The 72,089-nt window shown below is 38.2% G+C and overlaps 1 protein-coding gene across 2 annotated transcripts; it reads right to left on the reverse strand.

Annotated features, from left to right (window-relative positions):
- Window positions 1-9,906: 9,906 nt before the first annotated feature.
- SYT10 (synaptotagmin 10) lies at window positions 9,907-45,556 on the reverse strand (the record flags this gene model as incomplete). Of its 2 annotated transcripts, none has more annotated exons than XM_080360610.1 (7): window positions 9,907-9,978; window positions 11,062-11,191; window positions 12,665-12,836; window positions 13,180-13,300; window positions 26,469-27,033; window positions 33,091-33,448; window positions 45,415-45,556. In XM_080360610.1, the coding sequence occupies 7 exons, from the start codon at window positions 45,554-45,556 to the stop codon at window positions 9,907-9,909; spliced, it is 1,560 nt and encodes a 519-aa protein (XP_080216736.1). The 2 variants fall into 2 exon arrangements, with proteins under 2 accessions (XP_080216736.1, XP_080216735.1); XM_080360609.1 differs by having other exon boundaries at window positions 45,406-45,556.
- Window positions 45,557-72,089: the final 26,533 nt, after the last annotated feature.

Here is a 72,089-nt window from a genome sequence, read left to right on the forward strand (position 1 = left end):
TGCAAAAATAGTTCATACCCTAGAGACGCACTGAAGACTTTTAATATAGTCTGAATTGTCAGCAAGCCACAAAAATCCATGGTGGATGTAAGACAACTCATTCTGCTCGCCTTGAGATTCCTTGCTGGGTTGATTTCACAAGATGCTACAATATTTCATCACATGCAACCTGATGCAAAGCCAATTGAAGTTAAGAGCAGTGCTTCTGCTTGATTTCACTGGTGAACTGGTCAAGTACATAATTCTGTGCTTTGAAATTAAATGACATATTCAAAAGACCTACAGAGTAATTTTGCTGGATGTATTTAATGGTCTATTGCCGTGATATTAAAAAAAAAAATATTTCCATTTTAATTAACACAAGAACAATTACCATATAAAGTAGCAAGTGATAAATCTAAAAGAAACCTTCTCTTGAAAGCATGTCATAATTTTGTATGCTGGAAGTAAGTAATGAATAGATTTTGGTAAGCTTTTGTAGTAATGAAAAATATCTAAATGTGTATTCTTAGAACTACACCCTCAAAGACTGATTTGAATCACTTTTTTGTGCTCTATTGTTTCAATAAATATTAAAGCTACAGTAGATACATTTAAAATTTTGTGTTTTTCTTGAGCTAGCCAAAAAAACAGAGCTGAATTATTATAATCCTATTTTTTAAAAAATTGCAGACAAAGCAAAATGTATTTTCGTAAGCGTTTTTGTATTTTGCTGCCACAGGTATTTTTGCTAAAAGGCTCTTAATTTTTTTTTTTTGCCTCAATATTATTTTCAGTGCATGAGTAGATTAGTACTTTAGTACCAATTTTTGCCCTGCTAGAGATTAAATTATAAAGTTTTGTCTTAAAAGAAAAGTTCATTTTTAAGAACAGTACAGAAAACAAGGCAAAATATTCTAAAAGATGCCTTGGAATAATTTGAGCGAAATCTCTTTTCTCAGCAGGAATTCCTCATTAACAAGCCCTCTTTAGATAGGACTGTTCTTTGACTTTTGACATGCAGAATTAGACCCAAGATTTTAGAGGTTAATCCCCAGAGCTTCTCTGAAACCTGGCTATGACCTACAATTGTTTGTCTGCTACTGGCAAGTAGCTAAAGTGCAATAGTGCCAGGCTCCTTTCAGAATAATAAAGGTCTAGCTGTGCAGATACAGATGCTGGCTAAGATAAAGCTATACTTTTTCTTTTGTGATTTTGATTCTCTGGCCCAAAGTCACCTTGGTGGACTAAGAACTGAAAAGATTGTAGGTTTAAATATATGAATCAAGTTATTGTGCTATAAGGATAATTAAGATCATTAAACACTTACATTACATAAAGCCTGAAAAGAATAAATGTTAGAGTGTAAAGTGCTCTTTGGAGAGTCTACCAAAATCGCCTTTTTCATTTTCTGCGGTAGCCAAATCTCCATTTACATAATGAAGAAAGACACACTCATCCACATATATCCATTTGCCAAAAATAATTACAACTGGAAATTCTATGTCTTGTTCAGCTATGCAGTCATTTCTCTCATAAGTATTACTATGCAATTTAGCCTCTCAGAAAAACATGGTGAGGCAAGTAATGGTTCTCTATTGATTACTTCCATTTTCAGTAACAGGCAGTCACTCCCAGGGCGAAACAATCACCGTACACCCAGTACTTTGTAACAATTTAGGACAAAGGAATAGGAATTCATTACTCAGCTGAGCCTGCATGAATAGGAAGAACAGGAGGAGATGGGATTTGCCTGGAACATCAGTTCCAGGACCCTATTCATACACAAAGACCTGTGGGATATTAAGTGAGAAATACACCATAATTATGACTTCAGTTTTGTGAATCATCAGAGAATTAGCACCTGCAACAGCCCAATGACTTTTCCACCATTATGTGACATTAGTTTAGGCTTGACTTGAAAACAAAACCAGTAGCTTGTGTAAGACAGCAGCATTTTCAGAGGTGCTTCCTATTGGTAATTCAAGTACTGATTGTCAGAAGCTTTGAAAGTATGAAGAGATGACATTATAAAAAATGATTTTTATACCTATTGGAGACTTTCCAGTATATACCAGCTGCAAATAAATATGAGGCCATTACAGTATGTAGAGAGGAATGCATCTGAACATATGCTGGCAATGTGCCTTTTTTTGCCTCAGTTATGCTGCAAAAGAAAGACTGAAGGGGAAGGACATGCCATGAGCAACTACTAGTGCTCTTCACACTGTGAATCCTCTGGAGTCAGGATCTGTGAGGCAGAGGGCTGGTTTTATTTGAAGAACAGACTCTTACAGAACTCTACAGTTCTGCAACATGGCTCCCACTACCCTTGTAAGCTTTCAAATGGCTGTACAAGAGAAGTAGGGGAATTACATCAAAAATATCTTTCTGTTGAAAGTGCTTTCTATGCATGCATTTTTGACTACTGAAAGTGCTCTCAATTTATCCCCTTTCTATATTTTCCACTTTTCTTTTAAAAAGTTATTTTTTCTATAGAGCTCTTTACGTGCTCAATAGGCTTTCTTCATCCTCTCTCATGTCCATAATTCAGATGCCACGAAAGATTTAAAAATACCTTCTTTTTCAGTCCTCTTCACTTCTGATGCAATTATCAGCTTCAACTCATAGTATATTGAAAAAAAACTCCACCCTTTATCTCTCTCCTCTTGCAGGCTGTATTTATAATAATAGATCTGCTTCATAGAAACAGCCCATAACCTCTCTCCTCCTTTGAAATTAACCTACAAAGTGTCCGAGAAAACAGGTTCCTTTCTGATAATTTTTTTTTATTTACTTTTTTGTTTTTGTTTTTGTTTTTGTTTTTTTACTTCAAGGGTTTGAATTTCAAAGATATGAAAAGGTCCTAAACTATTTTTTAAAAAAACAATCTCTCCAAAACATTCATATGATTGTATTTCGAGGGAGAGTAAAACTGTCTATGCAGGCTAGATTGCTGTCATGCTATGCCCTGCATAATAAATGAGTGGCCAACACTCTCTCTGAACTCTGAAGTTGTCACGAAATAGCTTTCCTTTGGTCTGTCTTCAATTCTCCCTTCATATCAGGCTTCCTGACTTCACCTCTCCAGGGGAGAAGCAGAATTTCACAATTCTCCTATAATTATGCTGGGCTTTGGTACACATTCTGTGTCTGTATCAACTGTGCTAACCCAGACAGTCTGAATGGATTGGCAACTTTTATTTCAGGGAGTCTGTGAATACTCTGCTGCATTAAAAACAGAATGCTATTTAAATATTTAAGCTTAGATATGTAAGCTTAAATATTTCAAATAAGTGGATTTGAAAATAATGGTCTATATGCATATCCATCCTACCTCGAGCTTTCCCATCCATTAATGGGAGATTAATCCAACCTAAGTTATCTGTAAACCATAGCAACAGCTTGCATCCCAGACTGCTCAGACATAAATCTTGTCTGTCCTGAAACAGACCTCTTGATCTTTTCTATGCTTTTTTTCCTATGCCTGCTTGGACTTTCAACATTTCAGGTGAGGTGTGTTTTTCAGACTAATTGTAGCCTTGGTAGAATCTCCTGGGCCACCAGTACAGACATTAATGTTTTTTAAATCTCACTTTCTCCTAAGAGGCACTCTCTTGTTCTTTTTGTTCCCTAATGTCTACTTACAGGACTCACCTAATTTGAGACCAACAGCCAAGTCAACATATTGTATTCATAAATTATTACAGAGAAGCTCCACTTTCATCACAGCAGTTATGTGACTTCCTGCAGATGCAACTTTCAGAGCACTATCTTGAATTATATATCAGGGACTCTTTATGTCTTTCTCACCCAAGAGAGCTTTGGTACTCTGATAACCTGTATAACCTGTACTTATATTTTTTAGTTATATTTTGACAATGTTGATACTGACAGTCTTCAATAATGCTACCATGGTTCACTGGCATGGGCTTAGCAATACAGGGTACCATATGAAATGCCTTCTTTTAGATCAGTAAGCACCAATCCTTGTCCTTAGTATCAACAGAGTGAATAGTCCTCATTATGGTAAAAGCTTTAATTGATTTTTCCTGTTCTGCAAATTTAACATGCTTTGTGCTCTTCCAGAGGACTGAGTCCCATGTAACATAAGTCACAGTATATAACTGGGTGGAAAAATTTTACATAGCCATACCAGAGGCATTCTCCTCTCCGAGTCAGTAAAGAAGAGGTTTCCCAGCAACAGAAACATTGTGGAGGTACTATCAGATAAAACATAAAATCACAGCTCTGAGCACTTGCTATCATCAAGCATCCTCTAGCACTCAGCACAAGACTGAAGGTGTTAGTTCCATTTTCCAGAACAAATTCCCCTGTGATATTTAAATTCTACCTGCAGCTTCACTTTCTCTTGAAGGTCCAGTGCTTGGTTTTCTGTGTGCTGTTAAAAAACTGCCAGTTCCTAACTGGGGCTAAGGAAAAGGGGAATTTTGTAGGAGATATTTATTCATTTGGATAAGTAAACAAAAGAGACTTTTTGAACTTAAGGTATTAATTGCCTTGGAAATGGCAAATGTCTGTGATCAACAACTCATTTAACTCCTATGTGTAATGCTGCCTCTTCTTCAGGAATGCCCTCCTTTCCTCCCGTTTTACAGTATAGAAAGAAAGGACAAGTGATATGAATATTGTAATGATTACCAGTTTTGAAAAGAAGCTTTTAATTTCAGAGTGTTTTCTGTTGCACTGAACAGCTGTGCATCTACTGCCACATTTTCCTTTGTCTTTCATATCTCTGCAGCCTATTCTGTGACATGATTTAGCTATTTTCTGACACCAGAGAGCTCAGTTTAAACTGGCAAGCCTCAGAAACTAAGGTAAAGTGAATCTTGAATAAAGGGTTAAATTGAACCCCAGCTGTGGTGTGAAAGAGAAAACTTTCCATCAAAACATGTGTTACTATTCCTGTTACATATGCTACTTTTAAGCCATATTTTGGATAGCCTAACAGATTTTTATTGAGCTTTGTCCAAAAGTCACCTCAATGTCTAATTAACATATAAGACATATTTTAACACCTACAGAATTTTCAAGTATATTCGTTTGTATAAATAAAGTCATATGAACTTTTGAGGCCAAGGAACTGCCACTCAATATAGATTTGTTCAGTATTTATCACAAACTGAAACATATTTCTGATTAGGGGTTGAGTGTTCTTTTCTAATAGAAATGCTAAATAATGATGATTATACATTTTGCAAGTGCAAGTATTTGTATATGCAAATCTAGGTTTTGCAGGCTCTAATAAGGTGTTTTTTAAGTTTTGCAGGCACATTTATGGATCTTTTAAAAATCTGACATTTTCAGCAGAACTCCTTTTAAATGATTATACACTTTAAAAATATAGTCAAATGCTTTCATATGTATAAAGCTTGTTAAATTAATTGAGTCTAGTAAAAATTTAGTACATAAAAAAGTTTTTAAGATACAAGCAGTTAATTGATTAAAAATAATCTTGGAACTATACTATCATGTATTTGCTGTGTGTCATAATGTTAAAAACTTTCAAAATTATTACATTGAAACCAATTAAAAACCTTAAAAATACAAGAAATGGATGAATCAAATACGACTTTTTTTGGAAATGTACAATTTTCTTAGTATTGCTCCAAAAATGCATCCATAGAAGGAAATTGGGAAGTAATTGCTTTTTACCTTGGAAAAAATCAACTGAATGAAAATATTCCATGTTAGCTCAATGTTTTCTTCAAAAACATTGAATGTGGTTGTGATTCTTTGAGAAAAAATTGTAGTTCTGTTATTTAAACATAAGAAGTCAAAACAATTCCAGATATTGAAGAAGAAATTTTGCAAGGGAACTTCTGTCCTGATATACTAAGTTTCGCTTTATATTATTGGTTTGAGCTACTTTCTCTGTCCCTGACAAATATACATATCCCCGAGATATGTATATTGTTCTTTTAATACTTGCTAGATGCAAAAAAACCAACAGCATTACTCATTTCTGAATGTCTGGTGACCATAAGGGACTGCAGGGAAGCAAAGTTACTTCCTTGACAGTTGTTTGTAGAATGTATATGAGAGATTTATTAATACCTATCCTACACCTTTTGGTCAGGACCCCACAGGTTTCATATTACTAGTATTTTAAGGCTAGGAGTCAGCTTTCAGCATTGTAGACAAAAGTAAAGGTCAGGACTCTAGTGCTTGAATAGAAACCCAGCATAGACAATAGATGGTGGGGAAAGAGATGGTTGCCTGATGGGAGGGTGAGGGGAAGCGTTATATCAGCAGAAGTATACAATGCAGTGTTCTAAAGTTGAGATCATGGAGTATAGCACATGACTTAAATCTTATTGAGTTCACCTATGCTACTGTCTACAGTGCCTCTAGAAATCTAAATCTACCTGCAGCTTAGGGTCCTACTTAACATTTTGCATAGACCTAATAACAATTTTATGGTTGCTTAGAGCAAATCTAATGGTCCCTGAAAACTTATTTAATGTGGGGAAGGGAAACAATCGCTTGAAAACACTATTTACCCAAAAGACCAGAATGGCTCATTAGATACATTTGAATGTGGGTTTTTCACTTTACAGTGCATTATTGAAAATAAATACAAAAATTTAACAGCTCCCCTGGAACCACTTAATCCATCATGTACTTTCTCTGTACAGTTCTGTGTTTTACTCTTGTGGAAGTATAAAAAAGCTCTGCAGTGCAAAATACAATTCTTATTAAGTACTATTACTGTTTCCAGTAAATCTTTTCAATAAAAATAACTCAGGCTCTTAGGAATGTGAGTTTTTCAAACTGTTGCAAAATTACTACAATATATTTTACACCAACCATTTGCTAGATTTGATTTTACTTAAAGTAGGCTAATGTTTATGATACGGCTGAAATATGGATAAGCAACAAAAATATTCAGGATGTGAGCAGGGAGTTTACAACTTCTCCAAATTAACATATTTTAAATATCTTAATGAAGAGATACATAAAGCAACATATTCATTGACTAAAACTATGCTAAGTTTTTATTCGGTGCTTCTGTGACTACACTCAGAAACTAACTTGTGAACCAGGCTCTAAATCCAATGGGCTGGTTATATTAAATATATACCCTGTCTCATGAGATGATATCTGTGAAAGCAGTGGGGAAAAAATGCATTTTGTATCAATTCTATTGATCACTGATGAGGAACTAAAAATAATTAAACAGGGGATCACTTTTGAAGCTAGATGTCCTGATAATCTTGCAGCCTGATTTTTCCTAGATGCAGAGCACCCATAAATCAAGTTTAGACACAGAAATCATTTAGTATTGTTATTAACAAAACTAAAATTAATACAACAAGAGGGAATGAACTGAGCTATTATTCCTTTGGTGTTTGACAACAATTAAAATTTAAGAAAATGAATCTTGCAATACCTCAGTACTTATGATGAAACACAGAGGATACTCACAGAGAATAACGAAAGAGTTAAAAAGATGCTCATTACTGAACACTTATGCTACATTTGATCATGAAATTTTTAGCTTTTTGGATATTAGGTGCAAAAAAGTGCAAAGAATATTTAGTTAACTGTTACAGTACCACATTACAAAAAGTATTTTCTAGGCCACAAAGGCCACTGCTGATATAATTTATATTATGATAAATGTATACACAAAATAGTTTTTCAATCTCCACATATATATATTTATCTGTTTTTATATCAACCTTGCAAAATTATGATGAAAATGACCTAGACCACAGCATCTCATGAGGATAACAATGATGGGAGGAAAAAAAAACTCCACAGAGGAGAGCTTGTTCTCCTATTTAAAAAATTATTCATCCAGAGCAAATGGAGGAATGAAATTCTGCAAGGCTGTTCTGTATTTATGGTGATGAAAATACAATCTTCATTGTTTGCTTGCTTGATGTGTTTGCAGGCATAGAAGGCAAGGTATAAAGCCTGCCTCCTTTTTTGCCTTAGAAATACCTGTAATGTTAAAATCAGCCTTCCTAAATTTCCTGGAGCAGTTAATACACTTCAAGGCATATTTGACTGTCTTAGAGACCAGTTAGTGGAATGAAGGGACTGGATATTCATAAACGTATTCTGTGTCAACCAGGCCAAACTAACCAAGTCAAAACTGTTCTTCAGAAGTCTGCCTAACCTGACTTTTCCCTTCATAACTAGATTAAATCTCACAAATTCTTCCATTATTTTAAACAGATCTTCCATTGGCATTTTTCTCATGTACAACACTTTTCTTCTGTAAAAAATACAGTTTTGGAAAATAGTATCTTCTCAGTTTTCTTTATATGTTACAAAGATACAAAAAGAACCACCGTTCCAACTTTTTCAAGTTACAGTTCAGCTTACACAATCTCAGTCCCAATCATGCACTCTTTGCTATGCTTTTCATAGAAAGAAAAAACAAAACACAACAAAATCAAGCCAAAACAAAACAAAAACTTAAAAAAGAAAATAACTATCCCATTGAAGTAAACTGCAGTGTTAAAAAGAGCTAAATCCACAAAATAATATGTAGTTTTTAAAACAGTTCACTTTAACCTATATTTTTTTGCCTTTGTTGTCATTATGTATTCTAATAAATGAGCTTACTAGTTTATATACTTGTTACATTTCAATTTGTCTCTCCAGATATTGTCAAAAAACATATCTTAAATTCATATTTAGAATATAATTCTAAAGGCATCCATCCAGGAACCAGAAACTATTCCACCCAAGTGATAAACTTAGTCAAAATAAGTTCAAAGAAATCTAATACTGTCACATTAAATCAAGGATCAGATAAATTTTGTGTGCAACTGCAGTTTTTGGTAATTTCTTTGAACCACTAGAATACATTAAATCATCTCCTTTATTTCAGAGCATTGTCTTATCTACAGTTTGACCAGCATAAAGACCAATTCAGGACTGAATTATGCCAGCAGCAGATGAGCTGCTTCAAAGGGGATGGATGTACCTCATCAGGAGACACCTACATCTCTGTGGAGCTGTATCAACTTCCACACAACTCATTGCAGACATAGTAGCTTTCCACAACGATACCCATACATGTGCTGCTCAGTGCCATGCAGAGACATCCAAGCTGGGTCTTCATCAGCTGATGGGTAGCTGAAGTAAAACAACTGTTGAGTAAAGCCACCTGCCTGGACACACATTTCTGGTCATTTTGTTGGACAAGCTAATGAGTTCCTGTGGGTGAAGATGGTGTCTTCATTGCTGAAAGATTACAACTGCATAGCTCCAGTTGTGAGACCTGTTCCATAAAGGCTGAACTAAAACCCAGTGAAGCCAGTAGGGTCCTTCTCATCGGCTTCAGTGGGCTTTCAATCAGCCCTTCCTCCCTGCTCAAGAGATGAACTGACTTTCCAAATACTCAGAACGTGACAACATTTGTTTTTGTTTTGGTTTTTTGTTTTGTTTTGTTTTGGCTTGGTTTTGTTTGGTTTGTTTTCAAGCAACATTCAGTTAGAAGTGTTGAGAAGTTATACATGATTCAGTGCAATTTAGAAGAAGTTTACTACAAGAGCTAGAAATGACTATTTGCTCTCCCTAGAAAGAATCAGGAATTACAAGCTGCAGTGGTTTTGAATTGCTTAAGGGATTTTTTCTTTCTGATTTCTTTGTCTATACAAAGATATAGGTCATATAAAAACACTGCTTGGATATGATACGGGATATATGCCAGCATGAAAACAGGTGAATGAATTTGTATAAGGAAGGGTTATATTTGGCTCAAGTCAATTTCATTCACACATTAAGAAATTATTATAAACTGTAATATATGATTTGGAATAGGAAAAATGTATTTTAATAAAAAATATGGATACAGTTCATCTGCGGAAGCCAAACCTTCTGTTTATGTAGGCATGAGTTACTAGGAGCTTTGGACACTGAACACGATGAATCCACTTCTGTTCTCTATGGCGTAAGAGGTGGTTTTGGTGATGAACAAGACCCCTGGCTATCAAAACTGGTTGCTCGGCCAGGTAACTGCAAGAAAAGTGTCATTTTTACAAACATCATCATATCTGACCATTCATCACACTCATTTCAGAGGACAAGAGACTCTCTGAAAGAAGAACATGAATCATAGCTAGACCCTTTCTGGATCAAAGTCTCTGGCAGAACTAATAATGGAAAGAAAATTCCTAAAGTTTGCTCCTAAAAATGCCTCTGACTTGTTCCACTAGAGTGGGTTTATTTTGCCAATCAGGGTTGGTACGCAATCCAGATAAAGTCATGAACCTCTGAAAAGAGATTTCTCTGTTGCACTGACTCTGTTTCTCTGCCTTCACTGTCTTCTCTATGGGTTTTAGCCTTGCTATTAGGCTTTTTCTACCTGTCACTGGAGATGCTGTGCAACCATGTACTACACACAGAGGGAAACCAAATGGCCCATGATGCCTCAAACAGCAACTTATTTTTCTACAGAGGTTGGGTTTGGAGAGGGCTAAACAGTGTGTCCTCTCTGTCCCAAAGAAGGGTCTCCTATTTCTTGAGGCTTCAATATGAATCTTTCTGAACCCAAAGCTGTGGGCATTTTGTATACAGAAAACCAAGATGTGACCACAGCAGGTTGAAGAGGGAGTTCAAGCCCAGGAACTTGTAGGTATAATTGCCTATGCATTTGAATAAGCTTCCAGTAAGTGTCTGCTTGAGTAACTCTGGAGATAGTTGTTGATATGTTGCCTACACTTAGCCTAATTAGCACGCCAGTTTCAGATTAATGTTTCAGCAATATAACTGATCATGTTAAAGATTTTCAATAGGAAATGATTGCTTTTGAAATACTTGCAAATGATCTTTACTAAGTGGATGTAAGCTCCTTATCACAATTTCCGGAAATTTCAACTGTGTTGATTGTTTAGCAGTACAGTGCTGTTAGGACATCATGGAAACTTTTGAAGTGATGCAATTAAGTAATCAATAGACCCATGCAACTAGATTTAGGTTGTGCTAAGGATCTTATAGCTGCTCCACAGATGCTGCATGGATTTTCATGATTCCCAGAAGCACAGAAGTGAAAGACAAAAACATTCAATATACTGAGGAGATAATTTTGCTTCTCCTTACCTCTACTAGTGGATGCCAGTGAGTTATAGGTTTACGTGGGTAAGCCAACATTTCATTCCAATGATCTCTTCCAAGCCCTTCAGCATCGATTCCTGTCCGACATACTCCAATGACCTCATTGTGCCCTACTCTGAGAGTTGCAAAGAGGCAGAATTTTTAAAAATAAAAATAGTTTTAATAACATCTGATGTATTATTCAGTTTACTGGTTTAGTGCAGCACAGAATACATGTCAAAAGTTTTCACATTGTTTATTACAGATATTAGTTTTAGTGGTAGTACAGTAATATTATGTTCTGTAATGGTAGCATCAAAAACCTCCAGCCACTACTAGAGTGCTTCTAGCAGTTATAAAAATAGTGATGGAGACACAACCCTTGCCATTAAAAGGTTACAACCCAAATGGCACAAGAACAGAAAAAGATCATAATACACCAAATAATCTAGAAGGAAAACGTTTATATTTTGTGCAAGCAGGAGATGAAGATGGTGGGGAGTACTTTTCCTGTTGCAAGTGCTTCAGATGTCATTTCACACTATATTTCCCAGCTCTAACTCTTGTGGTCATTGGAACTTCAGCCAACAATGTGAAAGAGAGTAGTATAACCATAATAGGCTATACCTTAATACTTCATACTCCTGGTGGCATCATAGAGTTGTTAAAGGACTCCAGAAACTAATTTTCTGTACCTTACCTTTATGGACCTCAGAATAATGTTTCCTGTTAGAAAATACTTTGAAAAGAGCAGCTGAAAAGGACTGACAGTATGCATGCTGCTGTGTCTTTCTCCCCCTAACAGCATCACCATGTCCCTTTCACATCTGACTGAGAAAGTCTTCCTGACAGAAGCTGAAGGATGATCAGAAATCTCATGGCAAGGAAAAATAATCTGAAAGCTCATGTTACTAAAATGGACTTGCACTGTTTATTTGCCCTGCAGTCTCAGGAGCCCATTGCTAATAGCACTTGAACAAAGCAGGCTTGGCTCAGGCATGATTCTGCAATTCACTGTCTAGTTTAACCTGCAGTCCTTGAGCTACTCTAAGCAGAAGTCTCTTCCTGTCAGTTATCGGTGAAGACACAAGTAATTGAGGCTCAGATGTGTTACCAGTGAGCACTGAACCCAAAGGTTACAACGCTTCTTTATTAAGTCAACCAAAGTATTAATTATTACTTAATTCAATGAGGTATTTAGCATTTAATTATCTTTTAGTCATTCAAATTTTCTTTCATTTCAAATATCTGGCATTTAAATAGAAATTATAATTGTAAGGGTTATTTTTTTTTAACTGAGACATAACTGATTTATAACCTTTTACACAATCTGGCCACCAGATGGGGACAGAAATGTATGCCAATGCTAGTGGCCCACAAGAAGATTGAGCTATGTTTCTTCCTTATCACAGTTATTTACGATGCAAATAAAATGGTCTGAGCTCTTAAAGGTGTGGAAACCTTAAACCTCTACAAGAAAAGACCCAAAGGCTTCATCTTTTGTAACAATAAACCAACTTGAAAGTTCAGGGAAGCAGAAAGCAGAGCCTTTCAATGATCAGGTAACCTCTAAATGAAGATCAAGGTTTCAGAAGCAAGCTGTGCTTACCTATCATAATCCATCACTGCAATGGAGAGGCTGACCTGGTCCACATTCTCTGGAGGGATATCAAAGATGATGGCCTCATTATAAACAGGATTTAGTGTGTTCTTCTTTGTGGTTGTTTTCCGCTTTTTCAGTCTTCGGCCTTCACACATGAGTGACACTTTGACATATGGATCTGAGTAACAGATAATCAGTTGTGGGCATTTGGACTCAACATCATTCAGATGTGTAACATAAGAGCAATATTTTTTGTAGGGATGTCACATTGATAAGACAAAAAATTACAAATATTTCAGTGACCCTAGCAAACACTGCTTTCAATATGCTTTCAATACAAAGGAAAGGCATAGGCATACTGAACTGCTAGACCAAAGATAGTCAGCAGATCTGAACAAGGTCTATACTCATTGTCCTGTTACTTCCATTTCTCAACCATGCTAAACACACAAAAACCAAGGAGTTATTTGCCCCCTTCATGGATAGACCACCTTGTTGTTTAAAAAAAGAAGTAGATTCACCTGATGCACCAGTTATATCCATTGCTTTGAGATTCCTGCATTTGATGACTGTTAAAGTCATTCTCCCAGCAGTAGGCAAATAACAGAGGGAAAACATGATCTCACCCAAATCTATGCTTTCCTGAAAAAAGAAAAGCAATGATTAAAATTCGACTGTATTACCAACAATTCAGTTCAGATAATTCAAAAGTTTTGTTTCGTTTTGTTTTTTTACATGGTGAGACTTCTTTTGCAGCCTCATATGCTTTCAAGAAGGTCACAAACAATTTTCGGAAAATATTTCTATAAAACACAGAAAGAATACAAACAGGATAATATTTTTGTGACAGGATCTAGAATTACTAAACTGAAAAAAAAAAACAAAAAACCAAAAAAAAAAAAAACAAAAAACAAGAGCAGAAACAAAACTTCCTGGACTCCCAATATGTTTGTGTTGAATTCACATAAATGAACAGGTCCTCAATGTAGAATATCAAATTCTGACAGTGAAAAGACTCAGACTTCATCTTCCCCAGTAGAAAAAAATATGGTGGAATATTTAGATCACATACATTTATGTTATTTTTAGCCAACAGAATTTATGTATGAGATTTATTTCTGCACATGTGTATGAAAAGTTTGTATTGCCTAAGTGCTTTGAAAAGACAAAAGTGCTTGTAAAAGTTGCTAGCTTTACTGCTGTTACTTTTCTTTGAAGGGTTGCTCTGTTTTAGAAAAAGCTAAGTAAAGGAGTAGCACCTATAACTTTCCTGGCTCAAGGGCAACTTTTTGGAGGATAATATACTCAGAAAGACCACAGTATCACAGTATCACAGTATGTTTGGGATTGGAAGGGATCTCAAAAGATCGTCTAGTCCAATCCCCCTGCTGGAGCAGGAATGCCTAGGTGAGGTCACACAGGAACATGTCCAGGCGGATCTTGAATGTCTCCAGGGAAGGAGACTCCACAACGCCCCTGGGCAGCCTGTTCCAGTGCTCTGTCACCCTCACTGAGAAAAAGTTTTTTCTCAAATTTAAGTGGAACTTCTTGTGTTCCAGCTTGATCCCATTACCCCTTGTCCTGTCATTGTTTGCCACTGAGAAGAGCCTGGCTCCATCTTCGTGGCACTCACCCTTTATATATTTATAAACATTAATAAGGTCACCCCTCAGTCTCCTCTTCTCCGAACTAAAGAGATGCATAAGGTCCATCTTAATAATCCTGAAAGACATTTTCTATGTTGACATAATGTTCTTTAAATTAGTGCAATATGAGGTTGCTATACAGTTCAGATGCTACAACACTTGAGAAATGTGATCTAAGGGAGAGTCCATCAGTTCTTGGTTTTTCTTTCCTCACAGTTATATTCTTATCCTAATACCACCAAAGATTAAATTATGCGATGCTAGGTGTGTTACAAATTCATAATATCTGTTCTTCTAAGGTTTTAAAAATGTCACCCAAAAAAGTCCAAAGAAAATTGCTCATTAAGAATAACTGAGGATTTTTAAGTATGAGCTTCTAAGGAGCATGTAAGAAAGTCACTTCTGTAAGGCAGCCATTCTCAAGCACTCTCATGTGATCTCAAAGGACTTTCTTTGACTACTACTAAAAAGCTTATTTTTAATATCCCAGCTTTAATATCTTATCTGTTAAACCTACAGCTACCCCAAGAGTACAAATTTGTTTGAGAACCGCTGGATTTATGGTACATCTTTTCTAGCATGAGAAAGCAAGTATGACGTATTTTTAAACAGTACATACTAAAATAATGATTGCTGTGTAGTCAACAAATACATTGCTTATAGTTCTGAGACAAACTGGGGCTTCTTGTTCACATTTTTCAGTTCTTTATATGAACAATTTTATTGACTTCCTTTGGGTTAACACTCTGTCTAAATTGAAATAGATACTTCAGATCTTTCTTGAGTAAAGATAGACTTAGTCACATGCTTCAGGGGTTTTGTTTGTTTGTTTGTTTTCCTGCATTATAGACTCTAGATCGAAGAATGCACTTTTGGAATAGCTTTAAATTATCTGTTGCACTGTTAATAAAATATTGACTTTTGTGTAAGCCAGTCAATTCACATGTTTAGTCATTTTGCTGGGATTCTGTTCAGAGAATTAACAGATTGATAAGCATGTGAACATGCGCTGTGGGCAAATTTCATGCTTGTCAGCATTTCAGATTTCTCAGGATTTCTAAATGATTTAGCTTATTCAGTCCACATAGGATAAATACAGCTATTTGACATCTCCTTAGCCCAACCTCTTACTTGAAACACTGAGCACAGAATTTCGTGCCACAGAGCACATTAACAAATATATTTTTATTATTTAGAAAGTATAAATAAAACTTGAACAAATGAAGTGCTATTCTTGTCACTCATTTGTTAAAGTAGCAAATAGCCTCTGTTATCTTTTAGTTTTGGCCATATCTGAAATCTGTTTTAAGCATAGCTTCTCTTGCTAGCATTACTTTCTGAATTCAGAGTTTGATCATTGTTTTTCATGTCCACATGTGAAAGAGATCTCACTCTTTTGTTTGAAAAGGAGCTATATTATACTCCTCCTCCCCTATCCAGTGCTTCAAAGTTTAAGGTCTGTGTTGAGAGAGGTGATGAAGATGAGTTGGATTAAAACCACAGTGGGCAGCTCATAAGAGGGACTAATTCTTTGTTCTTCAGACATGACTTGTGTAGGCGAATAGAGAAAAAATCATTTTTGCAAGATGGGAGTATGAACTTGAGTATTCTATTTCTTTTTGAAGAGAAATTGGATAGACACTCAAAGGTTTGGGTGAGCTCAAATGATGAATGAAAAGACAGACAGGACTATTTCCCATGAATGAAACACTTTAAAAGAAACATTGCTCAAAATACTTGCAAAACTCCATATAGTGATTGCTCTACCCTACTTTTCTGAAGACCAGAGAAAGGTATCAGCACTTAACAAAATGGCAGTGGTTTGGGGCTAATCCTCAGTCCTTTTTCTTTCCCTTCTGAACACCATGTATTGAAATTATATTGAAAAAAAAGCTTGGAAAATCTCCTGCAAGATGCCTTAATGCAAAAATAAATGTTTAGACAGCAAATGAAGGGAATTTTTTCACTCTGCAGAGCAAACTGTCCAAAGGACTGATGTATTGAAGTTACCAGATGTCTGTGACTTGTGTACTGTCTTCTCTGAAGTGGAAAGAGATGGTTTTAGGATTAGGAAAAGCCTCTCTACTGCTCCACTGTTTATGCAGTCATTTTCTGACACCTACCACCTCTAATTCAAAAAAAATGTGGCTTGTGCTGCCCTGAAATGTCTGATTTTCATTTTGTGGAAAAACACTGATGTTGCTCTATGCACTATTTCAACAGGTAAATTCTGCAGTACACGAGAATAGATACTATTTCAAATAAACACTCTTGTCTATATCAAAGACATTTGTGAGTCACACATTGTAAGATCAAAGGGCTAGAAATAAAATTAGTAGCTACCATGTGCTAGTACGCAGATATCACTTAACTTTCCTTCTGGTGGCAATGACTGGCTGTCCTATATTGCCACTACAGACTAGGAGTTCCCATATTCCTCAAATCAAATTCAAATACAAGTCCTTTCAGAATCCTTTGAAACAACTCTGATGATTTTATGTTTTTAATGTAATTTTCTACTAGTTGTGCCATCTGATGTTTCGTAGACAGTATCTTTTTGGTTACTAAGGAATAGAAAGTCTTAGTACTTTTACTTGGTTTCTACTTTAAGTAACTATCAAGGCTGGTGGTCTTTCTTCATACTTGTGTGAACTGAGTACATTTTCTTAGGAGCTCTAGAGGTCATAGGGCAACTCAAGATTAAGATAAAAAATGCGTCATTAAAATAAATATTCTTTGGAATTCAATGACATGGGGTTAAGTGCAAGGTTTATGAATTTTTAAATGTTTCAAAGGATTAAGATTAAAATTACGCATATATATTTATGATAGCATCAGAGACTGCGTAAAATGTCTGCAGTATCCCATTCTCACACACACACTTTTTTGTTGACTTAAGCACTACAGGGTCATGAATTTGGAGCTGAAAACACAGCTTCAGACCTAGATAATGAACAAAGTAAGACTCAGCATTTAAACTTCTCATGGTAGTCTTTGTCTACCACATTGATTATCACGAGTAATATTTTCAAATGCCCTGGATTCTTAAGCATTATTGATTTTAACTGAGATTTAAAAGCAGGATTTAATTTATTCAGAATCCCTGTGCTCTAGAAAATTAATATTTCTCTCACTTTATAATCCACTAGATAACTGAATTCATGCAACTTATCTGTCAGGAGCCCTTCAACATAAGCAAATCTGAGGAAGCCAACGTACAGACTGTCCCCAAGAATCACATCTATATTACAATCCACTTCAAAACAACACATGGTTCAGAAGACATAAGCCTGGACCCAGATGTTGGCATTCATGCAAATTTTTAACTACGCTTCAGATTGTCTTCCGTGTTTCATATATTCAACTGGAATTGCACATTGCTTAGGTAACTCCCATGAAATTTTATCTCTGAGTTTTTATTTTTCTTCTTAAATTAAATGTAGATTTCAATTAACAGCTAACTTTACATACGTTTGTAATGATTCTACCCCCACTGACTTCCAATACAGAGAGAAGAAAAAACAGTATCAAGTACAGCTGCCCTAAAACAAAAGGAAGCATTTTTGGCACTGTGTATCTCTTTTTAATTTATTTCCCTTTTGTGTGCCGTAGCCATTGTACAGAACTAAGGAACTGGAACGATGTTAAGCGCTATACCAACTTCAGTTATTTTTATGGCTCCCAGTTTACCTCACTATCCAATCCACTTTCTGGTACAGCAATGCTAGAACAAAATAAGACTAATAAAACAATAAAAAAACAACCTCAAATGTGTATGTCAGCTATTTAGAAGAACTTGGGCTTTTTTAGCTACACTACAGAATATAGGTTCTTCAAATAGCGTAATTCTCACCCCACATTAGCAACCACACCTGAATGGTCGTGCTAATCATTTTTGCCATTAGGTTACAAAGGATCTGTCTACACGGCCTTCTTTATGGGCTCTTGGGAAATCCAGTCCAGAGGCTGGCAAATTCAGATTAAAAAAATAGTCCCTATTCTATTATTTGACCCACTTGACACCAGTGCTCTCATTTTAACACTTACACCTGTAGAAAAAGTAGCAGCATTTCTGCAAGGGCTGGGCTCCCTACTCACAATATGGATAAATAGTGGAGGGATGTGAGGAGAAGTGCGAGCCCTTGTAGGGGAGCATCAATTAGTCTGATCAAATTTTTAGAGCCACTGTTGCAGGAGAAAACTTTGCTGTTGCTTACTTCTTTTAATTTTCCCAGTTGTTTCCAGTAAATTCAACTGAAAACTTTTAGCCAGAAACCTCTCCAAATTTAGTGAAGTTAGGCAGATATCTTTCTGTGTTCAGGGTAGTTTCTTCTCACATATCACCACTTATAATTCTAAACTGAATGGGAAAAATTATTCACTGACAGTGTAAGAATTTGCATAATCTCCTTCCTATAATCCAATATCTTCACTGATTTCATATGCCAGCAAGAATGAAAAGCTTATAGGGAGCTGATATGTGAAATAAGGTGTTGGTTTTGCATCTTTTTTCAATTGCAAATGAACTCTAGGCCATTTTTATTACTGATGATTGTTTGTTTTTCTTTTCCTTTGGTTGTTGAAGCTTTGCAATTCAAACAGAGTCTTAAAAGAACAATTAAAAATGGATTCCTGCAAAAAGCTATGTAAACTTTACTGGAACGAAGAAAATTATATACTTTTATTGTTACTGGAATGTCATCGATTTCCACGGTTAAAATAACAAGTATTTGAACAATTAATACTGTATTCAAAATTGAATTCTCTAAAAAAAAAAGTTGTTGTTACTTTTGTTATAATTCAGATGATCATAATCCACAACAATTAATCATTTTAATTCTTAATCTCAATTTCAATATCTGGTACTAATTTCCTAATAATTGTAATATAAATGCTGTTTTAAAGACTGCATGTGACGCTAGCATAGTAAAAAAACAAAGGGTGGCATGAATTTATTTTGTGCTTGGTTCCTAAACAAGTGATTTGCAATTTTTTTTCTCTTAATTTTCCTGCTGTATTTAGAATAATCATCTGTACAAAGTAATAATATTTTTCTAGATATCAAAGAAGTTATTCAAACATTTGCATTCCCAAACTTTTAGCTGCTTCCTTTAGTCATGCTGAAAATTCCTTTTCTATATAGTATGTAAATTGAAAAATACACTGGCAGAATCAGACCTTTAGATTACTTGAATACACAGGATAACAATTCCTGCAATGGACAGATTTATCTCTCGTTTCCTTGTCCTGTTCAGAAACACATATATATTTCTGGTTTTCAATAAAAACCTACTGACCTCAAGCTTCAAGAATAAGGGATAAAATAAAACATAATAAAACATAATGATAAATGTTGGAGGTTGGATGGAAAGAAGAGAGAAGTTTGTCCCCTCAGACAGTTAGTTAAGAATGAATGAAGGCAATTATGATTTTGAGGTATAGATTAAGAGTTAGAAGAGTGATGGGAAAGAGCAGAACAGAAATCTACCAGACTGTCTGTTTTCTCATCTATGCATTTACAATTTGGTAGCATTTATGTTATCACAGAAATTGCCAAAAGTTACATGAAGCTTGAACTGGAGACCTAATTCTGCCACCTCTCAAGGGGATTGTATTTTAGAAACTTTGTCCCCACAGCTAGTATTTATTTTCCTCTCCTGTTATCCTTTGCATATCAAATCCAGCTCTTTTTCTTCCTCCCAGCACTGCTTATCAATTGAGCTGTTGTCCTGGGACATGAATCAATGAGGTTTGTGTTTGTTCTTGCCTCTGTGGAAGCCAGTATGGAAGCAGTGGGAACTGTTGCTCTATAATGACTACATCTTCCACTTGTGGACGCCTAATGCTTGTTTTAGCCTGACATCTTGATTGTCCTGGGTAAGTGCAGCTGCTGATTGTAGGGCTGATTACTAAGAGAGGACTCCCTGAGATAGCATGCTGCATCCAGAAGGTTGAAGGCTCTCAATAGCACCCCAGGAAGCCTCCTGGGTGCTTCTTTTGTCACTGCCTCTGCACATAACCAGCTGTCTTGGGCACTAGCAGAGCAGTTTCATTTTGCCAGGCAGTAAGGAAGCCTATTACTGCTTCAGAACAGCTGAGAACAGAGGTACTTCTGTGAACTAACCATGGCATCTACCAGCACATGAACGAACCAAGATGCATGTGGCTTCCCGTACAAAGATGCTCTTCTGAAGCAGCAATGCATTGACTGCAAAGTGACTATCTGCAGTGGGAAACTCAGAGAGCACTTAGGGAACAGCAGATCAGTCAAGCCATGCACCTTAACATAGCTAGCATGGCACTGCCTGGATGCAGAAATATTAACTTCCCTTGAGGAAACCATATTCTTTGTTTATCTAATATTTATTACTTTTAAAGTAGGCTGAAAGTAGCAGTTTGCCTCTAGCAAAGCAGAATATTCAAATAATTTGTCATTTCAAATGAAAAGAAACATTCAGTAATAATAGAAACCTTCCCTGCTTTCAGTAACTGGACAGAAACCCACAATTTCTCCATCATTTTTTCTAGTTATCACCCAAAACTGGAGCAATCCCATACCTAAACGAAAAACCTCAACACATTTCCTGTAAAGACTGACCCAGAGTATTCTCTTCTACTCAGCAGCAGATGATCACGTGAATCATATATCACTAACCCTGAGCAGAAATGACAAGTGCCAGCTGCTGTTGGCTTTAGAGAGGTTGTTCCCACTATAAAGATGATAAATGTTTCTATATTGGCAAGCTTTTACTCTTTCACACATACTTAACATTGTGTTAAAGCTTCTATGTGTATTTCCAGAAAAACTAATAGTCTAAGTCCATTCTGATGAGAATGGCTAACTGTAGGGCATAGTCCACTACATTACTAGTGAAAAAAACACTTCCTGATAGTGTTGCTCCTTGAACACTAAAAAAAAGGATGATCTTTATAATGTGACCTCAGAGTTTGACTAGCATAAGACATATGCAGCCCAGAAGCTGAATTGTATCTTTGGCTTCATCAAAAGAAGCATGGCCAGCACACTGAGGGAAGTGATTCTGCCCCTCTAGTCTGCTCTGGTGAGATCCCACCTGGAGAATTGCATCCAGCTCTGGAGCCCTCAGTACAGGAAAGACATGGACCTGTTGGAGAGGGTCCAAAGGAGACCAGCAAGATATCAGAGGGATGGGACACCTCTTCTATGAGGACAGGCTGAGAGAGTTGGGGTTGTTCAGCATGGAGAATAGAAGGCTCTGGGAAGACCTTATTGTGGCCTCTCAGTACTTAAAAGGAGCCTATAAGAGAGGTGAGGACAGACTTTGTAGCGGGGCCTGTTGCGACAGGACAAGGGGTGATGGTTTTAAACTAAAGGAGGGGAGATTCTGGCTAGACATGAGGAAGAGCTTTTACAGTGGGGAAGGTGAAACACTGGCCCAGGTTGCCCAGAGAGGTGGTAGATGCCCCATCCCTGGAGACATTCAAGGACAGGGCTCTGAGCAACCTGTTCTAGTTGAAGATGTCCCTGCTCATGGCAGAAGGTTGCACTAGATAAGCTGTGAAGGTCCCTTCCAACCCAAACTATTCTAAAACTCTCTGATCTCTTTGTTAGCTCTATACCACTACTGCCTTACTCAGTAAGGTCTACTGTGCCATTTTTTGTCCTTTTATGAACAAGCAAACTGTAGAGAAAACTAAGCAAATAAAATGCCTGCAATTGCTCTGGGTCAGCTGCAGAGATGGGCTTCATTCTAGTTTCATCAGGAATTCAGAAGAATCTCTTTCCATGAAAGGCCAACAGCCAGCAGGATTACCTGTGTGACACCCTACTCTGGTAAGTGTTTGAGATAAATGAACTGAGACAATGTTACTGTCCCACTTACTTAAAAAAAAAAAAAAAAAAAAAAAAAAAAAAAAGTATTTCAGCACTTCTGTCTTTTCCAACAATAGTATTCACTTATAGTCCAAGTGATCATGGGCATCACATGAAGTCTGTGTCCTTACAAAACTTTATTTCATATCCCACTTCAGAAATGAAAAAACAGCAGTACTGAAAGGCCTGGTGTCAGAAAATGAAATGATTATCAAGTTGCATCTGTCTACATGAGATAATTCAAGAGATTACAAATATATGACAGATCCACAACTAACATCCCCAAGAGACTATCACTGTGCTGGAAACGGCTTTCATCTAAATTCCAAGCCCTGGTTTTTTTCCCCAATTGCATAGTTTCCCATAATTAGTTACACTAATAGAGTTCACAGAATACATTATGAAAAAAATGTTTCTGACAGTCACTTGCCAATTTTTTTTAGAAAATGATGTTAGAGGCAGTGGTTTCCAAAGCAATCAATCATTTTGAAAAGTATAAGAGGAAGTTAATAAACATGTGCATCCAGAAAGTGTTAGATGATAAGAGCTGGGTTTTTTGCCTATATAATTTTACAACATCGAATATTTGCACTTAAGTGCTTGTTAGCAAATCCAAAAAATGAGTGTGGGTTGTTTTTTTTTTTTATGTATGTGCTATATTTTGACAGTAACAGAACCTCAGAAATGTAGGCAAAACTCACAAGCACTTTGCAAAAAACAGAAGCCAGATATGTTGACCAAACAATCTGTTTGATATTATTTGTTTGCATCTGATGTTATGAATTGATTTCCTAACGTGTATTATGAATTTTGAATTATTATGAATATTGCAACATACTGAACAACCTTCACAGGTTGTCCAAAGCTGCCTTTAGAGTTTGTTTGTTTGGGATTTTTTTAAATTAATAAAGCGAACAGAAGTAAATGATGAATCATTTATTGAAAATTCAATCACCCATGCATAAGCAAAATTTGGGGATATTTATATCATCAGATATCTAGGATACTTCTTTTCCACAACTGATTTTACACCAAATTTACCTTGATAATTTAACATTAAGAAATAAAAATGCTATAGCACTTACAACAGGTACACGCTACATAATATACAATAGCTGCAGGTTTTCAACATAACATGTAACAGAGAAACAATGATATGAATGAAAAATTAAAGGAAAAAAATACAAACTACAAAAGATGAATAAATATCAACAGTTGAAAACTATAAGAATAAAAATGAGCAAGTGGGGAGGCCAATCCTGCACTTGTATAAAATAGTTTCAAATTAATATCATTGCAAAAAAAAAAAAAAAAAAAGGATTAAAACTGTGCATTCCCACAGTCTCATTGGTTTTACAGTCAAAAAGACTCAGAGCTATCATCCAGCCTGATTTTCTCCAGATTATGTATTTCCTGTACCAAATAAAAACTCTCTGGATGTGCAAGCAAATCTTTCAAAACATATGTTAACTACTGACAGTGTGTTTGCATAGCAGAGAATCTTCCAAATTCCTGTGGTAACTTCCTTCACTGGTACAATGTTGCAATTCATTTCCTGAAGAGCCTTGTGTCATAAAAATAGATTCTTTCCAAGGAGGCAATATGGGTGATATTTATCCTCACTCTACCTTCTGAATAGAAAATTATTGACTACAGAAGAGATATAAAAGATTCAAAGCTGAGGGGAGGCTACTTCTGCTATGTTTTTTAAGTTCTGGATGTTTTTTAAGTTCTGGACCAATCCTTTCTTCTATCACTTCTACCCTCCTCCATCATTTATCATTTAGCACCAGCAGGAGCAAGCCACTAGGTGCAGGAAGCATGTCTGAACAGAAGGCTGAAAAAAATTTCATAGAATATACAACAAAACAGATAAAGAAGGAAAAAGCATAAAAGAAATAAATTTGCATAATGGCATCTTGATTCCCATACTCTACTGTGTAAGGACCCTCCCACCAAGGCAGCTGGTTTGTTTTTTTAAGATTCTTTACGAACACCAAAGCATGCTTGCCAGGAGTACAGTTATTTTTCACTAATGGTCGAACCAGCTGGATCTTTTAATTTCGAGGCTTAATCCAAGTCCAATTGACTCTGGCATGCATTAGTTAGTTATTTAATTAATAGATCATGGCTTTGGAAAACTTTAGATCTGGTGCTTAAGACTGTAATTCCCCATTAACTGACATCTTATGCACTGTTTATTCCTGTGCAGGATTGGCTTCCTCATCTTACAGTTTCTGAAATGGTAGAACTAGAAATCTTTATTACTAACCAATTTCAACCTATATGAAACAGCTGAAGTAAACAAGCAGGCAGCACATTGCACGTATACTAACAGGACATCTTACAGGAGGGTTTCATCTTAGCAGAAAAAAGAAATTTAAACAGTTTCTTACATGAGTTTCTGAGAATAGTGCAAGTCTTGTGAAAGCTGATGTGATCACTCAGTACTAGAAGATATTTCATTTTGATATGTTTATTGTTAATGGTTTAAGTGGAGACAACTTATTCACACACATTAAATACTGTAAACTATACTAGTGGAAAAGCTGAAATCCAAATCTGTAATGTTTTCAGTTAAACTTCATACATAGTAAAACGCCAGCAGAGTGAACTAAGCACTGTAACTGCATGTACTCCCCTTAGCGAGGCAGACACTTGAATTAAGATTCGGCACCAAGATTAGTTACCATTTTCATCCAGGTGTATATTAGTATATCTCCCAATTGCATATTTTAGTATGTCACTTCGATCTGCTCAAAACTAGTAATGGACAGTCCATGGATCCTAATTTGCTGAAACCATTCTAGTTATCAGCTAAAAATCACACACACATGCCTGTTGCAAAGTACCAGTGAGTGTTCAAATCATTACTGAAGTATTAAAGACAATATCAAAGCTAGGAGATATTTAAAAAATTGTTACTGGACTATTATTCCAAGACCATAAACACAGATTCAATTTTAAGATGAGAACACAGTTCATAAATTTAGCTCAAATCTGAGCTTGAGAGAACTAAGTATACACAGATACCGTTTTCTGGAGGTGTGTCAGAGGCTGTTCAGCCCAGTTTAGTACACCCACCAGTTAAAATAAATAGCTGGTTTTGTGAATTTACATTCAAAAACTTTCTCCACTATGCTCTGTTCCCTAATATTTCTCATTTTTTTTGGAAACACAGTGCTGGTAAGGAAATATCAGACCTCTTTGTCCTCCTAGCCATGCAGACCTAGACTTCCCTGTCTAGCAGGTATGAACAGCATGAAAACATTTGGGAAAAGAGGCATGGGAAGTGTCTGACTCTATTGAAGGGATGGTATGAAACTTCTATATCTGAAGCAGTGTCTGGTACTGCTCTGTCCTCTGTTTATCGCAACTGTAGAAGTCCAGTCCTTGTTCAGTCAAAGGCTGTCTCAGACTGTCTTGGATACCTCCACAGAACCAAGGTTGGGAAAATTTCTATGTAAATACCATAGTAGTTAAAAAGAAAACCAAACAAACAGCAACACCAAAAAACACAAACCAAATCAAACAAGCAAAACAAACCCAAATCAAAACAACAACACCCCCCCCACACACACACCAAAAACCCAAACTAAACCAAAACCCTAACAACCCACAACTCATTTGTTTTTTCACCTCAAATTCCAACCAGAAAGGATGAGTTTGGATTTCAGTATTAACAAAGATAATGTTTAGGGACTGTTGTGTTTTCTGATGGTAGCCTGACATCCATCCTGTCATCCATGCACAGGCCTCCTTTTCTTGCTTGCAATAATAAATAAATAATTTTTATTTCCTAACTCTACTTGCTTGTGTCTTGTGAGTTTTGCTAGTAACCAGGAGCAACAAAGATATATCTACTGGGGAACCTAAGCACAGGGCAGCCAGCAGAGAACATTTTAGATTTCAATGATTTTTAGACTCTTGTCCTTCACAAGATTCCAAACATATGAAAATCTCCTAACAAGCGCATGATGGGCCCTGTTGCTCAATAGATGGTCATTCTGAAGGACAACGTATTTTGCTAACAGGAAAATGTTAATTGTTCTTGTTAAGCAGTGTCTTTTGTGACATACTATTTAATTAATAAACCTAATTCATATTTGTACAGTGAGCCATAAGGATGACAGTATGTTCCCAGAAGATTTTTTTTAGTTAATTAAATTTTATATGTTCCTAAGTACAAAGAAAAATATTGACAACATTTTTTTTTTCCTTCCAGATTCTGCTGATAAACAGGATGCTCTGCCACAAACTACAAAAGAGAAATGAAAATATCATGTTAATGCTTTTGGAACACATTACTTACTGTGGTGGCACAGTGGATGTCTTTCCATACATTGGCTTCCCTGGAGAGATCTGAGACTTCAAAAAGGTTATCAAGAATAACTTCCCCAATCATGTCATGTCTAGAAAATCTGTCAAAATCATAAACACTGAAATGCATTTTTCTGTTGCTGAGTTGGTCATAGGCTACAGGAAACTGAAAGGTTTCATCAAAGACAGGATTTAATGTCTTTCTGTGAACTCGTGTCTGAAACTTCTTTTTCCTATCTGGAAGCAGATAAATCTTAACGTAGGGGTCGGATGTTCCTGTGAAGTCTTTAGCAGGCAGATCTAAGGCTTTGACAATTGTGACAGCCAGAAGCTCATTCTCATAATCATACCGGAGAGTGAAGTTAAGTTTTCCACATGTTTTCACATCTTCCTGTTGCCCATCAGAATCCACAGACTTCTGCTTGTAGAGTTCTGGTTTTATTCTCCCAATGCTGGTCGTCGTCTCTCCCCTTTGCAAAATTGGGTCTGTCCCCATGTTAAAATCAACACTGGACACTTGCATTTGCCTTGGCAAGTGCCTCCTGAAAGAATTGTGCCTGCACACATACACACACACACACACACACAAAATGAGCCATGGTTATCTCCAGGAAAAGACCTGGCTATTGCTAAGTAGAAAATACAAGAACACCAAATTAGTAAGGGTTCCTCTCTTTAAAATAATTTTAAAATAACCACCCCCAATGTTTTGCAAGTGTTAAAACACCCTTGAGAGGAAATGCTTGTTCAAAATTAATTTCTTGCCCGAGAGACACCTGGTGTTCTGGCAATAAATATATTCATAACCTTCTTGTCAGGCTATGGAGCTAAAACTGAATTCAGGTTCTTTCACGGAACAAGTTCACAGTTCCAACATTGCTTGATCCCACTGTGCTAGGCCCTGAATAAAATACAGCCAGGCAGGAAAAAAAAAGAAAAAGGAAAAGAAAATCATTTGCAGAACTGCCATCAGTACTCCCTGGTTTATGGAGGCATTCCTTGCTAGTTTTCCAATCAAATATTTACCAAGCTTCACAGTAATCACTGTGAAAGGCACCTGAAAAGCTCATGCAAAGCGATGTCTGGAGGTTTTCAGCATAGTTCTTTGTCATCCTACAACATTTTAGATACACCTGCTTGGTATTTGCTACACTGAGGTACAGGCTCCTTCTCCAACCATACTGGGAACATTTTGTTCTGACTGCAATACATTTCAAAGTTCTTGTCAACATTTTTCTGTGATTGGGTTTTTCCTTTTGTCCTCACACTCTGCTGTGCAGTGCATTAGAAAACTGATTCCTGGACTCCTAGCAAGAAACAATATGTTTAAATCCTTGTAATTCTGAATAGTGTTGCATAAGCATATGTCTTTATGGGCTTATCTTGACTCATGAACATAAATGGAAATCTGTGCCTTTCCTGCTAAGAGTGAAATCAAACCCCTGGTATGCCATACAGCCTTGTGGTAGCATAAAAACACTGGTCGAAAAGCTTCACAGAATTAATAATCAGTAGATGCCATTATGACCACACTGTCCAGTTTATTTTTGGACATTTTCACTTTTCCTTGGTACTTCACTACTCCAACAATCTGTACTGGAAAAGCTCACTACCTCCTCCTGTGAGCATACTGAGTTCACATTAAAAAACACTTTAATTGTCAGAATTTCCTCTGCTTTTTGCAATCAATTGCTTATTAATGCCAAATGCAGCCTTGCCTTATTGCTTAGTTTCCCTGTGGTGTTGTGTTCTGAAAACAAGAGGTGTCACAGCTGTGTGTTTCTTTCTTTAAATCAGAAATGCAAATTGTCCATTTGAAAGCAACCAGGACTCATTTCATAGATATTATTTGTACTTTTGCTGTAAGTGAAGTGGTTGCAGAAAGCATGAAGCACAAAACTACTGCAGTTCAGCTCAGCAGAGATACAAGAGGGTAATCTGCAGCCATTAAATAATAGACAAGAACGTTTCCCTGTTTGGCTGTTTCACTACTGGTAGGTGCAAGGAGCAGTCCTGTTGTAACACAAGAACAGGAGTGGGAGAACTTCATAGTCTAGATTTGAAGTAGCTCCAAAAAACCCAGGTGCTTTGATCTTAAATTTAGATGAACAATAGACTCCTCTTGTAGCACATTCTACCATCTCTCTTTTTTTTTTTTTTTTTTACAGACAAGTTGAAAGATTTTCTTTCCTCTTATATGTTAAAACTTGCCAAATTCATAGTATATGATGTCTACATTCGAATGGAGTGAGGAGCAGAAAGGCCCATAACTAGTCAGAAAAGTAAAATATTGTCCTCAGGGAGTTTCAGGGCTGTCCTTGTGCACTTGTCCTCCAAGAAGTCTAGCCTCATAAATATGCTAAACATGGGGAAGGAAATGAACTCCACCCAAAATGTAATGGCAATAGAAGTTTAGATATGCAGCAACTGAGGCACTAGCTCTCTAGTATTTTTGACTAATAAAAAAGTCCAGGAGGACCTGTGTTACTGCTACTTCTATCTGTGCTAATGGAAACTGTGCAGGTAAGCCTTCCTGAGTGCTCCTCACACCTGCGGCTGTAGTACTGGGATGGCCAGATAATCATGTTCAAATTCTACCGTAGATAAGCTGTAAAAAAACCTGCTTATGCAGAGGAAACTGTGAAGCTGACTGTATGGCATTTCCAGTTCGAGTAAAACCAGATAAATGAAAAAATCTCTTTTCCTTGAATTCTGTTGCATTTATGAGGATCTGAGTTAATACTTGTAAAAGTAAAATAGAATCCACAAAATTGACGATTTCTGAGGTACCAACCTTCTTTCAAATTTTCAAACTTTATGTACATAAGATCCTCTAGTGAACATAGTCATTGTTGTGATCTGTCACTAAGTAAAACTGTGCAGCTGTATGGCTATTCCCCATGGGAACCTGCAGTGCTTTTGCTCTAGTAAGCCAAAGTCCTAATTACATAGCGCCTAGTGTCTGTTCTGAGTCACAGCATTTCACCAAGATAGCTAATTGTTCTGTTAATTATTAAGATGTTTCATTGCTGTCATGGCAACATATTTATCTTCCTTTGTTCTGCAGTGACAAAGGAATTAATGAGTGTGGTAATGAAGTACAAGGATGTCAGGCAACCTGGTTGTGAAAATGCTGCAAACCTACCAATGTGTGCAACTCCAGGTTCTTCTACCCCTGCTGCTCTCCTATCCCTCTGGCTGTTGTTATAACAGTCCTATAACAGACACGCCTTCGATAACTCAGAACATATGCATTTTGAGTGACAGTAAATCTGTATGTAATTTTCTATTATGATATAAAATTGCACTTACAAAATAATAACGATAGTACCAAGCTGATTTCTAACTCAGTAAGGCTGCCATATGTAAGATAAAAGAAAAGGATAGGATGCTGATTTATGACATTACTTGAGAATTATGAGGGGTGGCTCTGGTACAGCTTTCCTGGATGACATTAAACTAATCTTTTCAACCAAATCCAGGAATGGACATCGTCACTTGTGGTATTTAAGCAGAACAGAGGCTGCTGTCTCCTCCCTGCAGTCACTAAGGTCAACAGACTGACTTGTTTTTCTTTAGCCTTAACATTCCTAAGCAACTCATTTTTTGCCCTTGTGCCTCTTGGGAACTGACTTACTCTTTGAAGAGCTGAACAAGCTCCTCTCCCACCTAATGCTAAAGAGCGAAAAGCAAGTCCTTTGAAAATACAGGTGAACATCTGAAGGAAGGAATATCATAGAAGAAATGAACTATACTACAGAATACTTTCAAAATTTATTGGGAAGGGTAGTTCTCAATAACACAGAGGAAAAAAAATGTAAATGAACACAATTGACGCAGAACTTCTATCATAGCTTACTGGTTCATTGGGATCAAGGACTAAAGAGTTAGGTTTGTTGTGTTTTTTTTTTTTGTTTGTTTGTTTGGTTTGTTTTTTTAACAAGCAGGTCTTTTCATATTATTGGGGACTATGAAAATTATATAGTTCTAATCAAGCAGAAATTCATCATTTCCCTACATATATCTCCATGTTAAATACACAGTCCACAAAAAGTGATCAGGCACATTTTATTATTGCTCTGAATAGTTTCTTAAAATCCTTATGCTTCAATTACAATAACTAAATATGATTTAATTCCTTTTATTAAGAGCTGATGGCTGCAAGAACCCATCACAGAAGTGATTACATCCTTTTCTTTGACCCAGCTCATGTGAGATCAGTGTAGAGGAGACAATCCAGACAGCAAATATTTCTCTTAAATCCTCTGTCAACTGAATACAGTTAAGAAACAGTGCATTTGGGTCACTCAGGACTTCTGAGTACAACAAAGCCATGTCAAAGACTGTACAAGAGAAAGCTATGCTACTTCTGTGACTGCTAATGGCTCTCCTTTATTTAGAGGTTCCCAATGAAGGACACCAGAGACAGTTTTTAGTCGTTTCATGATCCAATATTCTGTGACACAAAGGAGGAGGACTAATCCAGAAAGTAGGTCTAAATGTCCAGCCTTCATCTCCTACATGACATTCTTGGCAGTAATAATTAATAAGGGCTGTGGAAAGAATAACTCACTTAAGGCTGGCACAGGTACAGAAAAAATGTATTAACAAACATAGAAAGGACCATTTCTGGGTAATTTTTAAGACACATCTAATTCTAAACATGTTTTGTAGCAACGGTACAGAGTTTTTCAGCAAACTGTAAAGGAAGGTGATGTCTCCAAACACCCAAATTGGATAAGGTAGGACAACCAGGGTTACTCAAAGTAAAGGAACTGTCCCTCTAAGGAGAGATTTAACACTGATAATCTAGAGAGAATAAAAAGAAAAAGCTCCCTTACAAAGTTACCAACATGAGCAGAAAGAGCAGAATTGATGGTAGGTTTTAATTTTGTAAAACTGCCCTTGGCTTCATGAATATTTTAAATGCATTTGGATCACAGTCCAAATCACTCTAGAGGTCTGTGGGAATGCTTTCACAGCCTGAAGCAGCTCTGGATCATGTCCCTGGAACTTCTTTCTTCCCCTATAGTACCACAGGGAGTATTCAAGCCCATTTAGCAGCCAGCTATTTCTCCTGTCTGTTCAGGAAGTCAGACAGTCTGACTACCTACAGGTTTACCTGTACGTGATGGATAAAACTCCTCCAGTTAATATCCTATTAGGTAATAGCAAGTTGTGTAATATCCTTGTCATGCTAAGCTGTATCAATTTTAGTCCCTCTGTGTTTAGTGTAACAGCTACAATTTCCAAGTTGTCTTCCCAGGATTTTGGAACTGTTCCTCTGAGTGGCTTGGATACTGTACCCCCTCTCTCAGCAGATGGATACAGTAGCTGGAGCCAGGCACAGCCAGGGCAATGTGGCTTAAATCCAGCTGTACAGTCTCATAATTCAGGAGATGGTTCAGCTGCTGAAGTCAGTTACACCTCCCCTGGTTGTAGTGCTCTCGTTTTTGGGAGCCTCCTGTGGTTCCCTCTTGGCTGTTACACACTGTTGAAATATCTGGGAAAAAGCCCTTCAGCACTTGCCACCACCATCAGGGCACTGAGCTGGCAAAACACCATCTTAGAGACTCACAGAGGGCAGCAAGGTACGTGCCCACTATATGTAAAGCATGTGTCCTCTCCAATCTTATGCCTTCAAGAATCATTATAAATGAGAGATTTTTTGCCTTTCCCCTGCATGTGTTCATTTAGCAAACGTTTTATCAAGGAAAAGCTACTTCCTAAACAGTGTTTGTATTCTTACGTATGGCATTATGCAACACTTCAGATGCCTCCTTTAGGCTTCATTGTCCTATTCTTTGTTTATAAAACATTCCCCCAACCGTTGTTTTTTTTTTTTTTTTTCTGATGTAGAAAGTGATCTTTACAATTCACTGTTTGTTTTCCATGCATTAAATTTGCTGACAGTATTTGAAGAAAACCGTGTTTGAAACTGTAAGTCACTGCACATATCTTCACTACTTTTCAATATAAAGCAGTACCTCAGACAAAATAAAAGACTGTCCTCCACTTTAATACAAAAGAAATCACTTCAGCAATACTACATGCTTGTAATTTATTTAAGGATTTATATAAAATCTGTACTACTTCAAGATCAGTCCATAAGGATCTGCATTCTTAGACTGGGATTTTAATTACTTTATAAGTGGCAAACCACGTCTTAAAGAAATGTGCCATCAACAACAAATCTGCCATTTATTTAGTGGAGAGGGAAACTTCCATCTGCAAAAGTAACTGCTGTGTCTGTTAAATATATCTCTGTGAAAAGTCAGACTTGTACTACCTTAAAAAATAACACTGAAATAGATTTTCCTCTACACAAAACCTAAAATGGAACTGCTTGGAGTAGCAACATATGTATTTACAAAGTAGCAGGAGATATAGATTTGATGTTCATATGTTAAAATAATTATGTAACTGAAGGTACACGGTATGTTTCAGAATATTCTGTTCAAATGACACTGAGGCTTCACCTTTGCTTGACTGCTGTTTCACCCATAACTGCTAAGAAGTCAGTGAATAAACCAGGATCCTGAAAATTTTCAGCAGTGTTCTGGCTCTACCTATTCCCATAAAATGCGCCACAAGTGTGAGTACCCCTGGCTTACCTTGAGGACGATGTGGGCTCAGTGATCTGCCTCTGCATGCGTGCATGTCTGATCAGATGCTCTTTCAGCGCGTTCTGGACCTCTGCTGGTATATCAGGTGAAGTGTGGCTAATTTTCAATGCAGCTTCAAGTACCTTTGTTGTAGGTTTCCCATTTTCTTTAACTTCTTTTTTCTCACTGGTCTCAAAAACCTCCGTAGGAGCGCTGGAGTTGCTCTGAGGGACATTACTGGCATTGGAAGCGAGAGGTTTGCTTCTCCAGCAGGGCCAACACAACTTCCAAAAGACAAAAAGGGAGACTACCAGCAAGGCGAGCCCACAGAAGCTGACGACTACTGCTAATAGACTGACTGAGATGTCTGTAAGGAATTAGAAACAAAGATCATCATGACAGACGAACATGGAGAGAAAAAAAAAAAAATGGCACAGGTAAGAAGACAGAAGCATTTTGAACATTATCTTGTGTAGACCTTTAAAGCCCTATTTAATTTTTTCTTTTTTTTTTTTTTCCTTTTAAATATCTAAGCCTATACCTTTAAAATGTTATCATTCTATAATACCTGTTTCACAAATACTCCATATATTGTTGTTCAGGCCAGGGGCCAGTGTCTGTACCACTAGGCATGCACGCAGTCAGACTTCTCAGGAAGTAAGGGACTACCCAAATGGTCCCAAATACACTCAGACATTGTTGTCAAAGGGTGTCCACTCAGGAACACATCTTGCTGAAAAAGCTAAACCACAATAAACATTTTCTATAAGTGCACACACAGACTGACTCTTTCTAAACTGCTAGGCTGACACAAATTTCTTCAGGACTCGCCAAACTTTTGTTTATGTGACAACTGCTTCAGAAACATGTTAAAACCTAATGTTTAAGTTACATAAATAGGGATAGGACATAGTCTGTCATAAATAAGAAATTTCTAGGGTTAAATCTTAAGCTCTGGACCAAGACTGTGTTAGACAAAGACAGAACATACACATCAGTATCTAAAATTCTGCTCTGAAAATGCAGCTAGCTTCAGAGTACACTATACAATGCCCTGAGTTGTACAAAGACCATACTGTACACTTAGCTACCCCTGCTGCCCTGTATGTGACTTTTTCTGCCACAATTAGTTAGCATATCCAATAGCACTGCCAAAGATAGGAGAAGAGGTTTCATACCAACCAAATTCTGCAAACAGACTTGTATTTTAGGAGATGGTGGATCACCAGAAATGCCAGTTGAGCCCTAATTAGGAGTTTTATTCTATGTGACATGTTTCAGTTTGATTTTTCCAGTATCATGTAATATTATAAAATATAACTAAAAACATCCCTTTCCTTTTGAAAAGAGTCTTTTGTGTGCTTTAAAAGTATTCAATAAATTCTGCTTAAATGTCCCTCAAGCAATAGTTGCTGCTGCTTAGTACAACAAGTTTTGACAGTTTAACAGCTAATATTCTGTATCCATAGCTCCAGGCTACAGGCTACTAAACTGAACCAATGGAAAAGTGCAACAAGAGTTTGAGTGTATTTTTTCTAGAGGATCACAGGAAGAAAAATAGCCCTCCATGGAAGAGTATGTAGCTCACAGGTCCCTTTGAAAGATGAAAATTCCAGTAGAAAATTTGGGAGCATTTTCTTTGTTAATATATAATATCCAGATATATCTCTCAGTAACAAACACTGAGCTTAAGGCCCATTCAACATGAAAATACATGAGAATTAGCAAAAGCAAATAGATAATGTTCATAGACTGGAGATCTGATAGATAGAGTTCTGCTTGATCTTACTTCATCTACATCCTGGCCAGTGTCATGGGGAACTGGCACAGAATGTGCTTCTTGATTTAAAGAGTTTGACACAAACTGCTGCCCTGCCTTGAACAGAAGTGTGCCTCCTTGACCTTTTCCTGACAGTCCTGAGAAAGGTGTCCTCTTTTTCTGCCAGTAGTTCAACAACAAAATGTAGCCCTTGGAATATGCATGTCAGCTTAATGAGAAATTCATATGGCAAATTCTGATTTAAGATGGTTCCATACAACGAATGGATGCATGATTGCATCTAATAACAATGTAACACAAGAAGCAAACAATGTATGCCCAGTAGGGGTTATTAGGCTATTTGGCTTAATCTACTCTTCACACTGATATCCTTCCTGAGCCCAGGATTTTTCATTTGGCTTGTGCATGTTCTTTAGCAGATTGTCTGAAATTGACAATAAGAGAAGACATTAACAGATGCTGAGTTTACAACTTGTTTCAATGGCTAATCACCTTGTTGCACATTTGTATTACTGATTTTTGTTTTTGTAGCTCTAATTTACAGCCATCACTTCTTTCATGATAGGCTTCGTAAGACATGCCTATGCAAAACACAAATAAACTAAACAGTTCCAGGAAACAAACCCAGGACTTGAAACTTAATTGCTTATATCAGTCCCTGGAATGGTTTTAAACTGGGCCAGTTCATACTCTTCCAGTCAATTTTAGGGAAAAGATCAGGTATTAGAGCAGGTCAGTGATCATTCTTAATAGGCAGTCTATTTGTGGCCATTCTGTTTCAGTAGGTGACAGGCTTTAATAGCACGGAGAGAGGCTCTTACATGCCAGTTGGTCTCAGTGCCAGAGAATAGTCATAAGTGAATTTAATCTATTAATACAAAGGTATGTTCCACAGAAGAAACATTTTTGGATAAATTGAACAAGCTGAAATTTTAATCAAGCTGGACAAAAATATTTTTTCATTCTCACAGCCTGACAAAATGTAGAACTCTTGAAAATGTTTGTGATCTACCAGAAATTAAAAAAAAGAAAAAAGGAAATTCAGTTGTGAGTCATTTACAACATTATCAGCTCATTTTAGAGATGGTTGGCATAATTAGGTTACAATTTGAGAGGAAAGCTTTTAGAACTGAAAATTTTATTTTGTTTTTCATTTAGAAAATGTTAAAACAGGGTGTTTTTAACAACTTTGAAGCTGCTAGAAACCTTTCAAAACCAGAAATATGAAACTTGATCCCTTCCAGCAGAGTTTCAATTTGATAAATAGATACTATCAGCTGAAAAAACATCCCATCAAAGCATTTCTAGCTGATCTTATTCTAAGTTTTTCACTGCAAGGCATATTTCAAGACTTCAGATAACTTGGTGTTTCTTTTCAATACCTACTCCTGTATTTCAACATTCACTAAGATCTTTTTTCTACATTTCCATTAAACTATTTCAAATTCAAAATCAGACTCAAAATCTTTCCAAAAAAGTATGTTTTATAGCCCTAAAAACCCCACACATGAAACATTTGAAGTCTCAAGAGCAAAAATGTAGAAGCTAAATCAACAAACAGTTGTACAAATTATAGTCTTCATTTTTGCTATTTTACTAATAAATTAAACAACCTCATATATTGCACTTCAAAATACAACAAACACTTAAACAGAAACATGAAGTAATTGTAGTTGCCAGGAATTTGATTTAAAAAATAGTTCATTAAAAAAAAGTTAATACTACTTACTGCCATAATTGCTAAAAAGCAATTAGTATGCCATACAAGTTGACATTAAAAGCATATTGCTTCATTTCCTCACTTCTGACAGTCACTCAATTGAGAAATTGCATGAGATTTGCTGTTATGTGAAGACTGCAATCATCTGCAGAAGAGCCGTCAAACCGAACTTCCCTGATGCTTCGCATGTTAGATTGGATATGTCTCTTTTATTACCTTTTTATAGGAAATTTGGCTTAAGAATACAAAACACTGACAGTTGTGCAGACTAGGATTTTCTTCACTTCCCTGTCAAGGAAACTTGGTTGGGAAGGAAAATGGGTAGTGAAAGATGAATGTGTCATCAGACCCAGGTTTCACTGTACAGATGTAAGTATTATTTAAAGATGCAGAACTGGTAACAAATTGAAAGACTGCCTGAGTTTTTAGAGGCAAAAGGAGATACACTCACTCTGCTGGGATTTTAATTGCCAACATTGTAAACAATGTTCTCACTCGTCTCTGGTACAAAGGGAGAGAAAAATAATCTTGAACTACAAGCAGTTGTTTGACAACTCCTTTTCTGAACTGATAATGATAGCTTGTCTTCAACACTACGTTTCCACAAACAGGACATCTTCCTGATTATTAATCTGGACACGTAGCATTATGCTTTTGCCATTCCTGTTCACATGATGGGTAAACTCAGGAATATGAAGAAAATCTTCTTTATCAAACACCCTCTTCTGATCAGTGGAAAAATCTTCCACTGACTACAAATGAGTTACCATTTAATTCCTGGTGATATTCCTTCACTGACCTTTGTCTTTAATATCATTTTCATAGTCTTGATAAAATATCATAACTGAAAGAACGTATCCTGTTTCTTCATGATTTTCTGTGTAAAACTACTCTTTGAAGATATGAGATTTTGGGCAATTTTGGACAAGGCATGTCTAGTTGGGAAGTTTGTGAATTCCATCTACCTGAAAATCTTATCCCTGCATTTTTTACACAAATCCTCAGAAATATTTCCACCATAAGAGACACCTTGACAGCCAGTCTTTCATATTTGGCAAGTACTTCAGAAACATCCCCCCGTTTTTTTTCCTGGATGCTGGGCAATGTTTTAAGCAATGGTTTCTGTACTATGACTTTCAACAATTTGTTGCTTGAAACTTGCATTAGAAAAGTTCTGCACATGAATCCATTCACGAACATGCACATTGGCAGACTTCCATTTCCAAACCAAATTAAGTTCATTTACATTTTAGTCAGTCCCCTGAGACCATATGCCCCTTGATACTTAACTTTGGAATGACATGGTCCACAAATCCATGATCTTGAATGGAAAAAGAGACCAGATACTGCCATGATGTAGCTGCCCATGTGTATAAGGGGCAGGCACATGTCTGATGTGGACCATGCTAAAGAGAACGTACTCTTGCCAGAAAAGGAACAGGGGGAAAAGAATGCTTAGGAAAAAAGGGTTATATTCCATTTCAACCTACCTCTTGGACTCTATCTGATCTTGATTCTCTTAAACATTTAAAGTATGTCTCTCTAACTTTTTTTCAGACGTATTTTTTCTTTAACTTTTAATTTATTCTCTTGTTGATCAGCCATAAGGAACTTCACCCATTCCATTGCAACCACTCTAGAGGGACCTCTTGTCAGCTCAATCAGATATATTAATACACCTCTGATTTTCTAGGATGTGGAGGGAAGCAGGAGCTCTATCAATTATAAAAGGTCTGAGTGTGATAAATTCCCCTTGTCCCCATGTGTATGAACTGGTTGGTCCAACCCATCATTTCTGCTGTTCAGTTTTCCTTGGGGAAATTTAAAGAACACAAAAAGTCACTAGTGCTCATTTTTCTTCAGCATTAGCAGATCTTCCACTACTACCTTTGTCTCAACCAAATCCTTTAAGATGGGGACATAATGTTTTAGTGTGCCTCGGAAAGCAACAGGTGCAGAGTCTTGTATTCTCTCTCATAACCTGAACCTGTCAAAACACCTGACTTAAATTTCATATGGCAAAAATAGCCTTTCACTTAGAAGCCTATGTGTGATCTCCTCTCCTGTTCTCATGGAGAAACATACTTTGAAGATCTTCCTCAAATCTTTTGACTATAGCCCAATTGTGAATGTGTTCCCTCTTATGCTATTAATTCAGTCTGATGTCTGAATTTGTTCAAAACAGCCATCTACTGGCTGGTATATCACTTTTAGTGCTAAGAGACCTTTATGTTAGCACGTTTCTTGAGAGTCAAGGGATCAAATGAAGCCAGGTATCACTGTGATTTACAACATGATTACAGAATATAAAATTGTTCATCTCTTGTCAAAACCATTTTATCTAAGTTATATTATTTATTAATGCATCTGATAATCTATATCTGACCAACCACAAACGGAATGCCCTCTTTTGCCATTTCAAACTCCAGGTATGGGACTTTAGCTTATGTGATGTACAGCAGATGCCAGGTATTTCCCAAAATCTTATTAGTCTTCTTCTAGACCACATAACCTCCTGTTATCTAGAAATCTGAAGGAATTTGCCACAACAGCTCTGTATTCATGAGTCTCAGTACATTATTTATGTGCTGTATGTAGCTAAAGGAGCTCGTAACTTTTGCCTGACTGGGCCATCATGTTTTCTGTGCAGTGTAGGAAGCAAAAGATGTTGCACTGAACATTGGCCTCTCCTCTTTAACACACCACATACAAATTATTTGGCTTCACTTCCAAGGATTTTTCTGGCCTACCCACTTTCCTACTTGTCAACTCTCACTTAATTTCAATAGAAGGTAACTCCCATCTCTGCTCAACCCATGTCTGCCCGCCTTGCCTTCCATTAAACAAACAGCTTTGGGCTTGGTCCCATGCTGTTCTCACACTTGTGAGGATGTCTCTGCTGAATTAGGTGCATTTCTTGTTTTCACAGTTTGTTAACACTGGCTTTGCAAAGCATATATTTCAGTAACCCGTTACTTTCCCCCCGAAAAGAACCCTGTATTTTTCTCTGGTAATAACTTTGTTCTGACCAGGTGACGAGCTATATCATAAATAATTCAATCAGTCTGTGAACTATTCAGATGTTTATTATTTAATTTCCATCATGTTTCTCTGTAACAGAACGTTCAATTGTTTCACACAACAGTTACTTTCTCATGAAGAAAAATGTTCCCTTCTTGTATGACAGTCCTACACTGATGTCTTCACATTCCTTCAAGCCATTTCTGGTCCCCTTCATGCTTGCTTTGGCACAGTTGAGAAGAACTTTCAAGCATATGGCTGGGTAAATCTGCCCTTGCTCCTTCCTAAATGTATCCAAGCAGTGTAAGCATACCTACAGCTTATACTCTGTGCATGTGTGTGTGTTTGTTTAAAGGAACCGAGGCTAAATGTAAACGATCGGTTGCCATCAGGAGGTTGAGAGCTGTCGGGGAAGCAGCTGACAGTCAACGGGAGACTAATGTCAACTACAGCAGGAGGACCCACGACATTACTCTTCAGGGAACAATGAGAGACTGTATTACAGAATGGCCATGTACCGGATGCTCCAGCATTTTCTTACTCCCTCTGTACTTCTGTAGCAAACTGTCAATGAGGGGTAGAGTTACAAAATTACCTTTATGGTAATAAAATGAGTAAAATATTTAGACTAATATAAAACAGTCCTGTAGAAGCTGAAGCCCTTTATATGGTCAACTTTAAATAATTCATTGTCTGACAAGCAAAAAGAGAACATCACTCTCTAGAACCCTCTTGTCACTCTAGAGGGCTGAAATATGCCCTCCTGGCAGGAACGCAACTGAGTTCCCAGCTCTGTTATAAACATCAGTTCCCCATGAGAATTGATAATGAGATAGTGAAGTTCTGCAGGACCAACAGGCCTCAAAAAAAAGCAAAGATAGCTGAAAGTGCCCACCAGCTGAAAGTGCAGGGGACATACAAAGAATTTTAAGTATGTGTCCCTAGAGCAGGATGCTGAAGCTTCTCTCATTACATTATGCAATTGGCTTAGCCTTCGGAAATACTCCCAACTGAGACTTTGATGTGCTTGGTTCCATTGAAAATGAGGAGGGATGCTTAACTGCCAAAATGAATTAGAGTCCTTTATTAATCAGATAACCTCAACCAAAATACAGGTATAACCAAGCTGCACAGATGAATTTTGGACACTTCTAGAAAATAATTTACGTGGATAAGAGATAAATTTTATTAGGTGCAATATTGCCCATTGAGCTCCCATTCATTTTCCACCTGAACTCATCCTGTTATTTGACAAATATCTTAATCATTTTGATCAAATCTACTAGAAATAAAGGAGGTGTAAAATAAACAAGCAAACAAACAAAACAGTTGCACAACTAATTCAGCATTTTGCCAAAAAAAAAGTTAAACCCTTCAGAAGAAAGCTCACATAGTCACATAACTATATAAAGGTGCCATAAATGTAAACAGCTTCCTAATTTTTCCTCTTGAGCATTCTGCTGAGATGAGAGAATTAATAGTCCTTGTAATTACCAGGGCAGAAAATATAACAGCAGATGTCGTATCTTTACTAATTGTCTTAAGCTCTTAGAAATCTACAAAACAATTTATCTCACTAAGATTCTTTGCCGTGAGTTCCATAGATTAATTTTCCACTACACCAAATATGATTACCCCTTCTTGACCCAAGCAGTGAGTGTTAATTGAGGGTCTTAAGGTGGTGGTGGTGGTGTCACTGAGAGGAAACTACTGAAGAATCAGGCATTTATTTGTTGTTATCCTGCTTGTACATAATTAATGTCCAAATAATGTTCTCTGAGAACAAGAGGAATCAAACACATGGAGGTTATTTCTTATCGTTAGCAGCAAACTTGAATAGCTATTCTTTCTGCTTTGTTGCTTCATTTTGTTGTACTCTGCCTTAGCAAACCCATAGTCATAATTTTTTTGTTCTGATTGTGTTTCTGGCTCTCTCTTCTTTGTGTTTGATTCTGTAATGCCTGTTATTCTTCTTTGTCATACCTAGACAACTACACTATCAAAAAAAAAATCAGTACCCAGCCTTTCTGCTTGCCAATAAACCTTCTTGGGTCACCAGGTTAATATTGTCTCATATTTTGCTTTGAGTCTATGATTGGGTGGTACATCTTTTGTCTCAAGTAGCTGATTCCTGTGAGGAGCCTGGCTGCTTTTCATGGTCTAGCTGAACAGAAAGCAATTGTCACACCCACCAACATAACCATATCACAACAGATCTAGCTGCCTTTTTTAATGTTTTCGACTTCCAAAGCACGTTTTTATTCTATTATTTTATTTTATATCTATTATTTTATTAAACAGAAAAGGTCTACTTTCCTTTTCATCATATATTCTTTTACTTTATGAAGTGTTTCTTGCACTGTTCTTTGCTTTCCAAATACGAGTCTCCTCATCTTTTAGACTTCTTTCCTCCAATGAAATCCCATTACTGATTTTTACTTATGCTACCTTTGTGACACTTTTAGCTATGTTCTTTTTGAGATGTGGAAAATTGAATAAACCCACCATTTGAAGAGAGAACATGCTATCCCTATATGGCCAACTATTATTTTCTGTCTTCTTTATACTACCTCCTGGACTATTTACTTTTTGGATTTTCACGGAATTTTTACCTGTGATTCTATAACATAATGACATGCAATAATAAAGCATTATTCTGTAATAAACTTCTCACAATCTTTTATCTTCTCCACATCTTCCAGAAGTCCTCCTCACAACTCAGGTATCTTCTTACTGTTACTACAGTAGCTCCTTCCCCACACATTTCAGTGCTTGTTGCAGGAGCTAATTTCCAATACACTGCTATAGCTGAAGCCCCACGGAGCAAGTAACTGAACTGGTTCCATGATGGCGTGTCACCCACTGTGGGCATATGCTGAGAAAGTGCTTCCCGCATCACCATTTGGGAGATACAGCAAAACCGATAGGACTAAATTAGCCATTCCTCCTCTCTACATTACAGCTGCAGTCACACGACACTAGAACTGTGCAGAATTTACTCAGCCACAGAAGGATATGGTGACATGATAAGGACTCTAACACCAAATGCTACCACCCTATTTATGAGACGCAGATGTTTCAAGAAAATATAAACTTTTATGGCTTCCCACTCAGAATGATGATGGAGAACACTTAATGTTTCTACGTTTAATTAATAGGAACGATGGATGTTCAGCACTGTGGACAACTTTAACTTTATCCATAGTGATGATAATGATATCTTTGTGCATTTAAAAAGCAGAAGAGATGGGATGCTTCACCTTTCAATGACCACATTTGTCTCAGCATAGACACTGTTTACAATCTTACAGTTGATAAATTTCATGTGACTGATATTTATGTCTTGTCTATCCAAGTGTTCACATATTAAAAGGTTGTCAGTTATCAACGACAGTGTATCTGCTCCTTGTCTGGAACCAGAAAGTGTTAATATATGCTCACTGGCAGTGTTATTAATGTTTAATTTGTGTGCCAATAAAGTCGACACTGATCATCTAATAGTAGTTTCCTTTTACAGAGGAAGAGGTGAGATTTAGGAACTCAGCTGAGATCTGAGACCCAGTGGTTGAAGTCCCTGGTGTGTTAATGATCATGTTTTTTCTAATCCAACATTTGCAAATTAGTCAGGGTTTACAAATGAAAAAATGGGAAGATGGTTGACTTCCAAGAAATGTCTGAAAAGAAGATCCTGTTACTGTACACAGTGCAATATCAAGGCAAATGTTGAAGATTCAGACTTCACAAACAGCAAACCTTGATTTACCTTGTGGGACATTTTTGCATCCTTCACATCCCACCTGTTAATATATCCACTTTGGTTTTGTATGACACCTAATACTGGCTCCCTGTGCGGTACTCTCTAAAAGTCATATAGACAAACTATTATTTTCAGAACCAAATTTCCCAGGCCCTTTAAGATGTTTTTATTTTCATGCAACCTTCTACGATTTGGAACAAAAGAACTAACACAATGTGCGACTGGAATATGCTCGGTAGTTTGCATCACAAAGCACAACAACTCCAGGATCTGTGCTGGTGGAAGTACGCTAGGATCCCTGGCCATCCCTGAACCCTGCTGCTCCGGTCGCAGGGCTGGTGGGGTAAGGGGCGCCCATGGCGGACCGAGCCCCACTGGGCCGGGCCGGGCTGGGTTGGGCAGTCGCCCCCCTCAGCCCGCGCTTCTACTCCTGGATGCACCCGTCTCAAGTGCAAAGCTCTGGGAGAACCGTGAAGGTACCAGAGTCTGAAAGAAGAATCGCTGCTCTTTCAGACAACAGTTATTTGCTCTGAGGTGCTACAAATACCCTGGAATTTCCAGTAAAATCTGTGGGCAGTAAGAGAACAACAACAACAACAAAAGTAACAGCTGCGGTGGTGGCAGCTGGAGCACATGCTGAGGACCTGCTGCTTTTCATGACTTGGTGTTAATTTATTTAATTTGCACTGTACGCTTGTTATTTGCTGACCACAGTGCAAGCTGTCTATTTGCATTTATGGACAGACAGGTTACCAATCCATTCTGGAAGAAATTAAGCACAGACCTTGGACTAATTTTCTAGCCCTATCCTAAAAACAAGTACCATGGAAAGCAAGGGGTCCAGAGTGTATTAACGCAACAGGGCAGAGCCAATCCCTGAAGATCCTGCCAATCCAGAAATCGCTGCCCAAATATACCACCGTTAGGAACCCAAATCATGGTTTGGACTCCGACAGTTTTTTCTACCTTCGGAATATTTAAATTAACCCGAATTCCCTCCTCCCTCTCTCCCCCTCAGATCTCCTGAACGAGTGCTGGACCGGAGTAGAGGGCTGCCCTGACTCCACAGGTTCCCACCGTCTGTCAGAAGGCTCTCCTGCTGTCCTCAGCGATTAACGGAGAGGATGTAAAATATCTCAAGTCCCTCTCAGAAAGGGCCACGGGGGCTCTGTCAAGTTTCATCGCACGGATACTCTAAGCCATGTCTTGGCTGTGCCCCGAGCCCGGGCTGCGCCCCGAGCTGTGGCGGCATCTGCCCGTCCTCCCCTCCGCCCGGCCGCCTCGCCCACCGCTCCCCGCCGCACCTCCCCACAAGGCGCCGCCAGCCCTGTGCTCGGCGCCGCCAGCGCCACACGCCAAACACAGAACGACGGCTGGGGAGAAGAGAGTGACCAGGCGCAAACCACGCGCGGCGCGCCCGTCGCATGGAAATGCTGCCCACCCGTGACAAGAGCAGCAAGCGCAGCCCTCTCCGCCGCTCCCCGCACACACGGCCCCACAAACACATGCAACTGAGTGGGTCTGAGCTTTGCATAAAGGGAAACTCCCACCGCGGGGAAAACAGTGCTGAAGCGCAGCTGCGGGAGGCAAACTAGGGAGCTGCGAGGGGCAAGGGGCCGCCTCTGGCTGCGTGGCTCCAGCCGACGGCGGGGATCGTACGTCGGAGGCGACTTCTCTCCCCTCGGAGGCTCTCACTGCTCCCCGTCCACCCGCCTGCACCCCTGCCCGAGGCCCCACGTCTCCCCCTTCGCCTCCAGGGCGATGGTCCCCACCCCAGCCTTGGGGATCACCCCGTGGCGGCGACTCAGCGGTCCCGGTGCTTCCCTCGCTGCTTCCCGGTCGCGGGAGTCTTCGCGGCTCCGAAAGGGAGACGATTTTAAAGCGAGTTGTGTGCCTGCCCCCCCCTCCGCCCCCTCCGCACGCAGGGAAAGCAAAGGAAAAAGTTGCGCTCTTCGGCCGCCCACGCCGGCGCTGTCCGCCCCACGGTGGCGGCAGGACGAGCGCGCCAGCGGCCGAGACCGGGGGCGGCGGGGCCGGTACGGGTACCTGTGCCACCGATGCCCTGACGGGCGGTCTCCAGGGGGAAGATGCCGGCGCACTTCTCCCTCTCCACCTGTCCGCCCAGGCATAGCTCCGAGATGATCTGTAGCGCTTTGTGGCAGAGGCTGCCCACGCCGTCCTCCGCGGAGAAACTCATCTTCTGTCCCGGCCGCCCGCTAAGCCATGCCCGGCGCGGGACGGCTCCGCACCCGACCCGCGCAGCCTCCCGCGGGGAGCAGAGCGGGGCGGAGCGGCGGCGGCGGGAGCGGAGCAGCGGGCGCGGCGCGAGTGAACCCGCGCTCTCATCCGAAGAAGTAGTGATGGAGGGGGAAGGGAGATACAAAAAAAGGGGGGGGGAGAGGGAAAAAATACAAAGCGGGGGGGGGAATAAGCATCCACTTAGCAACGCCTTTTGTGCCTAGCGGGCTTCGGTAGGCGGCTCGGCCAATGGCAGCCCAGCGCAGGGGGGCAGGTAGCGGGAGGGCTCCTCGCATCCCCCGGGGAAACTTTTCTTCCCCCCCCCTCACGGCCGGGTGAGGCGCGGCGGCGGCCGGGACGACTCCTGGGGAGACGGGCGGGCGGCGGCCTTGGTCAGGGGCTGCGCAGCGACGAGCGGAGCGGTGCGGGTGTTGCGCTGGTGCCGGCGGGCTGAGTCCTGCCCCCTTCCCATGCCAAGACCCCCGACAGCAGCGGCGCGCTCCGTGCGGAGCTTTTCGGTCGCTCGTCGTGTCGGCAGAACGAAGCAGAGGTTAGACCCCAACACTCCGCTCGTTTTTCCCGAAATGCTGTTTCTTAGGTGACCTGGGCAGTTAATGTTCAATACGGTCTACCGGGCAATGTCAGATAACTTCATTAACCAAATCACCATCTCCACTACACTTTTCAGCAGTAGAGTTATGGAATAGTTGACTTTTGCTATTTCTCTAACTTGTAAGGGAGTTAGACTAGCCCTAGGGTTGTCTGGTCTATTTCCTCAACAAGTTCTGTAAATTTTGTTGTTGTTGTTGGTTGGTTGGTTTTTTCATAGATATAAAAGTTCCAGGTACTGGGTGTACTTGAAAATACTTCTAAAAATCGGTACAGCATATGCTGCTGGTGGTTGTTTCAGTTATTGGCTGCACAGCCAAACAAGACTTAAGCTGTCAATTTGTTCATATACTTACTGAAATTCTGATACATTTTTATATTTGTGAAGCAAAATGCTTCTACTTAGATGGCATATGTATGTCTTTCAATACTTAATTCTAATTAGGCATAGCTGAAAGGAAGTCTGCTAGCCGTTTGCTAAACAGCACTGCCTGTAATCTGCTGCTAGGGTGTCTTGGTTTCATAAGCATGAGAAGTTAACTTGTGCACTGCTGTGCTTTTTGCTTTTTTCTTTTTTCTTTTTTTTTTTTCCCTCCAGATTTGGAAATTTTTATCTGTTACCTAAAGATTAATCACTTTTCAAAAACCTGCAAAGTTTAACATTTGAAAACTTTATAGCCATCAATAACTGTAAATTATGAAATAATACAGAAATGTTTATTCCAGTTTTGCTTCTGAAATTCTGTACTTTATATAATATAGCTACTCATAAAAAAGATGAGATGATACTTCTAAAAATCAGCCTTTTTGCATTTTGAAGGCTCACATGTTTATACATATGAAGTCATACACATGTATGTTTCAAAATCTTAGGAAAGGAATAGACAAACTATAACATCAACAGAAATTCTGTTCCGTAAAGCTTTTTCACAGGCACAGCAGACATTTTCAGAAGTATCAGATGCTACTAAAGAAATCATTCCCCATTCAATGCATTTCCTGAGACTAGCATTGTCAAAACTCTGTGTTATTTCTGCAAAATGTTCTGACAAATCCTAGAATGTTTAGACTATAACTAGTCAGGGCATAGAACTGTGTAGTACTATTTGAAGACTCATTTCACCCTCATAGGGACCTAAATCTCTACAATTATCTCATGAAAATAGGCTTGTGAGCAATGATAAGGTATGTACATATTTTCATTACAGTGAAGGCAACTGATGCCTACTGCCAGACTTCAAAATATGAACATATTTACTGTTCATGTGACATTTACAGTTCTGTTCCCAAAATTCTGTCATGCGCCACCAACTAATAATTAAGCAGTCTGTTTATCTTTGAGACATATTCAGAGCTCCAGCAGAAGCTAACAGGAGATGCATGTACAGACGGATGAAGGAAGGGTCTTAAACAGAGACTGGTTTTAATGAAGTAAGCACTGCATTTAAAGGCTGAGACCCAAGCTCTTAACATTTTTAAACCTTTCTACAGAATATTGTTGTGCCCTTGAATATATCATGCAGTACATGGGTGAAATATTTTGTCTCTGAAGTTACTAGCAGTTTTGACATGGATTGTAATAGAGTCAAAATTTCACATATAGATTGCCACCCTACTTGTTAACTTATGTTTACTTATGTAGTGAGACTTTGGTACATTCTTATATCCTTCACCTTTGCACACAAGATCTTCCTTTCAGTGAAGATTGTACCACCTTATTAGTATTACTATTGATAGTATTGATAAGTAAATAGATACAGAAAATCACAAACAGATATACTCTACATTAGTAATTTTAAAAAACAAAACAAAACGAAACAAAGACTGAGATGTTCAGGTAGATGTCTGTAGACAGGTACCCAACTGGTACCTCTCTTAGCTGTTCTAGTACTTCTAAAAATGCTTTCAGGTATATAGAAAATACCAGTCACAGTAAGTAGTATCACTGTTTATCATATGGATCACCATCTAAATCCTGTTCTTCAGTAAGCAGCATGGATATAAACTTTAATTCATCAACAGAATAGTTTTTATCAGCCTAAGTACTATGAGATGAGTTTCACTCGGAGACGAAAGATTCTTCTGGTGAGATATGCTGACAGTTTTGTCCTAAACCAGATTCAGACATATCTTTTGTTGTTGGGGTCAAGTTATTGATAAAAAAAAAATCTTCACTTTTGTATTAAGGAGTTTAGTCCAAAATGTGAATTCAGACTAGGAATCATGGCATTTTCTCCAATGCGTTCTTTCAGTGGAAAACTACTTTTTCTGCATATGAAAGGATATAAAAGCTTGTTTTCTAGCTTCAGCTCCCACTCTTTGGATTTTCAATAGCCTGGCAGTTTTTAAATGAATATGCAGTTGCACTGTGTGCCTTTGTATCCACAAAGACCATTTCCCCCTTGGAAGTGCTCTCAGGCTGTCTCACCACATGTGTTTTGCTAGGATACAGTGGACTCATGCCTCATGGTTTTCAGCTTCTGGGATCACACCAGACCTTATCCACTCTTGCTGTGATGACTGCTGGTCATTACCGAGTCCATACTGGTTTGACCACTTTAGGTCAATTGCTGTTGACTAAGGAGGAAATGTCATTTTTTTTCACATTAATTGAATGTATTCACATCCTCCTGTTGTTTGTGCAATATCTAACCAATGATTAGGGTACTATGCTTTGGACTGGAAAAATGTGGGAAAAATAACCAGTTTTGTAAGATGTATCCTTTAACAAATACTGTGTTCGGATTTTTGAAGTTTAGTCAATGTGGGTAGCCTAAAGGCAGATAAGGTTCATATGTCTTTCAGAGTTAAGCTGCAGTACTATGTGTAAAGCCACAAATTATACAGTGCAAATGAGTGAAGGTCCAGTAATTTGCGAAGGAAGAATGAATTGGTCTAGTGAGTATCAAGTCAAAAGTGGTCTCTCTGCTGCAGGTGATAAGCGGATGTAAGAATAGCCATGGTAATGGTATACTCCACAGTTCATAGCTTTTGATCACTTTCTGAAGTGAATTTCTGTCTGAAATTCCACTAGAGTGGCTGTGTACAATGACAAAGACATCTGCAACAAAGGTAGTCCCCAACTGCATTTGTAGCCATGCTTCCAAGCAGAGGCTGTCTCTGAGGGCACTGCTGAGCACAGCTAAATGGAGGCTTTGTATGATGGATATAGCCATGGAGAACCATGATCTGCTCCTGACTTGTGCAGTCACTGTGCTGCTCATACATCATGCCTCTTCACTTTTTTTGTATAAGGACTCAGTCTGTATTTTTAACAAGACGGCACCTAGGTCTTAGCCAGGACCTCCAGGTATTTCTGTATGTTTATACCTCAGCTGAGAGTTTGACCTTGGTCCGTTGATTTAGTATTAATCAAAACCAAAAAGGCAACAAAGTTGGGGGGAAATAAACATTTCAGCATTCAACTTTTAAGAAGCTACGAGAAAAAAAAGAAAGTGAAAACAGTGGTTACAAATACAGTTTTTGTTTGTAACAAGGTTGAGAATGTATTTTTTTCTTGATAGAATTTCCTTAACTTTTAAATCCCTTTCAAACAGCAAAATAAACCCTTATACATTAAAGATTGCTTTACTCCAACGGCATGTTTTTAACCCTCTAATTTTGATTAAGAAGTGCCTTTCACTCCCAACATTAAAATAAAAAAAGAAAAAAAAAGAGGAGCTGTCTGACAGGCATTATTACAGTTATACAGTAAACCAGGAGACAGTCAAAGTGGAACATTCCTAACCTGCAAATTAGAGAGGAAGGGTGCCATCAGCTATGTAAAGGTGCCCATAATAATAGATTGAAACATTATGTTACCTGGATATGGGGATACTGTGGTTCTTTGCATCCTAATTGAATGAAGATGAGATCATTTTGATCAGAATTAAGCTGCTGCTCATGAAATGAGAGGCTAGCATAGGAATCCAATGCATGAAATCATACCCTTCCTTCTTGTGACATGAAAAGGTAACTGCTTGGCATCATCAGAGCAAATATTGAACAGATTGGGAGAGAGCTTCCAGCTTTTTGAATATTCAGAACTGCCTCACTGGAAAAGGACCAAAGCCTCGTGGCTACAGCCGTGAAGGGCTATGGTGTGCATTCCTATTTTCTGACAGTCTTCAGGCTGTCCTTGTGACTTTGAGAGAGACCTTTAATTTCTCTAAGTCACAAAATGTAACGTGAGGACAGTAACTCGCTCTGGTGTCCTTTATATTTCTTGTCTAAGTAAGATTTGACCACTTATGAACAGGAACCTTATAGTTTTAGAAGTAATTAAAGAAAAGTTAATATTTCCTTTATTTTCCCTACCATTCTTCTCAATGTGCTCTTCTCAATGTGCTGCACTTTGGTAACAACAACCCCCTGCAGCGCTACAGGCTGGGCGCAGAGTGGCTGGAAAGCAGTCAGACGGAAAGGGACCTGGGGGTACTAATTGACAGGAAGCTCAACATGAGCAATCAGTGTGCCCAGGTGGCCAAGAAGGCCAATGGTATTCTGTCCTGTATCAAAAATAACGTGGTCAGCAGGACAAGGGCAGTGATCCTTCCCCTGTACTCTGCATTGGTGAGGCCACACCTGGAGTATTGTGTTCAGTTCTGGGCCCCTCAGTTCAGGAAAGACATTGAAGTGCTGGAGCAGGTCCAGAGAAGAGCAACAAGACTGGTGAAGGGACTTGAACATAAGACCTATGGGGAGAGGCTGAGGGAGCTGGGCTTGTTTAGTCTGGAGAAGAGGAGGCTTAGAGGTGACCTCATCACTCTCTATTACTACCTGAAGGGAAGTTATAGCCAGGTGGGGATTGGTCTCTTCTCCCAAGCAGTCAGCAATAGGACAAGGGGGCATGGGCTTAAACTCTGCCAGGGGAAATTTTGGCTGGATATTAGAAAGAAATTCTTTACAGAGAGAGTGATCAGGCATTGGAACGGCCTGCCCAGGGAGGTGGTGAACTCGCCGTCCCTGGAGGTTTTTAAAGTGAGGTTGGACGTGGCACTTAGTGCCATGATCTAGTAAACAGACTAGAGTTGGACCAAGGGTTGGACTCGATGATCTCTGAGGTCTTTTCCAACCCAGTCAATTCTGTGATTCTGTGATTCTCACTTCCATACTGTCTCAGTATCTACGCATACATATCTGCATTTTCCAACTTCTACTGCACTATGAACAAAAAACATAATCATACAGAGAGCCCCCCAACATTTGGTCCAAACAAATGCTTTCTCAGTTTTCAGAAATGCTGAACAACCATTGCTTGTTTTTTTTTTTCCTGCCTAATTTGATGTAGTTGATATTGGAGACTATAAATTTGAGCAAAGGGAGCCCTACAGGACCTGCACAGACTCCTGAAGAAACTTCTGAGAAGCAGCAGTTTTGTGGAAATGTTTTCTTTTTAAAAAAAGATGTATGGCATGGAATAATTTATGCAGATTTAAGATGTTATAATTCCTTGAGAATAATTGGTTAGGAATAAAGGGCAAAGTGATTACTATTCTATTTTATTTCAAATCATGCTTAGTAAGTGATACACGAGATGGGGAAGTTTTTGGTGTCTCAGAGTCCTGAATCCACTGCGAGTTGTTTGCTTTTCAGCTACTAGCTGGTAATTAAATAATTTTTTTTTTTTTTCTTTTTTTTTCCTTCTTTTTTTTTCCTTAATTTTTTTTTTTTCTTCCCACTGCAAAGTCATAAACATGTGGTATGGTCTTTTCTGTAGGTATTTGAGCAGGTGCAACAATTAACTGGGAAGCCAGTAGATGCTGAGAGCTCATCGTGGCCACCTCAGGGATGACTGTGTGGTTTGGCAGGGTTGACATGCCATTTGTCCCCTATGAAGAGTTTAGGTCTTCCTACCCAATTATGTGCAAAGGACCTGTGAACATTCATTGATTAATGACAACAAAATGAACAAGTATGTTGATGCCAGAGTGTGGGAAGGACAGGTAGCTCACTGAGGACCATGGAGTTGGGAGCGATGGTGGTTCCCTGTGTGGGTGGCAGCAGGGCAGACCCTGGCAGCCAGGGCCCATCCCACCTCCCATCCAGGAGCAGGGCAGCTGGAGAGCACTGGCAGCAGCTACAGCCCTGGGCATATGGGACATCCTTGGGGACAGGGGTGGGCTGAGGCTGGGCCAGGACATGGGCCTGACTTGGCAAGGCCCATAGTGAAGCAGGGCAGGGCTGTGGGAAGGTGGAGACTGGTCCTGCTGCAGTGTCCCTGATGGCACCAGGGACTAAAATGGAGTCCTGGGATGTGAGCAGGGTGAGGTGGGCTCCAGAGCATGGGTAGGGGTGGTCTGGCCTGGCAGTGCCCTCGGGGCCCTTACAGTGCATACATAAGAGGTCATAATTGTTATGAGAAAGAAGTAAAGGGTGCTTAGAAAACCTCATCGGACTAATCTTCAGTTCTAAATGGGGTGGGTTGAAGATGCGGTGCACTGCAAGGAGGTGGCTCCAGGCTGGCACCACACACTGGAGCAAGGTAGCAGTGTCTCCTGTTGTATGATGGCTAATTACATGTTGGAGGTGAGAAGAGCCAACTGGAGAGAAAGTATTTTTGAGGGTAATAAGCCTTTTATATCTGCCATCTCTCATTTGAAGGGCTTTCTTGTCTCCACTCTGTGACAGCTGACTATATCACCTGCATCACACAGCCTCTCATTTTTTTTTTCATTTTTCACCTACTTTTTGAAACAGAAGAAAGGTAAGGTCACAGAGATGCAACGTGTTTGAGTGTGTGTGACATGGTGCCTTAAAAGGACACATTTTATTGAATGGTAGAATGTTAATAACCTCTATTGCCTTTTATGCTTCCTATTACCTTCCTTTCTTTCTCTTAGTTTCACTTACTAAGGAAAGAGCTTGTGACTGGCATTAGAAAGGTTTCTTCAGCTGTAGATAAGAAGTCATGCTGAAATAATCTTGTGATTTGCGAAGTAGGTGGATGTGAAGAATTCAGAATAATAGAATAATTTTTTTTTTATTATTCCTCAGCAGACTTTGCAAAATTTTTCCTCTAAGTCAGCTTCTTCAAAATGAACTACCTCTGGTGATACAAGCCAACCATAAGTCTTGATGAAATAAGGTATGCTTTGCTACTGGAATGGTTTAGTGTAGCCAGATTTTACTGATAAATTTGAGCTATTCATCTGCGTCTATTGAATTTGTGTCTCTGTGTGCCTTCTGGTGAGATGGCATGCTCCTTATTGATTTTCAAAAGCTATTATCAACCTGAATCCAGCCACAAGCAGTTTGTTTGGTGACTATAATTTTTGTTCTGGTTTTGTTCCTATGTACTTGATAATTTCATGGTAGAGTGCCTCCTATAACAGCTCAAAGTTTTACTTTCAAAATATTTCATTAAAAAGTCTAATAAATTAAGGATTTTTTGGCCCATTATGTTGTATCCTCCTCTCACAGCAACACTATTTGGTGAATGTATGATTAGGTCCTAATGGAGCAGTACAAAACTCACTGTAATAATTTGTGGTAGTGGAAATTCAGCAAAAACATTTATTTTGAAGGACTGCACTCATTTGCTACAATACATTAAGATATCTCCTGTCTAAGCTAATTAGAATAAAATAGGTCAACAATTTATAAAATGAACACCTGTCCATCTATACTATCAATAGCCATTGAACAAAATTATTACATCTATATCAATCATTTAGTTCCACATAACAGAAACAAATAATTGCTACTCAGCATTGTCAAAAGAGTAAAGCTTCATGGTTTTAAAAGACACCAGCTCTGCCTCGACATTCATTCATGATAAATGAGCCTCATTTCAGCATTTGTTGAGCGGCAGGAGACCTTTATCCTGTGACATTGTTCTATTCCACTGCAATGATTTCTTAATTGTCTCTGTCATCACTAGTTTGGGGCTTGTGATATGTTACTGGCCAAATTCAGTTTTGGCTTAAGTGGGTACAATCCCATTTATTCACAACAGAAATTATATCCATTTGTGTCAGTACTCAGCTTAATTCTCAATTCTCAGCTCTTAAGCAGTACCTCATGATTTACTTTCCTTGTTCACAGCAGATGCTGGAAAATGTACTTAGAAAACTAATTTTTACAATTAGAATATGCTGTTCAATACACATCTGTGGATCAGCCTTACCCTGCTATCTTCCTCCTTGCCACCTGTCCTTATTCTGCTGGAGAAAAAAGGAGAGCTGCCCTAAAAGGGTGTCTGACATCCTACAAGCCAGGTCTGCTGTCTGCGTGGTGAGATATGTTCTTTGAAGGTCTGATTGTGGCAGCAGGAATGCAGTACTCCTCAGTCATCCTCAACCAAAGCAGTTCCTTAGGTAATTAAAAATTAATTACATTCTCCCTGCTGCTGTGCCCAAATATTTTGTACTTAAAAAAATGCTGAACGCTATTTTGGCTAGACCATGGGACCATAGTAATGTGCCCAATCATGAATATGAGAAAACCTGTTTTCCACCTAGGTCACGGTAAATAAATTCTGTTAGGCTTAGAAGGATGTTTTCTATTCTCTAATAATTTGTATTTTTTTTTTTTTTTCAGTGAGAGAAAGGAACTAATCTCTCGTAATTCTAATTGACACAACTTCAATTTTGCATAATCAGTCATTTCAGGGATTTCTTCCTAGCCCATAATTACTGCTCTCCCTTTAGTTTACAGTTAGGGGAATAAACCAGAAGCAATGCTCTGAGACACTGTATTAGCAAATGTGGAGCCATGTTTACGGGGTCTTTCGTTAGCAAGCAACATGCAGTTGCAACTGACTGAAGAATTTGGTAGGGATAGGGGCTGGCAGTGTGTATGGCTTCCCAGAAAGGTTGGGAATGGAGCACACAGGGCCATGGCATCAGTTTTATCTCCGGTACTGATTGACAAAATGGGTAAGTCTGGTGCACTGCTGTACCTCTTTGAAAGGTTGACTTTTAATTTCCACTTGGCCTGAGGGAAGTCAGATTTCCTGGTGGACTCATCCTTATATAGTAATTGTAGTTTTGCAAATGGCATAAATGAATGCAAGGAATGCTGATTCCTTCCACTCCACCCGAAACTCTGGTTACCCATTTTCAATTTATTACAATTTATTAATCATATCACAAAGTATAATAATTACGATTTTCTTGATCTAGTATGTGAGAACTGAGGAAACTAACAGCAGCAGAACCTGCCCAGAGGTCACAATAATTGTGAAGGCTATCTCAGGGGTGTTTTAATTTAAGTGCACTGTATGTGTGTGTATATATCTATATATCTATATATAGATATATATAGATATATATTCATGTTTGTGGAAAAATATTTTTTTCAGTTATTTTTAATTTGCTGTCATATTGGCCCACCACAATGATAGGATTTCTGTGATGTATACACAGATTAGGAGTACATCTGGATATAGGACAGTATACCCATAGTAACAACTCAAGCAAGTAAGCCAACGTTTGAAATGTGGCTGAATCACGAATATTCGTATCAAGTTTTTATATCGGGATTTCTAACTTGCAATTTAATTGTTGAGTATATGTATGAGTAGTATTTAAATAAACAAATGCTGGTGAGGCACATAGTTAAAAGGGTGTGAGCAGAGACAAACATTCTTGCTAGTACATCTTGGTCTCTAAACCATGAGATCCACTAACTTTCACAGGCAACTTCTCTTGATATCTGGTGTCTGTGTCCCTAGAGAAAGGTGTCATAATATGTAATTCATTCACAAAATACCTATCTGAGAAGGAACATGACAGAACTGTGGAGGATGCTTTACCATTTCAAAGTCCCTTAAGAAAATCCATACCTGCAAAATGGCACTCCTACTTTTTTTCAGAATTAGTTTTCACAAGTACTTTTTATTTTAAAAATCTGAGCTTTTCCCAAATAGTTTACAAGGGACACACTGAAAGGCAATAAATATAATGATAAAATAATGAAATTATTATTTAAATCAGTCATATGTTAAATGACTGAGAACAAACTTCTGTAGTACTCTAAATACAGCACCCTCCCATTCACTGTAAAACTCAGAAATCAAGTCACAGTTTCAGGGTAGAAACATTGCCAAATAACTGTGAACACTGAGTGTTTAGTGTTCCCTACTTAATGGTGAATGAAGCCCTTGGGGAGAAAACTCTGAGAAGGTGAACTTTAAAAATGCAGGCTTTAAAGCAAAAGGAGAAAAAAATAAAAGCAAGATTTTTTGTAAACTTAAAAATTTTTACACAAATTCTGAATCTGGCACTGGAGGCAGCAATCTCTCCTCCCAGTAAAGATAAAAATATGGCCAAGCTCCTCTCCATATCTAGTAATCATTTGATTTAATGGAAAGGAGCCTGCAAAGAACCCACTTCTAGGTCTAGTTGTGAGACTGCTACTATTTCAGGTTTTGATGAGGTTTTGAGTTTTTGCTCTATTTCAGAACAGCCTAAAAGCTTTTTAAAAACACATTAACAGATTATGACACTATTGTGCCAGTCCATCAGCTAAAGATCAGCTGGAATTCACAGCTCATGAGTGCTTAAGACCTAGGTCTATAAAAGAAGACCATAGAAGAATTTATGGGTAGGATTAATCTTACCTACATTTAATTATCTACAGTGTAAATGCATGTATTTCACCTGTCATCTGTTTATAGGTTATGGACAGAAGTGGATACTGTACCATGATTTATCTGAGCCCTCTTACTTGTTTACCTTAAGATGGGGTAAATTTGTCCCTTAGCATACCTATTCTTTTCCATTGACTGTGAAGGGATGACAAGCTCAGACAGGCACATGAATCCAAGTACAGGGTAATAAGTCCAGTGCTGTGATTTAGAATGTCGGTTTTCTAAGCTATTGGCACTTGTAGAAATCATCAAAATGTTGCATTGAACCATGAAACTGTAGAACCAAGAGGTTCTGGAGAAAGTGACTTGGCTTTCACTAGCATCTCAGTTCCTCACACAGTTTGATCTCATGGGGGGGCTTGGATTTGTTCCCTGGTAAACATAATCCATGATGGAAGCCACAGGCCAGGACAGTCCCTCTGTCCCCTTGCACAACCTCCTCCTTCAGCTACTCATCTTCTGGGAAGCCAAAACCCTTCCACTCATCTCCTGCACACAGTGTCTGCTTTGACAGGCTGCCACAGCCAGAAGAATAGCTGCTCAGTGGTAGGGCTGGAAATGGCGTGGAAATGGGACTGGTTTGGGGTGGAGGACTAAAACAATTTATGTTCTCCCTGCCTAACCTCTCTTCTCTGGAGCAAACATACTTCATTTATGGCAGGTGTGATTGGGACTGGAAGGAATATACAGAGGCTCCATTGTGGGTCATAAGATTGTTATAGCAACTAGATTATTAAGTACTGATATGATATTTGTATACTGCCAATCCTCACCAGGAAACACTCTCCTTTTTAAGTTGCTTGAGCAGAAGAAAACAAGCTCTAATAGATCTGTCATGCAGGAGCAGGGTTTGGTCCCTTACAAAACATGATTGAGACCACAGGGTTTCCAGAGCTCCCTAGCAATGGCTAGCTGTCTGTGAGATGAACAGTTGATTCATGCAGGTCTCATGAGCTTAACAGTCAAAAAGTAACAGATTTCCTGCATATAAATGGGCCCACATGGGCTGCACATGTTACAATTGGCAGCTCCGAGATGTGTAGAGACCCCACTGTTTATATAGTGGTTTTGCAATTACAACCCTTGCTTACAAAGGGGAACTACCTTCTTAGGGAATCTGTTATTTTCCCTGAAGCCACACATTCTAGGCGTTGCATGGCAGTGTGTTAGAGCAATGAGGAAGAACCAGGAATTCCTTAGACTGTTAAGCTGCCTGAATGACAGCAGAATTTGGACTGAAGATGAGAACTGACCCACAAAGCAAATGTGTGTGCCTGCACTTGTATGGATGTTACATGCATTGCATATGAGGAACAAAGCTAAGTTGTAATTACCTTTGTTGCAATTTTCTACATCATAGATAAGATAATATCATTTCTAAATAGTAACAATTTGAGTTCATTAGAGAGGACAGTAAGACTGGTAGGTAGCGAACTAATTATTTTATATTGGTATTTTTTGTGGAAGTGATGGTGAAACTCATGAACTGAAAGTGGTTTTCTTGGGAAAATCAGCATGCAGACTTAATGGAAATTGCAGTCTCAGGAATCTGTCATAAAAAATTTAGAAGAACTTGCAATACACAATGTTTATGTGATCTATGGTGAACAAACCTGATTAAAATAAAGTATGAAACAGAAGAAAGTGTCATGAGTATGAGTGGTAGTCAGTCAGCTACTTGAGTGGTGAGACTTACCAACCAGAAGAGGTTCTTCAGAGCAACTGAGCAAAAACGTTTGAAAAGGTGCCTTTGAAAAGACAGAACCAAAGAAAAGGTGGGTAAACTGGGGAAATAAAAGAAAAAGCAATGCATAAAGTTATGCCTGCTCTGACTACCAAAAAACCCCAATACATCAAAATAAGCAGCAAACATTGCTTAAAAGGGAATTATAAGACATGAAATAAAGTAGAAAGGCAGGCTGGAACAGGAGGCCGAGGTTAATACCAATGTATTAGGGAACAGCGTGTTGAGTAGATAGAGAATTAGTAAAACTGACTAATAAAGTTCAGAAGTGCTTAGTTTTGATTCAAGAGCTGGTGACACAACATATTTATTACAGTATGGAGAGAGTTTGGGGTTACATTCTGTTGACAGGAGATGTCTAACTCATTCATTTTGGTTGGCGATACCAGATAGCTTTCATGCTTACCCACACTTAGTAAAGAGTATGCTGAGGAAGCATCATGTTTAGCTGGTTTTATCAATCATCTCAACCAAAAGATCTGTACATCCTTTGGCTGGGAGCAATGTTAGATCATATCAGAGATGACCTGGTTACTTTGAAACACAAACATGCCTATACTATCCAAATAAAACAGTATGTATGCCTACAGTTCTTGAGCAATTTTTTTTAGCACTGATTAAAATACTATACACAATGATATATTTGACACTTAAAAATACAATAATACAACACTGTAAAGTATATATTTTATTTAATCTCAATTGAGTAGAACCATGATAGTTCATGTTTGATGACAAGTTTGCTGAACTGTAAGAATTCAATTGGCATTCAAGATGGACATCTCATTTTGACTGTTGCAGAGATATATATATGCATACATATACAACTTACATATATGTATCTATAACTGGTTTCTCAGTTTCCAAGTTTCAATCACCCACTGCTTTTGCTTTCCCTAATTTATTATTGTCCTATAGTATTAGAAGTTGTCTGTGAAACTGATAAATATGACACAGTATCTACTTAGGACCAATACAAGGCCACTTGAACTAATGAAAAGGTTCTTATCGACTTCTAGGGGTTTTGGAGGAAGATCTCAAGAGATGTTTGTTGCTCAACAAATGCTCTGGATTTCTGCTGTTATATAATCCTAGGTTATTAAAAAAATCTTATTCAGAAAAGCAGAAACAAAAGGAAATACACAACATTTTTTAATATATGTGTGTCCACATACACGTAATACACCTATCTTTGAAATAGTAAATTTGCTCTTAGGCCTTTAATAGCTCAATACATATACCTTTTAATAATGTACAACTGTCTAACATGTTTTGAAGGCATTATATCTTTGGGTACTAAATAATTCATCACTTCATCTTACTCTTCAGTAGAGGGCACTCAGAACAAATCATAGATCAAAATAATGTATAAAAGACACTAAACATAATTCAAGATATTTATTAAACCGACTCCTGTGTCTTAAACAACTACTATATTTACATATGTTTCATATGATAAGCAACTATATTAAAAGACAAAACTTCACAACACTTGAGCTGTCGCTTGTGCATATTCTTACGTATTTCACAGCATGATGTAAGCAAGCTATTAAACTTTGAGAAAGAGTGGTTTGTTCATTTTTATGGATTAACTAGTCAGGGTCTAATAAAAAATTTAACAACTTTTTAATGAACTAAGCCTGTCCTCTCTTTCCAGACATAATGAATAGTGTGTTTAGGTCTTGGCAATAGGCATGATTCTCTTTTTGGTACAGATAATTTAAAATATGCAAAGTAGAAAACATTCAGGCTTTGTTTCAGCAAAATCTGATCTGTTAATAAAGAGAATAGGGTCCCGATTCCTGACTGTTTTCATCTAGCTTTTATACCAGTATAAGTCTAATGAATGCAGCTATCACACCATTATAAAAAGAGTAATACAGTGTGGATCTGGGTAAGCAATTTGATTATATTACATTTTGTAAAGAAATACTGCAGAGTCAAATGAGCTTTTCAGAAAATGCTAATATTTAAAATAACATTCAAGAAAAGAATCAACCTTTGTCACTTAGAAGACATTTCCAAGGGGATGTAAAACATAACAAATTTCAGGAATGAAAATTCTTGATACCTTTCATACAGTTATATAAGAGCTCCATTTGGTTCTAGAAATAGAAAAGAACAACTATGTTTCTTTGGGGTTTTCATTTTTGTACAAATATATAAACTTAGAATACATATCAGTATTCAATGAAGTTAATGCTTTGCAAATTTATTATATTAATATATGCATATGGTATATGTTCCGTAAACATAGATTTAGTTAGTTTTTGTTCAGGAAGGGCTTCCATGCTTACATGGAGATTAACATCTATCATCTACTATGTCTGGATTACATCTAGAAAATGAGGTGTGTGTGTCTGTCTGTATCTACGTAGAAATAAACGTCACTCACAGAATTTTAATTATTTCTTCAAATGATTATTTTATACCTTTTTTATACATTTTCTGTCCTTATGGAATGTTAAAACTTCTACAATTTACCTACAGAAGGGGTACATCAAGGCAGTAAATTTTCTTATACTTTTCCCAAAGCATAATTCAAATTTTATCTGCTGAAGGAGAAGGAAATTCCATCTGCATGCTAATTCTTTACTGGGGTGTGACTTCTTGAAAAATGGCCATGCTAAGGTGAATTGTTAGCTCATGATTTTTGAGAGTCAGTGACTAGAAGTACTGACTTTAGCTATGGATGCTATGAATTTATTTTACCATGTAATGCACCTCACTAATACTGCACTACCCTTGCTGTGCTAGTGATAAGTTTCTATTAAACTAGCAATGGTAATCATCTGGAACCAGGCATCAGTTCTTAGCAACTAACCACTAGGTATTAGCAGGAAAACTGCAAACTCATTTTATTTCTGAACTGTACTGGCACCAGAAACTGAAGCTGCTTCTGTAGAGGTAAAAAGCTAGGAAGCTAATCTACCATACTGCTAACTCTGAAGGTTTAGCCAGTGCTGTATCGCTGTGTGACATAATTCAAGGCTTTTAATTTTTTTTTAAAATGTATAACTCTGGTGATTTAGATATTGACTTTAAAGATCTTCCTAGAAGAAAATTTATTATATTATCTCTCCTTCATGTCAGAAAAGTACATACTGTGAAATTAAAGTAACACACCATTTCTCAGAAAAAGAAGCTAGTCTGTGCTCTGGCTTTAGGAGGCGGGGGGGGAATCTTTATCACAAAGTCATCTAATATGTTTTATAAATGTACATGTTGTGTTTGAAGAAGATTGTGATAGAGGGAACTAACTAACTAACACTTTAAGGGTGCCTAGTTTAGAGGTTTATGTAACCAATTATGTTAAGAAAAAACAGAACCTCATTGAATGCCAAGATAAGAAGTTTTATAGCAACTAGATGTAAACTTGAGGCACCTAGCTGTAAACTTGAGATAACGAGATAATGAAGATTTACAGCAAAAGGGAGGAACCAGTCTGCTTTCAATCGACTTGGCAGCTTGGGTTCCAGTCAATTCAACATAATGAGCCAAAGGTAAAAAGTTGACTGTGACAAAGCTAAAGGAGCCTTCGTCCAAAGACCCCCAAAGACCCCTCCTTGAGACCAAGTGACACTGCGCGGGTGCAACAGGCAGGGGTCAAGGAGGAGACTATGGAAATGATTACCTGGGACCCATTTTAAGAAGAAGCAGGGAAAGGTTATGAATATGTATAGGCGTTCCTGGGGTTATTATGAATATGTAACACCTTACTGTATTTAAACACACCTCCTATTGTTAGAAGGTGGCAATGAATGGTGGAACAGTCCCCCTTGCGCCCGATGTCAAATAAACATATCTGCTTTATAACCTCGTGAGTTGTGAAGTTTTATGACTTTACAGGTTGTAAAGTTGTTTCTGTGCGTCAATTGTGACCTGAAAATAAATAATTTGTACATCTTTGAAATATGTATTTGCACATAGTACTTTATGCATATGTGCTAGTATTTTAGATTCCCACTAAGACATGTAAGACTGCTTCAGGAATTCACATACTAAATAGAAAAATTGAGTATTTTTTGTTTTATTTTGCATAGAAGTACCTTACTTTATAAATTCTATCAACAAGCAACTCCCACAGGATGCACCTACAGCCCTGTTTTTGTGCAGATCAGAAGTGCAGTTCTAGTTGTCCCCTTTCTCTGTGCTTTGGTTTGCATCTTGGGGTGGTCTCAGAACTGTGGATTGAGATCCTTTCCAAAGAGATGAACTTGGAAGAAGAGATCCAGAAGTGTGTTCAGCACACTCCAGTCACTAATGAGTACTCATTAGTCATTCATTCATCAGCTTAAACCTCCTGAAACACATGATGTGAGTATTGGGCTTTCAGTACCATAGGTTCCACCCTGTTGGTCTCTCCTATTGTGATGTGCTGTTTGCTAACACAGGCAGTGCCAAAACAACCCAAAATCTATATACTTCAGACATCTCAAAAATTCTTGTTAGTATTTTTTGGTTCACAAACTTTGCAGAGGTAGTTTATCAGAAACATTTGAAAGCTGAAATTTGTGCTGTGTTGGTTGATTTAGAATGTGTATTCAGATCAGATGGTAAGCTTCATATCCTGATTAACTGAGGATGGGAATGGAATATTTATGTTTATAAATTCACAGTTTGTTTTCCACAAATATTCTCCAGTGGTCACTTAAAGTTCATTGTTTTATATATTTCTGTCAAAAAGCAAGTTTGTTCTAATAGTCAAAACCAAAAAGGTTTATGATTATAAGCAATGTAAGAGAAAAATAATCTTCTTAGAAACAGTTTAACATTCTTTGGCCAGGACTAATTTGTTCTGCATGCTTTTTCAGCAACATAAAACATAGTTTTGACTGTTTTAATAGACATTTATAATGTTAGAATAGTAATAACCACAGGAAAGCTGATTATCTTTACTTCAAAAAATAAAACGTTAATGACAGCTGGAAGAATCGTTGTCTTTTTGCATAATGGCATGAACTGTAGCCACAGAATAAAATACCAAAAGAGAAGACTTTTTAAAATATTTTTTTCTAACATAACACATTTTACATTGTTGAAAATACTGTTTTTCAAAATGTCTGTTCCTATTTAACTTTATATGTCATATCCCTCATCCAAACACAGTTGTAAACTGTCTTATGGGTATTTTTCTATTAAGATGCCATACCTGCTTAGATAAATGAATAAAAGTGGGAATGCAGGAGAAACTGTAACTGCCTGCTCCCATAAAAAAGTTTCCAAATGTGCACAAGCTTTAATGGATGCCACAAAAGCATAGATTTTTTAGGCCTCACAAGGAATTATAGGCATCGCAAAGAACATTTTTATATGGATAAATTTTAATTTAATCTTAGTTCTTGAACAAAATATATTGGCAGAAGAGCAAGCACTTTATCCTGCAATTTTGTTTTACATGATGCTTTGTTGCTGGGTCTCTGTGTAGGTAAAGTAGCTCGCCAGCACAAAGCCTTTTGCAGAACTGTGGTCTTTGCACTGCTTTAAAGAAAGTGATCTTTTCACCTAATCCATATTCAAGAGATTTAGAGGCTGAATGGCTCAGTTTATCAATGGTACGCATAAAGCAGAACAACTACCAAGATATATAAAATCAGTCATGTGTTGTTTAGCACCTTTTATTTTCCAGCATTCAGATAGAATTGTTGTCACACCAACTTTTGCTGACGTACCTGAAAAAAATACACACCTTAAATTCTTGTGTGATGAATGAATGTGTCCATTACTCATACACATATTTTTTTGCCTTTTATAATTCTATTTAGAGCTTGCCTTGAAGTAATACTTTCTGGAAGAAAGCTTTTTAGGACATTCAGATTAGATATATCCAAATAAATGCTTGTAGTTTCAAGTCTATCTGACAGCTACATGTGCAACTAGTCATCCTGTTTCTTAATTTCTAGAACAGAATTAAAATAACATCAGTCCTAGAATGGGTTATGCCTTTTGCAGGCCCTGGGGAAGAGACAATGGGCCTGAGTGCGTTTTTATACCTCCAGAGTAGATATTAAGCATTTGTAACCTTTCCTATGTTTGAATTATATTTGACTATGCTGTAACTTTTTACATTCCCTTATTGACACAAATCAGTGCAAGCTTTTCAGCAGAAATAAAGAAAAAAAAAGTGTATTTTTTTGTGCATATTCATATTAGCCTAATGATACCAGCATATGCATGATAAGGATAAAAAAGGAATGCAGTCACAGCACTGTTAAGCTGCTTAATGCCAGTGTCCATCTAGCTCCATGTCTACTTTCTGACAGTAGCCAGTATTTGATGCTTTGAGAAAGAGTGGAAGAAACATGTAAAGAGCAGTATGATTGTTCACCATCTGCCAGGTTCTTACTACCTTCCTGATCTAAGGTTTGCATCCAATTTACTGTGTTAATAGCCACTAAAGGACTTCTCCTTACTGAATTTTTCTCATCCAGATCTAGTGTCAGGACCCTTCAGGTCAGTTAGCTCCATACCTCTTATTTGAAAAAGAAAAAAAGAAAAAGAAAAGAAAAAAGAAATTAAGATATTTTTCTCCAGAAGATCATATTTTAGGCTCATAATAAAAATCTTTAGTATGTACTTTTTTTTTTTTCATATATTTCCAAGACAAGACTTTAAATCACAGCACCAAAGCAATCAGATCCAGCTTTTTACTGGTGCAAAGCACTATGCAGAGCAAGGTCACACCAGTCTTGTGTACTTGTAGTCCACCCACTTTGAACTGCAGCATGGCAGCACACTGCAAACTCACCTTCAACACTGATGCTGAACAGTGACTGGAAGAATATGAATCATGACCACCCCCATGGCATCTTTGCTGAAAGGTTGGAGGGAAGAGAGCAAGAACTTTAAAAGACTGAATTACATATAATTGTAGAGAGTGTCATGCCTTAAACTACTGCAGCAAGATCTGCCAAAGCTTACCTATCCTTTCCACTGCTGAGAAATGTAGTCAAAATGGTTGCTATCAGCTCTAGTTTGATGAGGTAACAAGATTATTATGCACACAGGTGATATAGCATGAGATTTTCCTTTCACAGAAAATAGCAGGATTTTCTACATGAGTTCCAGAATTCATTATTCTTTTTGATACAGGAACAAAGTACTATGCTTAAATGAACGAAAAATGGAGTATGTGTTTCTGTGTGAGGTACTTTTTATTCATAGTACCAGGTGGATGCCATTCTGATCAGGATGCAAAAAAAGAAGAGGGGAGAATAGTGTGCAGCTGCATGGTTAAAATTGTGTTATAGATGTGAGAGTACATTTTGAACTAGGCAGTGCTAGTAAGGAGGTTAAATTTCCCCAGAGTCAGGACAAGAAAGTCTGCAGAGCTTCTGCTTTTGGAACTCACTTCTTTTTTTGTATGGAGACTTCCAGCTGCATCAGTAATGGCTTCCTTTAATACTTTCTGTGGTCATGTACAGGAGTCTAGTGCACTTCTTCAGAAATGTAAAGAAAGTAGAGCTCTCCTTAAAATTTAGCACTTTAACATTTCTTTTTCCTTCTGCTCCTTCACAGAAGATATTGTTCCTATGAAACTGGGTCATAGGATAAATGCATTAAAAATGGAAAATGAAGGTTTTTCCAAAATTAGAGATGTTGTGTTTGATCCCCTTTTTCTGTTATAAATGGAACTCAGGGGCCTAAGTCAGGACTGTTGATCCTTCTCTGTAGGCCAAGCCCCGAAGCATTGAAAGTATTAATGTACTGAACCTTGCAAATATTAAGACTCTTTGTAGATCTGGCTCCATATGCCAGTGTTATTAACAAGGAGAGGACAGTGACCAGAAGATTGGCAGATCCCAGCCATCCCTGGCAGACTGCACCAGTGCAAGCAAATGAGTGTCTTTCAAGGGCTTCTTACCCTTGAATTATTAAAACAATTTCTTCATTTTGGTAATGTAGCAAACTATTTCCTTGACCATTCTTTAGGAACAAAGACCAAATCACATAAGGGACTTTGGAGCTGAAGCAAACACTGAGGGGACTGGCAGCAGAGTCATAACATGAGCTCTCTGGCTATCTAGCTTAATACTAGTTCAGCAAAACAATTAAACTGCTAATTGTCAGTGGTTAGGAAATAGAACATTTTTACAAGACTCCAGCTACAGAATGGAGAGTATACTGCAGTGAATAATCCGGTTATGAATACCAGTCAAGTAAGGGAGTAAAAAAATCTAAGCCTGTCTTCTCATTTTGAAAGGCAGTAGGGTGACTGCAATGAGCTTTGAGACCAGCTCCACGGAACCCAGCAAAGACCTTGATGCCGTGTTACTTGCACCTCTGATTTGGTACTAGGACTGCCTATCCCAGGGCAGAGATTTTAATCCTAAAGCTGTAAATTTTTTGCCCCAAACTTAGGTCCATCCAGATGCAATGTCTGCTAAATAACACTATGAAATTGATCTATTTCTAATCTATTAATTAGCAACAGCTTTCAACTACTGATCTTTAGCACCAGTGTTTTGCCCCAGACTTGAGGAATAAGATTGCTCCATTCTGCAGCATTTCTGCAAAAGATATTGCTGGTTACACATAGGAAGCACCAGATTCTGTCACTCCTGAAGTATGTTCAGATTTTGCAATGAGAAAATCAATGTGGCCATTGTCTGAGATATGTCACATTTTAGTAAGAATGAGGTTGGCAGAATCTGGCCAACACTTGCAGCATTTGGCACTAATCAAATGGGAGAAAATGTAGGGTAAACTTGGATATTTAGTGCTTGACAGAGCCACATATTCCCATGTTATGTGTTACTTTCCTTGTGACCAGATCTTCTGGGACAAGCAGTCAGAAAAGGAAGCATAGCACATAGGACACGGTGGCAGAATGAGATCTTCAGTAGCATATATTTGGAAACAAAAGCAGAATAGGTGAAGATGGATTATATATCATTTCTGTATGAAGACCCAGTGAGGGTCCATTGTTCTTCAGACATTTTAGCAACTACATAGAATCACAGAGAATCACGAATCACAGAATGTTAGGGATTGGAAGGGATCCCAAAAGATGATCTAGTCCGATCCCCCTGCCAGAGCAGGAACACTTAGATGAGGTTACACAGGAATGTGTCCGGGCGCGTTTTGAATGTCTCCAGAGAAGGGGACTCCACAACCTCCCTGGGCAACCTGTTCTAGTGTTCTGTCACCCTCACTGTGAAGAAATTTCTTCTCATATTTAAGGGGAACATCCTGTGTTCCATTTTGTACTCATTGCGCCTTGTCCTATCATTGGTTGTCACTGAGAACAGCCTGACTCCATCCTCAAAACACTCACCCTTTACATGTTTATAAACATTGACGAGGTCACCCCTCAATCTCCTCTTCTCCAAGCTAATGAGACCCAGCTCCCTCAGCCTTTCCTCATAAGGGAGATGCTCCACTCCATCATCTTTGTGTCTCTGTGCTGGACTCTCTCAAGCAGTTCCCTGTCCTTCTGGAACTGAGGGGCCCAGAACTGGACACAATATTCCAGATGTGGTCTCACCAGGGCAGAGTAGAGGGGAAGGAGAACCTCTCTCGACCTACTAACCACACACCTTCTAATACACCCCAGGATACCATTTGCCTTCCTGGCCACAAGGGTACAGTGTTGGCTCATGGTCATCCTGCTGTCCACCAGGACCCCCAGGTCCCCTTCCCCTATGCTGCTCTCTAATAGCTCATTCCCCAACTTACACTGGAACCTGGGCTTGTTCCTGCCCAGATGCAATACTCTATGCTTGCCTTTGTTATATTTCATTGAATTTTTCCCCACTCACCACTCCAGCCTGTCCAGGTCTCGCTGGATAGTAGCACAGCCTTCTGGTGTGTCAACCACTCCTCCCAGCTGGATGTCATCAGCAAACTTGCTGACAGTGCATTCTATTCACTCCTTCAAGTCATTGATGAGTACATTGAATAGTACTGGTTCCAGTACTGACCCTTGAGGCACTCCACTAGATACAGGCCTCCAACTAGACTCTGCCCCATTGACCAGAAATCTCTGGCTTCTTTCCTTCAGCCAGTTCGCAGTCGACCTCACTACCTGATCGTCCAGACCACACTTCCTCTGTTTATCAGCAAGGATGCTGTGGGATACTGTGTCAAATGCTTTACTGAAATGAAGACAGACCTCATCCACTGTTTTGCCATCATTTCTCCAACATGATCCAAGTTTATATCTGGGATAAATCCTTTTAAATGCAAATTACAAATAATTCTTCTCTTTCCATGCATTATGACAGGAAAACGATGAATTGAGGAACTTTTCTCTCTCCCTTAGTTTTGCTGTGAGCACCAGCCTAGATCTTTTGAATAACACTCTTCCTAAGGGAAAAGATAAGAAACGGTAGTCAGGCTGTCCTCTGCCTGCTACCTATCTTGTACATGTAGCACAAGCCATGCAGAGATGAGGCTGATAACCTGTTCATAAAGTCTCCATTTCTGTAACATTACAGATGAATCACACCATACTCAACTAGAGTGCATGAGGGGTCTCCAAGATGGTTTTGTGTAGGCCTGACTTTCACCTCTTTATTCCACTACAGCTGGATGATGATGAAAGCACAATCACAGCACTTGGGTTTTTCTGCAAGTGAAGAATGGTCAGGACAGCTTTGCCTGAAAACCCAGGTGCAGGCATTAGATAATATATGCTATAACTTGATTTTAAGTTGTTGTAATATTGCTGATGAAAAGGTTATGCATAAATGGTAATTCATTATGTCTGTCACAATCAGCTGAAAAAAAATTCTCTCTGTTTCTATAGCTTCTATAAAATGATTAACAAAGTGACAGTTTCAAAAAATGTTCCTCTTAGATCTGGAATGATAGAATTGCAGTATAATCTGCATTATGCTGTACAGGAAAAAATAGAACATACTGTAATATCAGAGTTAGCAACAGCCAGACTGAAAAGCTTGTGTAGGGCATTAAACACAAGAATTTAATGACTTCTGGGTAGCATTATGCCTTCTTAACAGTTCAAAACATGCGTAACATGATAGACTGACTTTTAATAACAAAACAATACTTCTACTATACTATTTAATTTCTATCTAATTTCTTCAAAGCTAGAAAACATTAAATATTAAAATATGAGTAGATTTGAGAAACAAGGAAATAATATTCATTGAATGAAAGAAAGCACTTAAAAACACATTAGGAAAAAAGTGAAGAAGCAATGTTCAAATGCAAAATTCAAATGCTCACCACAGTGAGAAATACTAAGTGGTCAGAGAACTGATTTTTGCTTCTCTTTGAAAGATTGTGGTGAAACAAGGAACCTGAAAAGTCAAGATAACTGTCCATCTGAAGATTTCCCAGAAGAGGTTAAGTGTTAGAGACTTAAAAATCCATCACAGCAAGGTGACCTTGGCGGCAGAAAAATTGCTCATGCTGAGATAACCTGTAGTATCCAAAGGAGAGTCCTTACCTTCTGCACTGTCTGCAACCAAGAGCAGTCAACTATTTCTAGACAATTAGGAAGACACGTTGACCATATTACCCTCTAATGTACAGCCCACTAGCAAGCAAGGGCTCTACTTCAGGGAGTCTTGATTGGCTTTGAGAGCTAGTAAGAAGCCTCTGTCTGCACATCTACAGTTCCAGGAATTCAAAGAAATCCACTGGTAGAACTGTGACTTTATTACTGTCTTTCAGTCTATGCTAAGTGACAGAGAAGGTCAAGAATATGATCTTGGAAAATGGGTTACCAGTCTAACCAGTACAGGAAGATCAGCATTTCATAGACTTTGTTTTATATGTCTGTACATAAAACTCCTCACCTGACAGTTCTAAGCTGAAGAAAGGAAGGTATCTATGAGTGGCATTCGCTCTGGTGTGATTTTTTCCTGAGAACCATAGGCAGCTGAATAGTATTTTATCTTTTAAGTGCCATAGTTATCAGAAGAGTCCACATCAATCTGCTGTTGCTTTTTACATACAGTGGCACACAGATGATGTCCCAAAGTTCAGATAATACACAGTGGGTTAAAATTTGGGTGGAAGTATGTGCTAGAAAAGATTACAAATCCAACCATTATCTGAATAGTTTCAAAGGAAAAAATGTCTGCATTTAGTTTATTTTGATGGTGGAGGAAATGGGTGGGGGGAAGAAGAAGAGCCACACTTTTCAGCTTCAGAACCTTTTTTTTTTAATACAATTTTTGTCTTGGAAGAAAAAAACCTAACTGCTTACAGTTGTTCAGAAGCAGCAGTTTATTTTTATTTTAAGAAGTATGCACTAAAACAAAGTTAAATTTTCAAGTTTAGAAATTAATCTTTTCAAAATTATGTTTAATTTTACTAACGTTTCGCCTAACCTCCGGAGTCTACCAGCTTCCCTAAATCTGTTCAATATCTTGCCTTATTTTGGCAGGACTGGGATTTGTTTACTTTTTAGCTGCTTTTCATTCACATGGGGCTTTGATTTCATAGGTTTTTCATTTGAAGTGAAGATGTTGTCTGTGTGCAATATTTTTTTTATGTTCTGGGTAGTTCAGCACTTTTTAAATGTTTGTTGGTAAAGGTTGGTTTCATTTTGTTTTGTTTCTGGATCAATTACCCACTGATTCATCTTATCCCCAAGAAGGTCCACTGATCCTTATGTTTTGCTGTGTTTTCAGGAGGATGTATCAATGAATTTTATGCTTGGTTACCTTTGATATACTTGGCCAGATTTTTATTCTGTGCCTTCATAAAGTTGGAATGCTTCTTTAGCTTCCATGTCGTTAAATATTTTGGGTTATGATAGTCTCACTGAGACCAGAATTTGACCAACTGTGTTTTCTATTATCAGGATTTAGAGCCACTTGAACAAAAGAGTGAACAAAAGAAACAATCACATAATTAATAATAAATAGGCTTGATCAGAGCAAGGACTATTCCATTAAGTAACTCCATAGAAATGATAATCATATAGTGGCCAATGAAATTCTGAAAACTTAAAGCATGTCCTGATGAGGCATGAATGACAGTCCCACTATCTTAGTATGACTGGTTATTAATAAGAAAGTGTATTTTTTTTCTCCTGTGTAGACTCCCCATTGAATAATTAAGGCCATGAATAAGCAAAGGCTCAGTTGATTTGATTCAGTGCACACTGTTGTATAAAGGTCATGTAAATCTAAAAGGTTTAACTCCCGTCTCTTAGGAGATCACAGGTTTCTTGCCTTCTGTTATCAATATAGAAGACTGCATACACACCTGTACTAACATGGTGAATAGCATGACTTTACAGACAACACAAGAGTTACGAGTGAAGTCACAGCTGTTAGCATTTTCCTTTTCAGTCCTGGTTTCTCCATGACAAGCACAGAAACATCACATTGAATTTCTAAACAAAAAGGTCAAAGCACAAAATTCAGGAATTTGGTGCCAGGTTTGCTTGGCATAACCCAAGAGTGATACTCTTCTGGAGGTGGACTGCTCTGAATACTGTTGAGCTGGACCTTTGATTTCTTTTCTCTGTTCAGTCCTCATACATTATTTCCAGATTTGCTTATGTACAGTTTTTCTAGGACTAGTGGAGGAAAGTCTTAAATCAAGTCAGTGGTAGAATCT

The sequence above is a fragment of the Nesoenas mayeri genome (genome assembly GCF_963082525.1).
Source record: "Nesoenas mayeri genome assembly, chromosome: 1".
NCBI classification, from domain to species: Eukaryota; Metazoa; Chordata; class Aves; order Columbiformes; family Columbidae; genus Nesoenas; species Nesoenas mayeri.